Raw genomic sequence first — 72,089 nt, forward strand, 5'->3', positions numbered from 1 at the left:
CTGGTTGATTGTACCACTACAGTCAACCAAGATCTGTGTGCCCAGTTCTATCACAACCTTGAAAAGGTTGATGATAGAACCTATTCCACCAGAGTTGGTGGTACTAATCTTCAGCTTACACCCTCCCTACTTCGCACCAACCTAGAGCTTAGGGAGTCCCAGTGTACATTCTTATGTTACCCGAGTAGGAACCTACCCTTTGGTGATCCCTATTCCCACATTACCTTAGATGATATCTATATGCACTTCTTTGGGGGAGAGAGACCCCTGGGCCTGACCGAGTTCAGATCCACTCTTCTTCGTGTTCAGGATTATACTATGTACAGAGTCCTGACAGCTTGCATACTACCCATCTCATCTCGAGACGTCTCGAAGATGCGACCGTCCCACTCGTTCTTTCTATATGCCCTCAGTCAGCGCCTAGATATAGACATAGCCCTCCATTTGTTTCATAACATTGTTCTTGCTCTAGTACAGTTACATCTGGAGTGATTCATATGCCTAACTGCCATATCCTGTGTAACGCCCACCCTTCTTACCCAAGGGCGGCGCTACGTTCTTATACTACTTACGTACATATTTTACTATAACAGCGGAAGAATAAAAACTTTAAAGAATTTAATTAAGCATAATATCACATATTCTGATTTGTGCATAATGTGCATATATTGAACTTATAACTAAAAATATTAATTTGTCCGAATCGTCCTAGCCGAGCCACCACCACACACATCACTATCTGCTCCTCCTGCTGCTCCGTTGTTCATCCAGCTTTCTCTTTTATCTGCGGTATAAGGAAAGTAAGCTATGAGCACTCATGGCTCAGTAAGTTCCTTTCCTACTCACTAAAACCGAGAATCATCGTATATCAAGAATGGATCAACATATCATCGTCTCAACTAATCATAACATAACATATCATTCAAACATATCATGCATATTTCTTATTCACATATCATTTCATAGAAGCATGAATATCATATCATAAAACAAATAAATCACAAGCATAAGACATACAAGGGCATCATATTCATATAATATCACATGACATTATATCATATCATCATATAATTCAAGCACATATGAATGTAGGCAATGCATCGTGAATTTGAAAACTTATACTTAATAGTACTTGAAATTAATATCATCATCATTTGGGATCCTGGTTTGTACCACATACATAATGCGTAGGTCCATGGTAGCAAGTCTTGAGCCCTACCATGCATACATACTAGGCCCGAGTCTTACTCCATCGACCTAGGGCACTCAAAGGCCCATTACTGACGAGGCCCGAGTCTTACTCCATCGACCCCGGGGCGTTTACGGAGCCCACCCTTGGTACAAACCATAAAAATAACTTATCATGCATAACTATCATATCATGTCCTTAACAATCTTTCATGCATTTATTCTTTTTTTCATTTCTTTTCATTATGTATAGCATTTTCTATGCTATCACATATCATAACATAACTTCTTTTCTTTTCATTATGTATAGCATTTTCTATGCTATAACACATCATGGCATATTTCATAATATAACCTCATTATGCATATCATTTCGTAACTAAAGCAATCATGCATTCTAACTTATTATCATATCATTTTCATACAGCATGGCATAGACATATTTAATTTTTGTTCTAGGGTTTCTAGGGCATCTATCCCTTCATGGCCGAACACATAATGATTCATTTAGGTCATACAAACATGTATTACATTCACACATTATCAAGTTTTCATAAGAAGTACTTTTAACCCCTTAGGTTTCATTTCCAAGGCCTCTAGGTCCTTTAAACCTTACTTGGCCGAAATTCATAGAATATAAACTTCCTTTAAGTGGCCTAAAGCATGGGAAACCTAAGTAAATTTCATAGCAAGATTTACTAAGAACATCATACACAAAGTTGGATCATAAACAAGCTAGGACTCTTGTGATCTTACATGTCATAAATCATGTAACTAATTTTCTACATTCCAATTAAACATGAGAGCATTAATCATCTTTCATAACATAATATCACAGAGGTCATTGAGCATATTAGAATTTAATTTAAGCTTCTCTAAACCATCACCTTACCATGGCCGAAATATTAAGAGTAAGGTTCATGAGTTTCTTTCAACATACAAGTATACAACTCTTAAGAACTTTATATCATGTCATATAAGCATAGTTATTTTAAATTCAAGGTCCTCCTAACCCTAAATTCTTTCTTGGCCGAAACATGAGAGTGGGGTTCTTTTGGTTCCAATCAACTTCCGAGCAAGAAAACCATAGGAAGGTCCTTAGCATTTCATAGAGGGAACCTTGCACTAGTTTGATTAGACAATAATTTTCCTAACCTATTTACAATATTTTTGATTGAAATTCTAGGGTTACATACACCTCTGATCATGCATCATATATGTATAAAAACATAGGGGAAAACTTTCTTTCAAGGCATAGAAAAAGAATCCGAAAATCACATGAAAGCCTTGTACCGCAGGTGAGGAGAAGCTTACCTTCTTTGCTTAAGTTTCCTAGAGTTGAGAACTTGCTTGTGGACCTTTCTTCCTTGCTTGCTTTGCTCGGCACCAATGGAGGAAGAAGTGGCTAGGTCTTTTGGTGGAGAGGAGGAGGAAGAAGAGGAGGCTTCTTCCTCTTGTGTTGCTCGGCAACAAAAAGAAAGAAAGAAGGGGGAGAGTTGTTGCTCTCGGCAACAAGAGGAAAGAGGGAGGGAGAGTGCTCGGCACAAATGGAGGAGAGGAGGAGAGTGAGTTGAGGATGAAGCCCCCCCCCCCTCCATGCCTATTTATACTAAAGTGATGAGAGGAAAACTTGACTTGATTCATCCTCCTCATTTACTTCTCCTCTTAATGAGAAAGAATATGCTAGAGAAATGCTTCTTGAGTTTCTCTCTTTTCTTTCTCTTAATTTCTCTCCTTTCTTTCCTTTAATTATAATTCCTTTCTCTTACAATAATCACTCCTATCACACTTGGTTAACACATGCATGCATCCACAAGAGAACCAAGGATCAAATCCTTCTCCTAACATATTTTTGTACAAAATAATTCATGTATATGCATTATGCATAAATATTTCATACATGCATATATAATATCTCATATTTCTTTTGTTTACATTAATTCCTTGCATTATAAATCATGTATAGAACTTTATATTCTCAACTTTATTTTCTTTCATAAAGTTTTTAATCATCTAAATCCTTCCCATCATAACATTCAACGTAGACTATCTACACATTCTTTTCATTACATTCGTACTCTCATTGCCCTTACTTTATCTAGGCTTTCTAGGGGTGTTACATCCTGACCCAGATATTCTCCAGCTCTAGGATAGACATCACCAGAGGGGTACTCATCCCGCTTACCATTTATGATGAGTTCGGTCAGCGTAGCCTTAGATTAGCGGGGGCAGAGGTCACTGCCGAGGGGATTCTGGCCTGGAAGGGCCGACAACCACCAGTTGCTGCCCCTGATGCTCCTGAGGCCGAGGACGCACCAGATGCGGATGAGGAGTGGCCTGATTTCTTGGCAGAGGACTTTTTCACAGATCCTTCCACCTCTACCGGACCCTCCTCCTCAACCGGGCCTTCATCTTTAGCACCACTCTTTGTCGAGGACAGACTCACTCGACTCGAGACCCAGACCACTCAGACGCGACGAGCTGTGCTAGATAGCCATCGTTTCCTTCGATCTATGCGATCCGAGATGGCTACTAGTTTCGCATCTCTCCGAGGCGAGATTCGGCGTCAGGGATAGCCTCAGTCGCCACCAGAGCAGCCTCTAGCCGATCCTCCAGCTGACGATCCACCTGCTTGATTCTATCCTTCAGACTGTCTGGACATGTCATTCACTTCTTGGATCTGCCTATCTTACTCATCTTTTGGAGTATCTTTTTGGATTGTATCTTGGAGTTGGTCATATGATGTTTAGCTGTCTTATATTTTATTGAGAACTTATGTGTTTTTTTAAAAATAACTTTTAAATTGGTTTAAAAATAAAAAATATATATGAATGTGTTTGGTAGAGTAGGTGTCTCGTCTTGTTTTTTTTTTTTCAAAATCTAGAAAAAATAGCTTTCAAAGTTCCAATTTATTAGATTTTTCAAAAGTTGGACTTAGCCTAAGCTTTCCCTTTAGAAATCATGTTCCCCTAGACTTAAGCCAAAGCATATCACAAACACCTAGGTATACCTTGATTGTGTTTGAAAGACATAGAACAATGTGAGATGCATAGGGTACAGCCTGGACTCAAGAATGCTTATATCTGTGCATCAATATGAGTCTGGGCGTTAAACACATAAGATACATCAATCAAGTCAAGTTTTCCAGCTCTAGTCAAAACTAACTGGATCAAATAGACTTAACTTGACTAACCATGTGAAAGCTGTTGCCCTGTAGGCAATCAGCAAGTAGCTAAAGGTTAGACAGTTGGTAAAGAATATTCAATTTTCTAGTTAAGCATGTTTGATCTTTAGGGCTCTGATACCTCTTAAAGTCAATCTATTGAACATGACTCATGCTTGGATTTAAGGACCAACTGACTTTGAATGAATAACCTAAACCAAATTTTTAGCTACATTACTCCCTCCTTGTCCTAAAATTTAAGTATTGTTTAAACTTAAGCTAAGTTTATTGTTAACCTAAGCTATAGTTTTCAAAATTCAATACTTGTAAAGAGCTAAGCTAAGTTCCAATCTTATTTTCAAAACCTGTAAAACTTAGCTCACTTTGAAATCTAACTTTGTAAATTCCTGCAAAGTTTTACAAAACTTAACTCATTGCCTTCAAAAATTAAAAAGCGACTTTAAAATTTTCTCCTAAGTAAAAATTATATTTTTACTATCTTTTTAAACTATCAAAAAGATCCACTTTCTAACAGTTTTATAATTTTAACTAAGTTTCCAAAGAGCTAACATCATCTTTTCACTTAGCTAAAAATAAGAAATGACAATTATAAAATTGTTAAGTGGTCTCAAAATCTAGTTAATCAAATACCTATTCTTGCTTATTTTTGATATATGGCAAAGGGGGAGAGTAGCAATTTCAAATTAATTGGAAAATTCAAATTTAAAATAATGAATATTAAAGGGAGAGTAACAGTTAAGGGGGAGCCTATATTTGGCGCTATACTTTAAATTCATAGGGTTTACTTTAGCAAATTTGCTTGTGTTAAATGTGTTCATCTATTCTTAGCAAATTTGCTTGTGTTAAATGTATTCATCTATTCATTTTTGATATCTGTTTACTTAACTTTGAATTTGAGTTGCCATAATAAAAAAGGGGGAGATTGTTGATGCGGGAAGCATTCGACGATCGAACTCGTGTTTTGATAATGGCAAAGGATTCAAAGTTAAGATGTTTTGTAATCTAACAAGTCTGCTTGAGTATTTCAGGAAAATCCTAGCTGCGGTTAGGCAAAAGGAAAACCCTAGGGGGTGGTAACCCTAGGTCATAGGGGGTGGTAACCCTATGCGGAAAGTCTTGGCAGGTCGATGGCTTCAAGCAAAAGTCCTAGGGGGTGGTAACCCTAGGTGGAAAGTCCTGGTGTCGCGAACCAGGTGAAAGACTGGACTAGCCGAGAAGCGGATGTCCAACAGAAAGTCCGGAAGCGTCGAGTGCTGAGCAAAAGTCCAGTCGATCTGGAGGATCGCACTAGCAACAGGTAAATCTCCTGAGTGGAGTAGGTGAGGACGCGTTCCCCGCAGAGGGAACAGTAGGCGTCGGGTCGACCTAGGGTTTCCGGACGGAAATCCGAAGTCAGACCCGGACAGTCCGGAGACTGTCATAATATTCTTTATCATATTCATGCTGCTGTTTATGCTAACTTTGTGTTGCAGGATATTGTTTGGGACTAACATGTCTTGCAGGTACAAAATAATGAAGTTTTCCCTCGGATGAACAGTGCGCCTCGGGTGCAAAGCTGGAGCTGGCTGCGAAGCACCCATGGAGGCGCCTTGAAGGAGGTATAAGGCACCTTGGAAGGCGCCTTGGATAGGGCATAAGGCGCCTTATGCAGATGAACTTCGACCAGTTCAAGCTTGATCCACGCGGAGGACTCGGCAGCATGGAGGTGCCTTGAATAGCCTTCAAGGCGCCCTGAACACCCTTTATAAGGGGGTTTCGAGCAGCACCTTAATTAATCAAGTTCCAGGCTTTCTGTCTTCAACGTGCTACTAACAAGATCATTCCGAAGTGCTGCTGCAACATTCCGACGAACCGGAGCTCTGCTTTCTTCTTCTTTAGTTGTCGGTATAAAGTTGTTCTAATACTTTCTTTGTAATTAGTTTGTAATTCTTATCGAGCTTATAGTTGTTGCCCACAGAAAGCGATCAAGGATCGCGGGCCTTCGAGTAGGAGTCGCCTTAGGCTCCGAACGAAGTAATTCCTCGTGTCTCTGTATTTGATTGTTTTTATTCCGCTGCTTATTACTCTGTTAGTTTCTCGTACGATTTACGGATTCGAAAAACGAAATAGCCGCGAGCGCTATTCACTCCCCCCCCCCTCTAGCGCTTTCTCGATCCAACAGCTTGGGATAAGGACAACATTCTTTTCTTGCGATCTCTTATTACTTTGATCCCAAGAATATGTCTACATTCTCCCAAGTCCTTCATATCAAACTACTTGGACAACCATACCCTTACGTGTGACAACACTTTGACATTGTTGCCAATGAGCAAAATGTCATCTACGTATAGTACAAGAAATACCACCACGTTTTTGTCACTCATTCAAACACTGAATGAATCCATAAGACTAGATAAGCTCCATTAAACCGGATGTTCCAAGATCTCAAAGCTTGCTTTAGTCCATAAATAGACTGATTGAGCTTACATACATGATGCTCTTTGTCCTTCGCAATGAATCCCAATTGTTGCTTCATATGGATGTTTGCTTCAAGACTTCCATTAAGGAAAACTATCTTGATATCCATTTATCAAATCTCATAATCCATATCAGCAGCAATAGATAAAAGAATCCGGATAGACTTAAGCATGGCTACTGGCGAAAATGTTTCCTCATAATCGAGTATACCCTTTTGCAACAAGCCTTGCTTTGAAAGTTTCTACCTTCCTGTCTGTCCCTCTTTTTCTTTTGTAGACCCATTTACACCCAATGACTTTTACACCATTTGGTGGTTTTACAAGCTCCTAGACCTGATTAGAATACATAGATTCTATTTCAGAGTTCATTTCACTTTGCCAAGATGCTGCATCTTTATCCTGGAGTGTTTCATCATATATACAGGGATCAGGTTCATGTTCACCAAGGATCAAGTCCGAAGACTCTCCCAAAAACATGAATCTATCAGGTTGCCGAACAACCCTCCCACTACGACGTGGCACTGCTTGTAATTGTGCATCATCTGTGACACGTGTTGCAGTTTCTTGTGGTATCTCATCTTGTACAGCTGGTACTAAATTAGACGTGTCTTCTCTGATTTCCTTAAGAATAATTTTACTCATGGGATTGTGGTTCATTACATAGTATTCTTCTAAAAATCAGGCATTGGTGCTAATAATAACCTTTTGATCTTTAGGAATATAATATAAACCACCTTTCATTCTTTTAGGATAACCCATAAACAAGCGAACTTCTGTACGTGATTCCAACTTATCATTGTCTCCCTTCAGCACATGTGCTGGACTACCACAAATTCGAATATGTTTTAGACTAGGTTTATGCCCATTCCATAATTCTGTGGGAGTAGAGGGTACTGACTTGGAAGGTACCATGTTCACTGCCATTTCGAGAGCATATCCCCAAAATAAATTTGGTAATTCTGAATAACTCATCATTAATCTAACTATTTCCATAAGAGTCATATTCCTTTGTTCTACCATACCATTCTGTTGGGGTGTACCAAGTGCAGACAGTTGAGATTGAATCCTGACCTCTGATAAGTAACTCCTAAACTCTCCTAAGAGGTACTCTCCACCACGATCAGACTGTAGTGTCTTGATACTTTTACCATGACGTTTCTCCACATCAGCCTTGTACTCTTTGAACTTATCAAAGCACTTAGATTTGTGGCACATCAAGAAAATGTACACGTATCTCGAATAGTCGTCTATAAAAGAGACAAAATATTTGAAACCACCTCTTACATGAATAGTCATAGGTCCACACAAATCAGAATGAACCAATTCCAACACATCATTGGCTCTATACCCCTTAGCCTTAAAAGGTCTCTTGGTCATTTTTCCTTCCAAGTAAGACTCGCAGGTTGGAAAGTTTTTCCACCACCAATGAACCCAAAAGTCCATCGGCTATTTGTTGGTGCGGGAAGCATCAGACGATCGAACCCAAGTTTTGATAATGGTAAAGGGTTCAAAGTTAAGTCATCTTGTGATCTAACAAGTTCATGGAGCTTGCAGGAAAGTCATAAGTGATACTTATGTAAAAGTCCTAGCTGCGGTTAGGCAGGTGGAAAACCCTAGGGGGTGGTAACCCTAGGTCATAGGGGATGGTAACCTTATGCGGAAAGTCTTGGCGGGTCGAGAGCTTCAGGCAAAAGTCCTAGGGGGTAACCCTAGGTGGAAAGTCCTGGTGTCATGAACCAGGTGGAAGATTGGACGGGCCGGAAAGCAGAAGTCGAGCAGAAAGTCCGGAAGCTTCGAATGTTGAGCAAAAGTCCAGTCGATCTGGAGGATCGCACTGGCAACAGGTAAATCTCCTGAGTAGAGTAGGTGAGGGTGCGTTCCCCGTAGAGGGAACAGTAGGCGTCGGGTCGACCTAGGGTTTCCGGTTGGAAATCCGAAGTTAGACCCGGACAGTCCGATGACTGTCGATTATATCATTTATCATATTTCTGTGCTAACTTTGTTTTGCAGGATTTATGTTTGGGACTAACACATTTTGCAGGAACAAAGAAACACATTTGACCTCGGATGAACAGTGTCCGAGCCGCCTCCATGGGGCTTGGAGGCCCCTCGGGTGCGAGCCAGAAAAAGCCAGCGCAGTAGAGCTGAGGTGCCTCGGACCAGGCTGAAGGCGCCTTGGACCAGGCATTGGAGGTGCCTTGGATCATCCTTGAGGCGCCTTCAGTTGGATAAGGCGTGACCAGATCAGAGTTGATCCACGCGTGCGACTCAGTGGCCTGGAGGCGCCTTGGACAGGCTTGGAGGCGCCTCTAGCACAATATAAAAGGGGGGTCGAGGCAGCAGCTAAAAACAAGAACTACCAAGCAATCCTTACGCTACAAGCTGCTAACGAGACGATCCCGAAGTGCTGCAACATCATCCCGATGACCCGGAGCTTCAGTTTTTCATCTCTTTGTTGTCGATATTAATTAATTACTATTTTTTCTATACTTAGATTGTAATAATTATCATGATTATAGTTGTTGCCCAATGTAAACGCTCAACGAGCGTGGGCCTTGGAGTAGGAGTCATCATAAGCTCCGAACCAAGTAAACGACCTGTGTCCTTCTGTGTTTGCTTTGTTTTTTCTTTACTTAATTCCGCTGCGTATTCCGACTCTATTTTTAAATCCAAAACACGTGAAAGCCACAAGCACTATTCACCCCCCTCTAGCACTTTAGATCCAACACTATTAACCTTTGAATCCTATTCAAGTTAATATGACCTAGTCTTAGATACCAAAGATATGTTTGGTTCATTTCTGATGACTGCTTTCTCTTATTTGAATTATAAGATGTGTTATTAATTTCCATTTGTTGCATCATGAGAGTTATTGGATTTAGAGTATATAAATTGTCAACTAACGTACTAGAACCGATAACTTCCCTATTTTTCTTGATAACAACTTTGCCATCAAAAGAGACAGAATATCCATCCTTAAATAGTTTATAAACTGAAATTAAGTTCTTTCTGAAACTGAAATTTTATGTTTTAAAAGCATAAATTGCACCGTATGCATATTTTGTGAGGTAGATGGTTTCTTACTAAGCGTAAGCTTACAGATACTTCTTTTCCTTATACTGCAGATAAAGGTAAAGAAAAGATGGATTAGGGGAGGCTGGAGGACAATGCTACAAAGATGTGTGTGGGCAGGAACTTAGAATGAAGACCCTTGGGAACTAGGAAACTTAAAGAATTGGAACCTTTTGTCCTTTTCAATGTTTATGCGCTTTTAGAGTGTTTAAGAATTTTGAACTGTGAAACCATGCTTATGCCATGCCTAGGACACTAGCTAGCTTGTTGATGAGTAGTAAATCATGCACAATGTTAGTGAAGACTAATTACAATGTTCTCTAAGAATTTTAGGTTTATTATACAAAGTTGTGTATGTTCGAGCTTTGAAATCTGAGTTCTGCAGCGAAATCAGAAACTCTAATCGATCGACCGATCGATTGGAGGGACCTCAATTGATCGGTTGATCGATTGAGAGCTGATTTCTGCGAACAATCAGCTCTGGAATCGATCGCTGGATTGACCGGGGAATTAGCCTCGCGAACAGAGAGCTTCTAAATCGATCACTAGATCGATTGGCAAGTCTGGATCGATCAGTCGATCGATCCAGAATATTACCCCGCGCACAGTAGCGCGCTGAATCAATCAATGGATCGATTAGTCAGGCCGGATCGATCAGCCGATCGATCCAGAATCTTGTCCGTGCACAGTAGCACGCTGAATCGATCAGCGGATCGATCAGATGACTCCAATCGATCAGCTGATCGATTGGAGTGTCTGATTTCAGCTGGAAGGGTCTCAATTCAGTCTTTTGAGCAAGTAGAAAGTATGAGTTCCTTCCCTAGTGTATGTATGTCAATGGAAAGGTCTTTGAACCTAATCTTACAGGCTGTAATAGTCACTAGCAGAGTAAAATTTTATTCAGCTCAGATTTCTGCACCTTATAGTTAGTACAGCATAATGTGACGGTCTGGCCTCGCAGCTTAGTTAGTAGGAGGCGGGTCATTACAGAGTGGTATCAGAGCCAAGTTCCATACTTCCTACACACACATCAACATTGAACCTGCAGCTTCCAAGTAAGAACACCTCTCACTTTATTTATGTTTTCATGTTTAGAGATAACTAAAGTACGTTTATTTATGATAGTATCTGTTGGTGCAGTGAGCACCAGATGATCGAACCTGAGTTTTGATTATGGCAAAGGGCTCAAAGTTAAGTGGTGGTGTTATCTAACAAAGTTCACGGAGCTTGCAGGAAAGTCCTAAGTGATACTTAGGCAAAAGTCCTAGCTGCGGTTAGGCAGGTGCAAACCCTAGGGGGTGGTAACCCTAGGTCATAGGGGGTGGTAACCCTATGCGGAAAGTCTTGGCAGGTCGATGGCTTCAGGCAAAAGTCCTAGGGGGTGGTAACCCTAGGTAGAAAGTCCTGGTGTCGCGAACCAGGTGAAAGACTGGACTAGCCGGGAAGCGGATGTCCAGCAGAAAGTCTGGAAGCGTCGAGTGCTGAGCAAAAGTCCAGTCGATCTGGAGGACTGACACCAGGTAATCTCTCCCGAGGGGAGTAGGTGAGGACGCGTTCCCGTGAGAGGAACAGTCGGGTCGACCTAGGGTTTCCGGTTGGAAACATGAAGTCAGACTCGGACAGTCCGGAGACTGTTAAATACTTCATTTATAATATTTATTGTATTATGTGCTAAACTTTGTGCTGCAGGGTAGTGTTTGGGACTAACGTATCTTGCAGGTGCAAAGGAGCTACCTAAAGCCTCGGATGAACAGTGTCCAAGGCGCCTCCATGGAGCTTGGAGGCGCCTCGGATGCAAGGATGGGCGCCTTGATGAACAGTAGAAGGCGCCTTGAACAGATGAAGGCGCCTGGTGAACAGTGGAAGGCGCCTTGAGTCTGAGATAAGATTCGACCAGTTCGCTCCTCATCTCCGCGGCTGACTCGGCTGTTCAAGGCGCCTTGGTGAACAGTAGAAGGCGCCTTGAACACCCTTTATAAGGGGTTTCGACCAGCAGCTCCGAATAACATCTTCCAAGTGAACTGTTTGCTACAAGCTGCCTACGAGACAATCCCGAAGTGCTGCAACGACACCTCGACACCCCGGAGCTTCAGATTTAGTCTTTTGGTGTCGGTATAATCTTTTTACTGCTTTGAATTGTAATTAGTTTGTAATAGTTTTTGCGAGCTTATAGTTGTTGCCCACGGAAAGCGATCAAGGATCGCGGGCCTTCGAGTAGGAGTCGATCAAGGCTCCGAACGAAGTAAATTCTCCTGTCTTTGTGTGCTTGTTTTCTTTATTCCGCTGCGTTTTAACTCTTACGATTCCGATAATCGTTCAAAATAGCCACGAGCGCTATTCACCCCCCCCTCTAGCGCGGTCTCGATCCAACAGTATCTAACATGATAAAAATAGCCACGAACGCCTTTCGTTTTTTTTCCCTCCAAAATTATTTTCGAAAAATTCATTTTCATCTTTTCACGGTTTATTAGTATTGATAAAATATTGAATTTGGCAAAATTTGAAATAATATTTTTTAAAATTTTTTTTTAATAATATTTTATTATTATTTTTTTTCGAAACTGGTGAACTTCTATTTCTATCCTTCCATACCGCACTGCTAATCCAGGATCAAGTCCTGGTACATTTTTTTTGCTATTTTTTGTGGGCAAGGTTCTTTTAAATGGCCCTCCAAGAAGGCTTTAGCACTTCTCGCCCACCGCTCTTCTCCGGCGAAGACTTTACCTATTGGAAGAACCGGATGATCTACCATCTCAAGACGCAAGTCGAGATGTGGATCATCATCCAGACCGGTCTCGAGCTACCACTTGACGGCGCTGGAGAACTCGTTTCATGCACTAACTGGGATACCAGCATAAGAAAGAAGGTCGAAGCTGATGCCAAAGCAACCTGTATGCTACAATGCGGGTTGACAAAAGAAGAACTGAATAGAGTCGGACCATTTTCAAGTGCGAAGGAGCTGTGGAACAAACTAATCGAGCTGCACGAGGGCACGTCAGACGCTAAAGTAAGTAAGCGTGATTTAATTTTAAATAAATTATATAATATTAAAATGCAGGAAGGTGAGACGGCGAACCAGCTTCACGCACGCATCCGGGACTTACTCAACAGGCTTCATGCGATCGGCCAAAAGGTGGAAAACCGCGACGTAATAAGGTACGCGCTAAGTGCTTTTCCGAGGAACACTTTGTGGGCATCCATGGTTGATGCTTACAAAGTTTCCAAGGATTTATCCTCAATAAAACTAGATGAATTGTTTTCTGAATTAGAATTGCATGAGCAGACTAATGCACGCCCGGTCGAGAAAGGTGTTGCTTTGGTTGCAGGTACTAGCAGAACGCGTGAACTGACGTCAAGGCGCAAATCTAAAATATCAGAGGACGAAGACGATGAATCAGACGCAGAAGACGAAGACGAAGTTATTTCTAAGTTGATAAAACTCGTACGGAAGATGTGCAAGTCAAAGAAGGCAATTCAAATGAACACAAAGGACAGATCAGATGTCACCTGCTACGGCTGTAACCAAAAAGGTCACTACAAGCCAGATTGCCCAAACAAGAAGAAAAGAAGAAAGGCATTGAAAGCAACCTGGTCCGAGTCGTCAGACGAATCCGAGACTGACAAGGAAGAAGAACCAACGAGCTTTCTCGCGTTACCGGTGCAGGCTAACATAATTGACGAAATCGAGTCCGAACTCGAGTCCGAAGTTGAGAGCGAGTCAGAAACAGAGTCCGAGCGAAGCCACGGATCCGCCGAAGGCCCGCTCACCATTGTAAGTTCTTTTCTCGCCGAAACTCAAATAGATGACTTAAGAAATTTAGTTCCTTATTTGCTTAAAAAATTGGCTAAATCCAATATCCGGGTTAAGTCGCTCCAAAAGGAAGTAATAGCCCTTAAGGAAGCGACTGACTCGAGTTCTTTAACTGAGTCAGTTCAAGTTGGAAGTTCAACTCAAGTCCAACAACTTGAGGAAGAAAATTCCAATTTGAAAACTCAAATTAAAGAACTCAAGGATACGTTAGAACGTTTCACGTTGGGTTCCAAGAATTTGGACCTGATTCTTGGAAAACAGCGTGCCGTTTACAACAAATCCGGACTTGGATTCAAGCCCAAAACTAAATATAGATCATATCTGTCGTTGGTAAATAGAAATAAAAGGAACATAATTCAAGCATGGGTCCCCAAGTCCAACCTCGTTAATCAAGTTGGACTTGGACAATATTGGGTCCCCAAGGATCAGGTCCACTACCTTGATAGACCATATCGAGGCTATGATCCAGGGGGAGCAAGAAGGAAAACAATTTTAATAAATTAAATTCAAAATTCTAAATTAAATTAAAATTCAAAAATTCAAAATTCAAATTACAAATTCAAAATTAAATTCAAAATTTGAAATTTAAAATTCAATAGAAGGAGGATCCAGAATAGCTGGCACCCCCAACTAAATTACCCGACTGGGTAACCGAACTTAATCTACCCGAAATGGGTAAACAAGAGTAGACTACCCGGCAGGGTAATTAAGGTTAGATAAAATGGGCTAGGTTTAACTTTACTAACAGTACTGGTGAAGTTTTTGGATGATAGTACGTTAGGGAAGCTTGGGCATCGCATGTCTAGGAAGATATGGCTTCGACCTGGTGCATTTGGCCAAGTGGAACTGACCGAAGCTACCCTTAAATGGATCCTAACTAGTTAGACCAAGTTTTAGTATTAAGTTCAATGGGTAGGACTATTTGGAAAACCTCGAAGGCATGGTTACTTTAATGAGTTCCTTGTGACTCACCATAGCCCAGAAGTTTATCCAAAGAATGCTTACTTGTTGAACCCAAAGCTAAACCTGAATCTAACATAAAGTTAAACCAACCCCTTAAACTGAACCACAATTCATCTCACAACAATTATAGGATTACCTTATTGAAAATTTAGATCGGGTGAGATGACTAAGAAATTAAAACTAAAATTAACTTAAATCAAGTTAATTCAAAATTATTTAAAAAAAAAAAAACTTAATTTCAAAAATCTTTTAAAACTCAATTTCAAAATTATTTGAAAATCTTTTAAAAATAATTTGAAAATCAATTTCAAAATTATTTAAAAAACATTTCAAAAATAATTTGAAAATCAATTTCAAAATTATTTAAAAAACATTTCAAAAATCAATTTCAAAATTATTTAAAAAACATTTCAAAAATCTTTTGAAAATCAATTTCAAAATTATTTAAAAAACATTTCAAAAATCTTTTGAAAATTAATTTCAAAATTATTTTAGAAACTCAATTTCAAAATTATTTTAAAAATCAATTTAAAAATTATTTTAAAAATCAATTTAAAAATTATTTGAAAAAATCTTTTCAAAATTATTTGAAAAATCTTTCAAAATCATTTTAAAAATCTTTAAAACTTAATTTCAAAATTCTTTCAAAATTATTTGAAAAATCTTTCAAAATCATTTTAAAAATCTTTAAAACTTAATTTCAAAATTCTTTCAAAATTATTTGAAAAATCATTCAAAATCTTTTAAAAATCTTTTCAAAATTATTTGAAAAATTCTTTTAAAAAATTATTTGAAAAATCATTCAAAATCTTTTAAAAATCTTTTCAAAATTATTTGAAAAATTCTTTTAAAAAATTATTTGAAAAATCTTTCAAAATCATTTTAAAAATCTTTTAAAACTTAATTTCAAAATCATTTCAAAAATCTTTTGAAAAATCATTTTGAACTTGAAAAATCCTTTGAAAAATCATTTTAAACTTATTTAAAAATCCTTTGAAAATTCATTTCAAAAATCTTTTGAAAATTCTTTTCAAAATCTTTTAAAATATATTCAATTACTGTCAAAATATTAATTTAAAAGGATTTAAAAATATTTAATTCTCAAATTCTGATTGCTAAAGTTAACTCTAATTAATTTTCAATAAATTCTCAAAAATTTAGCATTTTCTCATTTGGAACTTAAATTTTCAATATTTTCAAATATGAATCTCGTCTCAAACTCATTCATAAGCTGCACATGTTTGATAATCTAGAATGGATGAGCTGGAATTAGGATAATATAAAGTTCTTCTTATGCTTGTACTCTAAGACCCTAAGAATTTAATTTAGCATTAATTAAGGGGGAATGAACAGAGTCATGCTAGTACTTTAAGGCTAAACAAATTCCTTTAGGGCTCTGATACCCAATCAAGTTAAATAATTTAATTTGACTCATGCTTGAACACCTAAATTCAAAGAATTTATTAAGGCATTAATTTAAAATTTAAATTATCTATGCAAAAATTCGTTTCAAACACCTTATGAATTGAGCTAAGTACTTCACCTAAATTTTTTTAAGTCTGAGTACTTAACTATGCTACCCTTTAGGGGGAGCTTAAATTAACTAGACTATTTCTCTCTTCTTAATTCTTTTTTATTTATGTCAAAGGGGGAGAGAAAAGTCAAAGTTAAGAAATCAAGAATGAAAGGGGGAGCATAAACTTTAAATTTTATTTATGCATTGATGCTTCTGGTTAACTTTCATTATTTATTCCTTTATTTAAATGTTATGTTTTACTTAACTTTGAACCAAGATTGCCATAATCAAAAAGGGGGAGATTGTTGGTGCAGTGAGCACCAGATGATCGAACCTGAGTTTTGATTATGGCAAAGGGCTCAAAGTTAAGTGGTGGTGTTATCTAACAAAGTTCATGGAGCTTGCAGGAAAGTCCTAAGTGATACTTAGGCAAAAGTCCTAGCTGCGGTTAGGCAGGTGAAAACCCTAGGGGGTGGTAACCCTAGGTCATAGGGGGTGGTAACCCTATGCGGAAAGTCTTGGCGGTCGATGGCTTCAGGCAAAAGTCCTAGGGGTGGTAACCCTAGGTGGAAAGTCCGGTGTCGCGAACCAGGTGAAAGACTGGACTAGTCGGGAAGCGGATGTCCACAGAAAGTCCGGAAGCTTCGAGTGTCGAGCAAAAGTCCGGTCGATCCGGAGGATCGTACTGGCAACAGGTAATCTCCCGAGGGAGTAGGTGAGGACGCTTTCCCTAGGGTTTCCGGTTGGAAACCTGAAGTCGACTCAGACAGTCAGGAGACTGTTAAATACTTCATTTATAATATTTATTGTATTATGTGCTAAACTTTGTGCAAGGTAGTGTTTGGGACTAACGTATCTTGCAGGTGCAAAGGAGCAACTTAAAGCCTCGGATGAACAGTGTCCAAGGCGCCTCCATGGAGCTTGGAGGCGCCTCGGATGCAAGGCTGGAGTTGGCTGTGAGAAGCTGTTCAAGGCGCCTTGATGAACAGTGGAAGGCACCTTGAACAGATGAAGGCGCCTGGTGAACAGTGGAAGGCGCCTTGAGTCTGAGATAAGATTCGACCAGTTCGCTCCTCATCTCCGCGGCTGACTCGGCTGTTCAAGGCGCCTTGGTGAACAGTAGAAGGCGCCTTGAACACCCTTTATAAGGGGTTTCGACCAGCAGCTCCGAATAACATCTTCCAAGTGAACTGTTTGCTACAAGCTGCCTACGAGACAATCCCGAAGTGCTGCAACGACACCTCGACACCCCGGAGCTTCAGATTTAGTCTTTTGGTGTCGGTATAATCTTTTTACTGCTTTGAATTGTAATTAGTTTGTAATAGTTTTTGCGAGCTTATAGTTGTTGCCCACGGAAAGCGATCAAGGATCGCGGGCCTTCGAGTAGGAGTCGATCAAGGCTCCGAACGGAGTAAATTCTCCTGTCTTTGTGTGCTTGTTTTCTTTATTCCGCTGCGTTTTAACTCTTACGATTCCGATAATCGTTCAAAATAGCCACGAGCGCTATTCACCCCCCCCTCTAGCGCGGTCTCGATCCAACAGTATCTAACATGATAACAATAGTTATGCAAATATGATTGTCTTAGTTATGTATGTCCTCTATGTCTCTAGAAATGGCACGAGGACGCCCAGCTAGAAGGGCACCAGCTACTGAGCCCCAGCATGGGGCAGGCAGTTCAGTTACAGAAGCAACTAGCTGAACAGCAACAGGAGATAGCCACCCTCAGGGCTAATCAACAGAACACTCCTACTGTCACCCCAAAACCCAATTTAGCGACCCCAGCAGTAATAGCGGTTCCACCAGTCCAACCTACAGCACCAGTAGCCCCAGCAATCGAGGCAAGGGGAGAAGCCTATCTGATCCAGTGGCAGAGAGTAAAGCCAGAGAACTTCTCAGGCACCAGTGAACCATGGGATGCTCAAGCCTGGTTCAAAACACTGGAGAGTACGATGGAGCTTCTGGACTGGCCAGAACATGAGAAGGTGAAGTGTGCCTCCTTCTGCTTGACAGGGGATGCACGTATGTGGTGGGAGAGAATTAAAGCGAAGCACCTAGTGAATCAGATGACATGGGCTGACTTCGAGGAGTTCTTTCACATGCGGGTTACAAACCGCCACTACGACGAGTTCACTGAATTTCGTCAGGGCAACCTTTCAGTGGAGGAAGTTGTGAAGAAATTCAACAGATTGGCTCGTCTGTGCCCTGAATTAGTCAGCACTAAAAAAGAACGAGTCCGGTTGATGCTCAAGATGCTAAGGCCGGAAATAGCAATGAACATGACCAGCGGCGTCCATAGGCCGCAAACCACTGAAGAACTAGTAAGCAGCGCTTTGACCACCGAGCACTACCAGAACAATATCAGACAGCAGAAGCAAGTCCTCTCAGAGTCCAAGGGTCAGGGAGGCTCAGGTACTCAGAAACACCAGGGCCACAGCTCCCACGACTCTAATTGGAAAGGGAACTCCAGCAACAAACGCAAACCAGGGAGTTACCCAAAAGGAGGACCAGCCAACAAACAGCCTAGTTATCCCAAGTGTTCTACTTGTGAGAGATTCCATCCAGGAGTTTGTCGCAAGGGCACACGGGGATGCTTCGAATGTGGACAAGAGGGGCATATGGCTAAGCAGTGCCCGAACAGGACCGGTTTTCCTCAACCACAGCCGATTCAGTATGGAGGCCAGCCAGCCCAGTTACACCAGATGCAGGCTGCTTTAAACGGTCCATAAATCAGCCAGAGCAGACTACAAGCCCCCTCAGCCACGACGAACGCGAGGATTTATTCACTCACCAGAGAGGATATTACAGCAAAGTACAACTGTCTTATTCGATACTGGGGCAACCCATTCTTATATATCCAGGGCGTTTTCCGAAAAGTTAGCGATACCTCCAGAGGTACTCAATGGTCAGTTTCTGACAACACTACCTTCGGGAGGAATTATGGCATCCACGTACTGGCTGAGAGCAGTGCCAGTCATTATAGCAGACAGAGAACTCTTTTGTGATCTGATAGTGCTAGATATGACTGATTACGATGTTATTTTTGGAATGGACTTCCTGATCCGATACGGTGCCTCTATCGAGTGCCGTAAACAGAAAGTCATATTCCAACCTGAAGCAGGAGTACAATTTGAGTACAGCGGAGAACCAAAGAGAAAAGACAAGAAATTTCTTTCAACTCTGAAAGCACAAAAATTGCTAGATTCAGGATGTACGGGATTTTTAGCGCATGTAGTCCATACCAGTCAGGACAAGGACCAAAAGCTAGAAGAGGTCCGAGTTGTATGTGACTACCCAGCAGTCTTCCCTGAAGAGTTATCAGGCCTAGCACCAGACAGGGAGATTGAATTCGAGATAGAACTCATTCCTGGTACAAATCCCATCTCCAAAGCACCTTACCGCATGGCTCCAACAGAACTGAAGGAACTTCAGGAGCAACTACAGGAGCTGCTTGACAAGGGCTTCATACGTCCTAGTCACTTACCATGGGGAGCGCCTATATTGTTCGTGAAGAAGAAGGACGGGCGCATGCGCCTGTGTATAGATTACAGAGCACTAAACCAAGTCACAATCAAGAACAGGTATCCTCTTCCTAGAATAGATGACCTATTTGATCAGCTAAAGGGAGCAGCAGTGTTCTCGAAGATAGATCTCAGATCGGGATATCAACAAGTTAGAGTCAAGGAAGGTGATATACCCAAGATGGCTTTCAGGACCAGATACGGACATTATGAGTTCGTAGTCATTCCCTTTGGTGTGACAAATGCTCTAGCTACTTTCATGGACCTCATGAACAGAGTATTCAGACAATATCTAGATAAGTTCATTATTGTCTTCATCGATGACATCCTTATCTACTCAAGAACTCAAGAAGAACATGCAGAGCACCTGAAAACAGTATTGCAGATTCTTCAGCAAAACCAGCTATACGCCAAGTTCACGAAATGTGAATTCTGGCTAGATCAGGTGTCTTTCTTAGGTCACATTATCTCCAAGGATGGTATTATGGTAGACCCCAGCAAGATAGAAGCTGTGAGTAACTGGAAAAGACCCAAGAACGCCAGTGAGATCAGAAGCTTTTTGGGACTAGCAGGTTATTACAGAAAATTTGTAGAGGATTTCTCCAGAATCGCCTCCCCACTGACAACTCTTACCAGAAAGAACAGAAAATTTCAGTGGACAGAGGACTGTGAGAATAGCTTTATTGAGCTAAAGAGGAGATTGACCAGTGCTCCTATTCTAGCTCTACCAGAAAACACAGACAGTTTTAACATTTATAGTGATGCCTCTAAATTGGGACTAGGAGCAGTACTGATGCAAGAAGGTAAGGTGATCGCCTATGCCTCCAGACAACTCAAGGATTATGAGAGGAACTACCCTACTCATGACCTCGAGCTTGCAGCAGTCGTGTTCGCCCTCAAAATTTGGAAACATTACCTGTATGGAGCTCAGTGTAGAGTGTATACAGATCACCAGAGCCTGAAATACTTCTTTACTCAGAAGGATCTGAATATGCGACAGCGTAGATGGCTCGAACTGGTCAAATATTATGATGTAGACATCCTCTATCATCCAGGAAAAGCCAATAAGGTGGCAGACGCACTTAGAAGGAAGTCCAGCGTCACCTTACTATCACTAGCAGCCATGTCACCGCCCCTACAGAAGGAGATCACAGATTTCAGCCTCGAACTTATAGTGGGACAACTCTCTACTATGACATTAGAATCCACCTTGCTTGGTGACATCCAGACAGTTCAGGGACAGGATCCTGAAATTCAGAAAATCAAGCAAGGACTAGCAAAATCAGAAAGTGGAGAGTTTAGAGTGTCCGCTAGCGGGGTGTTGTATTTTGGTGATAGACTCTGTGTTCCAGATCAGGAGGAACTATGGAGGAAGATCTTAGACGAGGCTCACAGGACTCCTTACGCGATGCATCCGGGTTCCACCAAGATGTACCAGGACCTAAAGAAACGTTTTTGGTGGCCTTGGATGAAAAGAGACATCGCTAGATATGTTAGTACCTGTCTGACTTGCCAGAGAGTCAAGGCAGAACACCAGAGACCAGGAGGAGTTCTACAGCCTATCCAGATCCCAGAATGGAAGTGGGAAGACATTTCTATGGATTTCATAGTGGGACTACCCAGAACCACGAATGGTTTTGATACCATCTGGGTGATAGTCGACAGATTGACTAAATCAGCCCACTTCTTAGCCATCAGGATATTCTACTCCATGGAGCAGCTAGCTCAGTTGTATCTCAAGGAGATTGTCAGACTGCATGGAGTCCCACGGACCATTATTTCAGACAGAGACAGTAGATTCACATCACACTTTTGGGAGTGTGTACAGTCAGCATTGGGCACTAAGTTGAAATTTAGCACAGCTTTCCATCCTCAGACAGAAGGTCAGACGGAGCGAGTAAATTAGGTACTCGAAGATATGCTCCGAGCATGTGCCCTAGACTTCAAGGGAAGTTGGTGCAAATATCTGAGTTTAGCAGAATTTGCATACAACAATAGTTATCAGGCCACTATCGGTATGGCACCCTACGAGGCTCTCTATGGGCGGAGGTGTAGATCTCCAATCTGCTGGTATGAGAGTGGTGAACAGAAGGAACTAGAGCTTCAGACAGATCTAGTAGCAGACACCACAGCAGCTATACAGCAGATCCGCCAGAGGATAGAGACAGCCCAGAGCCGCCAGAAAAGCTATGCTGATTCACGGCGTAGACCTTTAGAGTTTTCAGTTGGGGATTCGGTGTTCCTCAGAGTAGCTCCCATGAAGGGAGTAATGCGTTTTGGGAAGAAGGGCAAATTAAGTCCCAGATATGTGGGACCATACCTTATCACTAGAAGAGTGGGCAAGGTAGCATATGAGCTAGAGCTACCCCAGGAGATGTCAGCTATCCACAATGTATTTCATGTCTCCATGCTGAAGAAGCATATCCCAGATGCCACCGAGGTGATTGAGCCCCAGTCGGTACAAGTCCGCGAAGACCTCAGCTATGACAGTCGGCCTATTCAGATAATAGACCGAGCGGTTAAGAAATTGCGGAACAAGGAAGTACCATTAGTGAAAGTTATTTGGCAAAATCACACAGCAGAAGAGGCAACTTGGGAGACAGAAGCCAGTATGAGACAGAAGTACCTAGAGTTATTCTAAGTTCGAGGACGAACTTTTTATAAGGTATGGGGGATTATAACGCCCGAAAATTCTCAAAAGACTTTTATAAATATCCTAGTATTTTTATGAAATTTTAGGATATTTTTACAGAATTTTTAGGGTAGCGGAAGTAGCAAAAATAAATAGAATCGTAAAATAGCCTACGCGGGAATTGAATCCGAGACCTATTGGGTCCTACGACTTATGGTGAACTCTAGTAACCAAGTGAACCCAGCAGGGCCGTGCTGAAAGAAGAGGGAATCAATTGTAGTTATATTTAAGTTGGGTGAATTAACCACTTAATATAAATAGGAAAAATTAAGTGAGGAGTTATTAGTTTTCATCGGAAGCTTTTCCTCTCCTCACCCTAATTCTGCCGAACCTCTCTCCCTTCTCTTCTTCTTTCGGCGCACCAAGCCAAAGAACCTAGGGTTCCATCCCTAGGGCCATAGGAGAATCGTCCGGCAACATCAAGGGTACGAGGACGCCCTCCTCCGCGAGAAGAACGCATAGACGCGAGAAGATCGTCGAAGAGATCCCTTCTCCGGAAAACCTAACGATCGGATTGTAAGGAAATCTAGCGCAGGAGGTAAGAAACCCCTCACCTGCAGTATAAGTAGCTCCTTTTGAGGTTTTATGCATTAGTTTAGTCGTATGCAGAATTTTGGTATGTAGGGTGTGAACTAGTGCACACCATATGTTTGATAAAATGTGTAGCTCAGTTAAATGCTACCACAGGCATTTTAATAGCTTAGCTAAATGCAATAGAAGCCTTAATTCAGTATATGCAGTTTTATTACAGCTTATATGGGACTACGGTCCAATGGGTGGGCTCCCACAGTCGCCTCTAGGTTCAGACAACCTAGCTCTAGGTTCAGATAACCTAGAAATAGCAAGATAAGAAAAATTTATCTATAACTAGTATTTTATTTTCAGCAGTGGCACTGTACTGGACTAGATGTCCATTGGGTTGGGCTCCCACAGTCGTCCCGAGGTTTAGATAACCTAGTAGACCCTACTAGATTCAGAATTTGCAACCCCGGGTTTAGTTAGGGATGCGCGCACAGCAAATACAGTTGTCGGGCCCATCAGCAGCATGATTATGTATTTTCATCTATTTATGATATATAGTTTTCAAACTTCACAAATTAGTTATGTGAATACAGTGCAGCTTTAGCATTAGTTTGATATTAGATCAACTCAGCTTTTATTTCAGTTTAGTTTCCTACGGATTCACATGATAGTTCTCTGTTTAGTTTGAATATCATGTATTGTATGTGATTATACCATGTTTTAGAATCCATGTTTAGCAATGTTCAGCATATATTTCAAATAGCATGTTTTAAAAGCATAAATTGCATCGTATGCATGTTTTGTGAGGTAGATGGTTTCTTACTAAGCGTAAGCTTACAGATACTTCTTTTCCTTATACTGCAGATAAAGGTAAAGGAAAGATGGATTAGGGGAGGTTGGAGGACAATGCTACAACGATGTGTGTGGGCAGGAACTTGGAATGAAGACCCTTGGGAACTAGCAAACTTAAAGAATTGGAACCTTTTGTCCTTTTCAATGTTTATGCGCTTTTAGAGTGTTTAAGAATTTTGAATTGTGAAACCATGCTTATGCCATGCCTAGGACACTAGCTAGCTTGTTGATGAGTAGTAAATCATGCACAATGTTAGTGAAGACTAATTACAATGTTCTCTAGGCATTTTAGGTTTATTATACTGAGTTGTGTATGTTCGAGCTCTGAAATCAGAGTTTTGCAGTGAAATCAGAAACTCCAATCGATCGACCGATCGATTGGAGGAACCTCAATCGATCGGTTGATCGATTGAGAGCTAATTTCTGTGAACAGTCAGCTCTGGAATGGATCGCCGGATCGACCGGGGAATTAGCCTCGTGAACAGAGAGCTTCTGAATCGATCACTGGATCGATTGGCAAGTCTGGATCGATCAGTCGATCAATCCAGAATATTACCCCGCGCACAGTAGCGCGCTGAATCGATCAATGGATTGATTAGTCAGGCCGGATCGATCAGCCGATCGATCCAGAATCTTGTCCGTGCACAGTAGCACACTGAATCGATCAGCGGATCGATCAGATGACTCCAATCGATCAGCTGATCGATTGGAGTGTCTGATTTCAGCTGGAAGGGTCTCAATTCAGTCTTTTGAGCAAGTAGAAAGTATGGGTTCCTTCCCTAGTGTATGTATGTCAATGGAAAGGTCTTTGAACCTAATCTTACAGGCTGTAATAGTCACTAGCAGAGTAAAATTTTATTCAGCTCAAATTTCCGCACCTTATAGTTAGTACAACATAATGTGACGGTCTGGCCTCGCAGCTTAGTTAGTAGGAGGTGGGTCGTTACAGTTCATCATATGAACCTAATCTCCATCTAATTGTCCTTAGTGTGTGACCCTATAGGTTCTTGTAACGTTGGCAATGCCCCTAAACCCATTTAGGAGCATAAGTAATGAGCGGTATCTAGCAACACATCATTACTACCCAAGTTATAAGAATGTTGAGATCCAACATCACCTTGTGACTACTAATTGTGACTCCTCACAATATATGACAAGTGTTCTTCTATCCTAGACATCTAGATTGATCAATGTGAGGCATAGACCGTGTCATCCTCTGACCAATCTAAATCTTGATCTCCAAGTAGACTCACTAAATCAAATGAGCTCAATATCTCATATTAACTCATTTGGGCATGGCCATGCACTTCGTGGTCTCACTCTATCAAGAATATCGATGTCGCTCCCATCATATAGGAGGGATAGATCTCATCTACATCACTCACATCCCTCCGCATAATTTGTTACATACCCAGTAATCTCCTTTATAGTCCACCCAGTTACGGGTGACGTTTGACGAAACCAAAGTACATAATTCCTTATGTAGGGATCCATGGTGACTTCAGGTCCAAGGACTAGTAGTCATACTAATAGCCACATGAGAAAGTATATGACACTCATATAATGATCCATGATACTTTCTCATGGCGGGTCATTCAGTATACATTCTCCAATGCATACCCATGTGTCAACATGATATCTCTATATCCATGACTTGTGAGATCAAGTCATCGAGTTGACCTACATGCTAGTCTTATTGCATTAACATTATTCCTGAATGTTAATACTCGACTAGGAATGATTAAGAGTAGTGTTCCCTATATCATCTCACTATCGGTTCAACTAACCGATTGATATAGGTGAGAACCTTCTACTCAAGGACGCTATTATACTTAGTTTATTTGGCACCAATACAAGTAAGTATAATAACCAAAAACAAATGTCTTTATTTATATAAGAATATGATACAACAAGTCCAAAATACAATCATCAAATGATTGGCTCTAAGGCTCTAACTAACATGGACACCAAGCATGGTTTGGTCGACCCCCTCTTGGGCTCCAAGCTGATGCTTGGCCGGCCCCCTTGCTCCAAGCAAGGATGTGTCCGGCCCATTACTTGGGTAAGAAGTGGACTTGGTGGATACAAGGCTTAATAGAGGCTACAACAGGGACCGAGAGGAGAAATTGGTTTTGGTCTCCCGATGAGCTTGAGCTTCCTGTGTTCGCCCCTGAACACCCAACTCAAGTTCATCAATAATAACTCAGACCACTAAAGAGTTATTATTAAACTATCGCACCAATCCCATATTATATTATGGGCTCCTTTTTATTATGAGTGTGTTAATCTCCCTATGTTTAAGATATCGAATGTCCATTAATCAAATGAGTTACTGACACTCACTTAATTAACATCTAGCTCCAAGAGTAGTACTACTCAACTTCATTGTCATGACGCACTAGGTCCACTTGCAGGATTTACATGATAATCCTTATGAGCTCCTCAAGGGGACATCATCAACCTAGATTACTAGGACATAGTTTCCTTTTATAATTAACAACACACTATATAAATAATATTATTTCCCAACTTATCGAGCCTATTGATCCAACTGAATAAATCTCACCCATTGATAAATTAAAGAAATAAATACTAAGTATATGTGCTTGTTTTTATATCGGGATTAAGAGAACATACTTCCATAATAACAGAGGTCATGTTCTTTTATGCAGTCAGTATAAAAGAATAACCTCAAATGGTCCTGCTCAATACACTCATAGTGTACTAGTGTAATTTTATAGTCAAGATAAACTAATATCAAATTACACTACAACCATTCCAATGGTTTGTCCCAATCCATCTTGGTTGTGAGCTACTATTTATAATTTATAAGAAATTGATAACATGATCTTCTGTGTGACACCACACACCATATTATCTACAATATAAATTAAATAGACAACTGCATATTACTAAATGCAGACATTTGACCAATGTGAATCTTATTTCAAAATAAATGTTTATACAAAAAGCTACACTTTTAGTATACATCCTAACAGCTTCATCTTATAGAGCTTGGGGAGAAATAGTCTTGCTATTTACCGTTACAGTTGACTGGTCCTTGCACCAGTAGATTAGTGCCTAGCCAACGACTCTCTCAACGACTCTTTACCAGTCGACTGATCCTTGCATCAGTCAAGTGGTCCCTGCTGTTCGGGTATAGAAACTCTTTGTGCTCTGCCCCAGTCGACTGGTTCCAGTACCGGTCGACTAGTACAACCCTAAACCTAGGGTTTCCCTTCCTGAGTATATTTCTCTAGCACTCGGACCCTCATGACTCACTTGACCCTTCCTCACAGCTTTGACCTCTTGCTTTCAAGTTTACTTCCTTTGGCTATCATCCCTCGGATGCATTCAAACCCGTAGCTCGTCCCCAATGACATCCTTCATGTATGCCTCAAAATCGCTTCTCTCGGCCCTTGTCCTTGTTGCCTTGTCCATGGTCCCTCGGATGCTCTATCCTTCACCAGATCCGAACCCATCAAGCTGAGTCATATGTGTATCCTGCAAACCTGCACACTCACATACATATATTAAATACAAGGGTGAACCTAACTTAAATCCTTTGCCCAAACATCAAAACACATGGTCGCATGGACCATTGGGATTGCTCCAATAATCTCTCCCTTTTTTATGTTTAGCAATATATTTAAGTTAGGAAAAACATAATAGCAAATAAACATGCTAAAACAAATGGACTTATGTTTCCAAGGCTATACACTTGGACTTACACCACCGAATAGACTTATGTTGCCAAAGCTACACACTTGAACTTATATAGTCGAATGGACTTACATTGCTAAGGCTACACACTTAGACTTACACCGCCAAATTGACTTATATTGCCAAGGTTACACACTTGGACTTACACTGTTGAATAGACTTACATTGCCAAGGCTATACACTTGGACTTACATCACCGAATGAACTTATGTTGCCAAGGCTACACACTTGGACTTATACACCCGAATGGACTTACATTGCCAAGGCTACACACTTAAATTTTTTGCAAATTCTAGCAAGATTGTTTTACTAAAAATATTTTAGACACATTTATTCTTATTTTTTAAAAAAATAGGAATCTAGGAGGAATTTATAAATTCGTCCCAGATTCCTATTTTTTTAAATAAGAATAAATGCGTCTAAAATATGGAAGATGGACCTAGAGACCTTAGAATGACATGAAACAAGTTCCTATGCGTTTGTATCGAACTCCTGATCACATTGATGACTTCAAATATAAAATATAATTTTTTTTCTTAATTAATTTAATTATATTGACTTAATCAATCTTAAGACTTATTAAAAAATAGCTAGGGTTTGAAAAAGATTAAAGTCATTTGTCTTTAAAAATTTATGAACCTCAATATATTAGGTGAAAAATATATTTTAAGCCATAAATGTGATCAAGAGTTTGATACAAACACATAGAAATTTATTTCGTGTCATTCCGAGGTCTCTAGGTCCACCTTCCACATTTTAGACGTATTTATTTCTTTTTTAAAAAAAAATCAGGAATATGTGACGAATTTGGAAATTCATCTCAAATTTGCGATGAATTTTAAAATTTGTCCCAGATTTGCGACGAATGTCCAAATTCATCCCAGATTCCTTTTTTTTAAAAAAATAAGAATAAATGTGTCTAAAATGCGGAAGATAGACCTAAAGACCTTAGAATGACACAAAACAAGTTCCTATGCGTTTGTATCAAACTCTTGATCACATTGATGGCCTCAAATATCAAATATAATTTTTTTCTTAATTAATTTAATTAGATCGACTTTATCAATCTTAAGACTTACTAAAAAATAGCTAGGGTTTGAAAAAGATTAAAGTCATTTCATCTTCAAAAATTTATGAACCGCAATATATTAGGTGAAAAAAAATGTTTGAAGTCGTCAATATGATTAAGAGTTCGATATAAATGCATAGAAACTTATTTCATATCATTTCAAGGTCTCTAGGTCTACCTTCCGCATTTTATACGTATTTATTCTTTTTTAAAAAAAATCAGGAATCTGGGATGAATTTGGAAATTCATCCCAGATTTGTGATGAATTTCCAAATTCATCCCAGATTTGCGACGAATTTCCAAATTCATCCCAGATTCTTGTTTTTTTAATAAGAATAAATACGTCTAAAATGCTAAAGATGGACTTAGAGACCTCAGAATGACACGAAACAAATTCTTATACGTTCGTATCGAACTCTTGATCATAATGATGGCGTCAAATAACAAATATAATTTTTTTTCTTAATTAATTTAATTAGATCGACTTAATCAATCTTAAGACTTATTAAAAATAGCTAGTGTTTAAAAAAGATTAAAGTCATTTTGTCTTTAAATATTTATGGATCTCAATATATTAGGTGAAAAAAATATTTGAAGCCATCAATGTGATTAGGAGTTCGATATGAACGTATAGAAACTTGTTTCGTGTCATTCCGATGTCTCTAGATCCACCTTCTGTATTTTAGACGTATGTATTCTTATTTTAAAAAGAAATCAAGAATTTGGGACGAATTTGGAAATTCATCCCAGATTTGCGATAAGTTTCAAAATTCTTCCCATATTCCTGATTTTTTTTTAAAAAAAATAAGAATAAATATGTCTAAAATGCGGAAGGTGGATCTAGAGACCTCAGAATGGCACGAAACAAGTTTCTATGTATTTGTATCGAACTTCTGATCACATTGATGGCCTCAAATATCAAATGTAATTTTTTCTTAATTAATTTAATTAGATCGACTTAATAAATCTTAATACTTAGTAAAAAAGAGTTAGGGTTTGAAAAAGATTAAAGTCATTTCATCTTCAAAAATTTATTGACCTCAATATATAAGATTAAAAAAAATGTTTGAAGTCATCAATGTGATCAGGAGTTCGATACGAATGTATAGGAACTTGTTTCATGTCATTCTAAGGTCTTTAGGTCCATTTTTCACATTTTAGATGTATTTATTCTTATTTTTTAAAAAATCAAGAATCTGGGATGAATTTGGAAATTCATCACAAATTTGGGACGAATTTCCAAATTCATCTCAGATTTGCGACAAATTTCCAAATTTGTCCCAAAAATTTAATTTCTAAAAAAGAAAAATAAATACCTCTAAAATGCGGAAGATGGACCTAAAGACATCATAATGACACGAAACAAGTTTCTATATATTCGTATCGAACTCCTGATCATATTGATGGCCTCAAATATCCAATATACTTTTTTTCTTAATTAATTTAATTTGATCGAATTAATCAATCTTAAGACTTAGTAAAAAAAAAGTTAGGTTTTGAAAAAGATTAAAGTCATTACGTCTTCAAAAATTTATAAACCTCAATATATTAGGTGAAAAAAATGTTTGAAGCCATCAATGTGATCAAGAGATCGATATGAACGCATGGAACTTGTTTCGTGTTATTCCGAGGTTTCTAGGTCCATCTTTCGCATTTTAGACGTATTTATTCTTATTTTTTTTAAAAAATCAAGAATTTGGGACGAATTTTGAAAATTCGTTGCAAATCCGGGACAAATTTCCAAATTCGTCCTAGATTTATGACAAAACTGAATTCGCCCCAAATCTGGGATGATCTTGTATTCGTCACCAATTTGGAATGAACTTGGATTGTCGCCAATTGGCAACGAATCCAGAGATTTGTTGCAAAATTTACTGTATCTTTGCAACGAAAATACTTTTTGTTGTAGATTTTGTAAAATTTCCAACAAATTTCATATTTTGACCCAAATAAGCAACAAAGTTTGCGACAAAAATTTATTTGTTGCTATTTTTTGATGATTTATTTTTTTGCCAATTTCATTGCTAATTAGCAATGATTTTGATTTTTGTTGCTAAATTCGTCGTAAAATTGTGACGAAAATAATTTGTTGTAAAATTTCGTCCCTAAAAAACTATTTTTTTGTGATGTCTATACTTACCCGGAAAGGGTAGTGAGGAAGGCCCAACACTTTACCCCGCCGGTGTACTGATGAAGTATGGTCGTGTTATCAAACTGGGCCTGGTGGTCATCTGGATCGGTCGTTCCGTTATACTCACCTATCGTCAACGGGGTGTAGTTCTTTCCCTTTACATGCATCCTGAACGAGTGTGTCATCCGAGGAGGATCCTCATTCCTTATCCGCTCAGCCTAGCTCTTCTGCTGGAGTGTCGAACAGTGCTTGATGGAAGGGGATCAACGCATGGTGTGTGTCTCCGTATGTGTCGATCGACTTCTTACTCAGTCCCCGAACGGATACACACTCCATTCGTTCTCCATATCCTGCTTGTTGACCCACTATTGAGGCTGCGGGCTCCTATACCTGGCGATCAGCCAGTGCGTATTACTGTTATTGCTCTACTATTTTTGTCACTTGGGCTTATATTAGCATATCTAGTTCCTCCTTTGTTAAAGTAACTATGGCAAGTCATCCAGTGTCCTCCATCTTTGCATTTCAGATGCAGGTTGTGTTCCCACAGACGGTGCCGATATGATCATGTCCAAAAATCATGGGGATGGCAAGCTGGGGATATGGATGTCGCGTTGACTAGATGTAGACTCTACTCTGCTCTGCAATACAAGAAATGTCAGGCCCAAGACAGGGAAGGGGTCCCCAGCGCTGGCCCTCTGACACTCAAGTCAGTCACCGGAAAGAGGAAAAAGATGGAGCAACAGTAGACACAGGCGTGAATAGTGAATAATGTGTACCTCTGCAGGTGTATGGATCCCTTTTATATAGTGCCCTGGTGTGTGATGTGCGCACATCTCTCGAGATATGGGCACATTCTCCAATTGATCGTGGGCACATTCTTCAATTTGTCTTATGAAAGGACATGTCAGGAAAGTGTCTCTGACACGATACCTTAATAGGGCATGCATATCCCTAACAAGACAGTAGAAACTTTCGTCTTACAATCCGCCCGTTGACCATGTCTTGTGTCAGTGGCGCTATCTCCTCGAAGGATACGTTAGTGATCCATCTGCTTAACCGAGCGGGATAGCCGCTCAGCTGAGTACTCCTCCGCTCGACCGGACTCGACTACTATTTCACGTGACGATGGGTCTCGATAGTTTGTTTCTGCCCGACCGAACTAACACTCCGGTCATACGCATGCTCCTCTACTTTGTAACGATCGTCTGATGATATTGGTTGAACGGGCGCTTCGCTTGGACCGACCCTTTACTGATCGAGCAATACATGCCCGATCGACCATTGCTAGAGAGATCTGCTTGGCCCCTCAGTGTTCAACCCTTTGCCATTGACCTCCTTGACTTTGACTTCCACATTAACTGCTACCTTCATCATTTGATCCACACTTAGTGGACCCCCCTTTATCACTGCATCAAAACTAACATGAGCTTGAATCTAATTAAATTAGATAAGTTGGATTTAAACCAAATTAAATGGAGTCAACGCCACGTGGAAGTCAAAGTGGTAGGTGGTCGGCCGGAGACGGGCGGCCGGTCGGTGTCTAGTGGATGGTTAAAGGCGCCTTGTCGAAAGTCAGGATTCCGACGCTCAGCGTACAAGATCGCAGGGCCGATCGGACTGCACGCTCGGCCGAAGCCATCAGGTAGCATACAGCTAATAGTCTCCACAAAGCACGTGATTGAGAATCTCCCTAAGTAAACCACCGTATACGTCCGGCTGGATGTCGCGGAAGCTGGCCGGCCGGACGCCCTCCAGGGAGTAAGGGCAAAAGGACAAGTGACATCTTTTTCTGACAGCGGGTATGTTCCACATGTAGGCCATACTCCAAATCTTATGACAGGGGGTTCCGCTGTCCCATCGAGGACATGCTTGGACTGTAGCAGTATAGGTCAGGTAAGCTCACTGACAAGCCCTTACTAGGGTATGGGCCACGGACACGTGTACACCTCGGTATGTGTACACTCGCTTCTCCGCTGCCCTATATAAAGGCCCTCATCCTTCGCCGGAGGTACGCGTTCTAATTTTTTGGGAGAGCCACTTTTTCACTGCTTGCTTGCCTGACTTGACCGTCGGAGGGTCATCGCCGGGAACCCCTTCCCGGCCCGACTTGTGTGCAGGCTCGTCGGAGATTCGCGCGACCAGACGTAGGCCTACGTCATCGGCTAGGGGAGCGCCACGTGCCCAGCGTCCGTTAGTTCAGCGATTGGGACAGGATCAATTTGGCGCCGTCTGTGGGAACGCTCCTGCATCCGAGCGGAAGCAATGGACGAAGTTGGACAACAACACACGGTGACGCTTTCCACGAAGGAATTCGATGATCTGATCGAGTTGAGGGCCGCCAAGCTTGTGGAGAAAAAACAGAAAGCACCAGCCGAGCGGCCAGAGCAGCATGCAACGTCAGCATCTGGTGGCCGAGCGGAAGCACCACAGGCCACCGTTCCATTCCATCGGGCCTTATTCCGCACCCCTGAAGTCGTAGCAACTAATTGAGATCGAGGGTCTTCTTCGGATGAAATACCTCGACGAGACCACAGAAAAGGGAAAGCCCCCCGAGCGGACTCATCGCCCGAGCGGATTAATCGTCAATTTTCAGAGGCTATTCTACGAGACCCTCTGCCCAAGCACTATGTGCCTCCGACGATCAGCGAGTACAATGGAACCAGCGACCCGGATGATCATTTAGGTAAATTCGATAACACTGCAACTCTACATCAATACACAGATGGGGTGAAGTGTCGAGTTTTCCTCACCACCCTTTCCAGATCGACTCAACGATGGTTTCGGAGGTTGCCGGACGGATCCATCACAAGCTTCAAGGACTTCCGAACGGCCTTCCTCCATCATTTTGCAAGCAGTCGGCGCTATCAAAAAACCAGCGTTAGCCTGTTTGCCATCAAACAGGAAGCCCGCGAATCGCTCCGAGCTTACATCCAGCGGTTCAACAGAGTGGCCATGGGCATTCCAACGGCCACCTCGGAGACCATGATGAATGCCTTCACACAAGGCCTCGTGGATGGGGATTTCTTCCGATCACTCATTCGGAAGCCGCCTCGAGACTACGACCACATGCTACACTGGGCCAACAAATACATCAACGTGGAGGAAGCCCAAGCAGCCCGGAAAAAAGAAACTCCAACCGAGCGGGCTCCTCCTGCCGAGCGGAAGCCGCACGCTCAACCACCCAGAGGACCGAGGGCCGAAGCAATCCGCTCCCCCCAAGCTAGGTCCCACGTGCAAGAGGTAGTTGCCGCTCGGCCCAAGCCAAAGAAGAAATTGACCCCAATGTTTTGCTCCTTCCACCGGACGGATACGCACAACACAAGGGATTGTCGAAGTCTTCCCTTGATTTCTCATCCCGTTTCCCGAAGTGGTGGTTGACGATCGCCCTCATCCGATAGACGACAGAGAACTCATGAAGCCGATCAGACTCAAGCTGACAGGAGAAAACAACAGACTACCGATTGGCATCGCTCTCCGAGGAGGGAAAATCGCCGAATGTCTAGAGAACGGTCCCGACCGTCCGCTCGGGATAGCTGGTGGGCCGACCGGAGGAGATTCCAATCGAGCAAGAAAGGCGAGCGTCCGGCAGCTCCAGATCCATGCAGTCGGCTGCAGCCGAGAGCGGGCGAGTGGACCCTAAATCAGTTTTGGGCCTGGGGACTTGGAAGGAGTTGAAGTGCCCCACAATGACGCTCTGCTCATTAAGGCGGTAATAGCCAACTACACTATTCGCCGCGTTTTTATTGACACAGGAAGCTCGGTCAACATAATATTCAAAAAGGCGTTCGATCAACTGCAAATTGAACGCGCTGAGCTGCTGCCCATGACAACCCCCCTCTATGGGTTTACGGGCAATGAAGTCCAGGAGAACGCGTACAGCAAACTTCGTGGTGGTTGACTCTCCCTCATCATACAACGTCATTTTGGGACGACCGGCGCTCAGCGAATTCCGAGCGGCCGTCTCCACCTTCCACCAGAAGATCAAATTCCCCGTCGAGGACAAAGTGGGAGAAGTACGGGGAGACCAACTGGCAGCTCGGCGATGCTACGTTGGGATGGTCCGAGCAGAAGCCAATTCCGCTCGGAAGTCGCCACGGATCGAGGTAAACGCTATAACTGAGAAGCCTCCCTCTCTAGTTTATGAAGAAAAAGAGGAAGTGCATATACACCCGACCCGATCGGAGGCCACGACATTCATCGCGTCCGATCTGGAAGCGAGTCAAAAGAAGGAAGTGATCCAATGCCTCTGAAGAAATCATGATGTCTTCGTCTGGTCGACCCATGAGCTGCCCGGAATTTCACCAAGTATAGCGCAGCACGAGCTCCACGTCCGCCCGGACGCTCGGCCAGTAAAGCAAAGAAAAAGGGACTTCAGCGCCGAGCAGAATGCCATCATCCGAGCGGAAGTTGAGAAACTCTTGGAGACCGGCCATATACGTGAAGTTCAGTTCCCGAGCTGGCTGGAAAATGTGGTGCTAGTTTCCAAGCCCGGCAACAGGTGGAGAGTGTGCATCGCCCGTCTGTATGCTCGACGCCTATCAGGGATATCATCAAGTGCCGCTCGCCCGGGAAGATCAAGAAAAAGTTAGCTTCGTGACGGCCGACGACACCTATTGCTATAATGTGATGCCGTTCGGATTGAAGAACGCGGGAGCCACTTATCAACGCTTGATGAACAAAGTGTTCAAGGAGTAGATCGGGCGGAATCTGGAAGTTTATGTGGACGACATTCTTATCAAGTCCGTCCGAGCGGCCGAACTCTTCAAAGACATAGAGCAAACCTTCCGAACGCTGAGGAAATATGGAGTCAAGCTAAATCCCTAGAAGTGCCTGTTCGGAGCAAAATGAGGGCGTTTCTTAGGTTACATAGTGACCGAGCGGGGTATCGAAGCAAATCCCAGCAAGGTGAAAGCCCTACAAGACATGCCGCCCCCAAGAAATACGAGGGAAGTGTAGCGTTTGACCGGTCGGATAACTGCTCTGTCCAGGTTCATCTCCAAAACTGCCGACCGGAGCCATCCTTTTTTCAAGATACTGCGCAAGGCCGCTAAGTTTCACTGGGATGAAGAATGCGATCGGGCGTTCGAAGATTTGAAGGCATATCTGAACTCTCTCCAGTATTAGCCAAGCCGTCTGCGGGTGAGCCACTTTGTATCTACTTATCTTCAACCGAGCAAGTCGTCGGCTCGGCACTAGTAAGGGCGAGTGGAGAAGAGCCTGTATATTTTCTGAGCCATATTTTAAAAGATGCTGAATCTCGCTACACTGGGCTCGAGAAACTAGCTTTCGCTTTGGTCCTCGCCGCTCGGCACCTCCGTCCTTATTTTTTGGCTCATACTATCATCGTCCGGACGAATAGCCCATTGGGAAGAGTGTTGTTGAATCCCGAAGCGTCCGGACGGCTCATTAAATGGACGACGGAGTTAAGTGAATTTGACATACAATACCAGCCCCGCTCGGCAATCAAAGCGCAGTCCTTGGCAGACTTTGTGACTGAGGTGCAGAATTCAGAGCCGGAAGCTATGTGGAAAATATTTGTGGACGGATCATCCACTCGGCTTGGAAGCGGGATTGGAATACTGTTGCTCTCCCCTCAAGAAGAAAAGATGCACTTATCCGTCCGGCTGGATTATAAAGCTACAAACAAAGCAGAGTATGAGGCTCTCATAGTCGGGTTGCAGGCAGCACGACATGTGGGAGCCGGTCGGGTAACGCTCTATTCGGATTCACAGTTGGCCGCTCAGCAGCTCTCTGGCACCTTTGAAATCAACAGCGCTCGGCTCAAGCTCTACGCTGAAGCCTTTGAGAAGCTTAAAGCCAATTTCAGAGAGGTTATTATCCAGAAGATACCCCGAGCAGAGAACCAAGCGGCCGATGAGTTAGCCAAACTCGCAAGCTCAATAACGTCGGTCGCCATCCAGCAGCCAATTGAACAAGTTTCGCTGGTGGCTCACTGTAACAACCCACTTCCTACTGACTAGGCTGTGAGGCCGATCGCTACATTATGCTGTGCTAAATTACTATTGCGAAAAATCTGGATTGATTAAAATTTTACTAAACTGATTACTGTAAAATCTGAACTTAATATTCTAGGTGTACCTAGGAGTTGTACACATGCTAGGGAAGGTAATCTATGCCTCTCGGATGTCCTGCTACCTGTAATCAGGCATTTCAATCGATCCATGAATCGATTATGCTGTCGGATCGATCCAGTGATCAATCCAGCTTGATACTGGCACGGAGAAAAACTCTGGATCGGTCGGCTGACCGATCCAGTGGCTATATGCTTCTGTATGCAGCTGGATCGGTCTACTGACCGATCCAGGAGTACACTGATCGGTCGGCTGACCGATCAGTGAGCCTCTGTACTCACTGTTCGCAACTGGATCGGTCGGTTGACCGATCCATAACAGATGCTAACTCTCTGTTCGCGACTGGATCGGTCAGCTGACCGATCCAGTGGCACGACTCAACTCTGATCGATCCGTAGATCGATCGGAGTTTCTGATTTCGCACTGAAACTCTGATTTCAGCACCAGTTCGTGCCAAAACCTCACACAACAATTATACAATGCACGGAAAACATTCTAATATCCACTAACTAGCATTCTAACATGACATAGTACAAGGTTTATTAATTCATAGCATTTAAACCACTAGAAATGCATAAAAGTGTCTTAAGAAAAGAAACTAAGTTCTTAATTTGCTATACTTCCTAAGGATCTTTATTCCAGGTTCCTGCCACACACACCATCTCTGCATTGACCTCCAGCTTCCTCTACTAGTCCATCTTCCCTTTACCTTTATCTGCAGTATAAGGGAAAATAGTATCTGTAAGCATTAAGCTTAGTAAGAAACCAACTACCTCACTAAAACATGCAACGATGCAAACATGTTTTTAAAGAAATGCTATTTAAAAACATGCACCGAATTTGTTAAAGCATGGCTTACTGAAGTTACATGGCATAAATACTGAAACATGGCATGCATAATAAAATCTAAGCATGGAGCTATCTCATGGTATCAACTAGGAGAACTAAACTGAAACTGAAACTAAAACTGAGCTTAAACTATATTCACATAACTAGGTTACGAATTTGAAAGCTATTATCATAATAAGTGAAAATAGTAATCATGCTGCTATTTGGGCCCGGCAACTGTACTTGCTGTTCGTGCATCCCTAACTAGACCCGGGTTTGCAAGTCCCGAATTTAGCAGGGTTTACTAGGTTATCTGAACCTAGGGACGACTGTGGGAGTCCAACCCAATGGACATCTGGTCCAGTACAGTGCCACTGAAAATAAAATACTGAATATAGCTACTAATTGCTTATTTTGCTGTTTCTAGGTTATCTGAACCTAGAGCTAGGTTATCTAAACCTAGAGGCGACTGTGGGAGCCCACCCATTGGACCGTAGTCCCATGTAAGCTGAAACTAGACTAATATTCTGATTTAAATGCTACTAATGCATTTAACTGAGCTGTTAAAAATATCTGGGGTAGTATTTAGCTACACTAATCATTTTGTCGAACACTTGGTGTGCTCCAACTCTCCCCTCTAATAGGGAGACCACCTCTAGGCACCCGACAATGTCTAGAGCCTCCAACTGAAGGAGAACAACGTGTCTGGCCCATCTAGAGGTGCTCAACTAGATCCCTAATCTGTGAGGAGGGTTTAAACACACCCTGAGTGCCGAAAAATCTACATATAGCTAAACTAAAGGCATGCAATCAAACGAAAGCTACTTATACTGCAAGTGAGGGGTTTCTTACCTCGTACGCTAATTTCCTTACAATTCTATTCGCTAGAATTCCAGTGGAGACGATCTTCTCGACGATCCTCTCGCGTCTACGTGTTCTTCTCGCAGAGGGGAACGTCCTCATGTCGGAGTCGTCGCCGGAAGGTGCTCCTAGAGCCCTTAAGGAAGGAACCCTAGGTTGTTCTTGTGGTTGGCGCCGAGAGAAGGAGAGGAGAAGGGGAGTCGGCGGTGAGGGTTTGAGGAGAGGAAAGTCACGATCCAAAAATAACCCTTCACCTAATTATTTTTCCTATTTATATTTAGGAATTAATTGCCCAACTCCAATATAAATTTAATTGATTCCCTTTCCTTTCAGCACGGCCCTACTGGGTTCAACTGGTTACTTAAGCGGTCTAAAGGTTTAGCGGACCCGAGAGGTCCCGGGTTCGATTCCCGCTTAAGCTATTTTGCTTTTCTAATTATTTTTGCTACTTCTGCTACTCTAAAAATTCCGGAAAAATATCCTAAAAATTCCAGAATAATTATAGAATATTTCTAATATAGTTTTGAGAATTTTCGGGCATTACAATCCCCCATAACTTATAAAAAGTTCATCCTCGAACTTAGAATAATTCTGGGTACTTCTGTCTCATGCTGACTTCTGTCTCCCATGTTGCCTCTTCTGCTATGTGACTGTGCCAAATGACTTTGACTAATGGTACTTCCTTGTTCCGCAATTTCTTAACTGCTCGGTCTATTATCTGAATAGGCCGACTGTCATAGCTGAGGTCTTCGCGGATCTGTACCGACTAGGGCTCAATCACCTGGGTGGCATCTGGGATATGCTTCTTCAGCATAGAGACATGAAATACATTGTGGACAGTTGACATTTCCTGGGGTAGCTCTAGCTCATATGCTACCTTGTCTACTCTTCTGCTGATAAGGTATGGTCCCACATATCTGGGACTTAGCTTGCCCTTCTTCCCAAAACGCATTACTCCCTTCATGGGAGCTACTTTAAGGAACACTGAATCCCCAACTGAGAACTCTAAAGGTCTGCGTCGTGTATCAGCATAGCTTTTCTGGCGGCTCTGAGCTGTCTCTATCCTCTGGCGGATCTGCTGTATAGCTGCTGTGGTATCTGCTACTAGATCTGTCTGAAATTCTAGTTCTTTCTGTTCACCACTCTCATACCAGCAGATTGGAGATCTACACCTCCGCCCATAGAGAGCCTCATAAGGTGCCATACCGATAGTGGCCTGATAGTTGTTGTTGTATGCAAATTCTGCTAAACTAAGATATTTGCACCAACTTCCCTTGAAATCTAGGGCACATGCTCGGAGCATATCCTCGAGTACCTGATTTACTCGCTCCGTCTGTCCATCTGTCTGAGGATGGAAGGCTGTGCTAAACTTTAACTTCGTGCCCAAAGCTGTCTGTGCGACGTGAACCTGCTGTCTCTGTCTGAAATAATGGTTCGTGGGACTCCATGTAATCTAACGATCTCCTTGAGATACAACTGAGCTAGCTATTCCATGGAGTAGGATATCCTGATAGCTAAGAAGTGGGCTAATTTAGTCAATCTGTCGACTATTACCCAGATGGTATCAAAACCATTCGTGGTTCTGGGTAATCCCACTATAAAATCCATAGAAATGTCTTCCCACTTCCATTCTGGTATCTGTATGGGCTGCAAAACTCCCCCTGGTCTCTGATGTTCTGCCTTAACCCTCTAACAGGTTAGGCATGTACTGACATATCGAGCGATGTCCCTCTTCATCCCAGGCCACCAAAAACGTTTCTTCATGTCCTGGTACATTTTTGTGGAGCCAGGATGCATCGCATAGGGAGTCTTGTGAGCCTCATCTGAAATCTTCCTTCTGAGTTCCTCCTGATCTGGAACACATAATCTATCGCCAAAATACAACACCCCGCTATCTGATATTCTGAACTCTCCGCCTTCTGATTCTGCTAATCCTTGCTTGATTTTCTGAATTTCAGGATCCTGTTCCTGAGCTGTCTGGATGTCACCAAGCAAGGTCGACTCTAAGGTCATAGTAGAGAGATGTCCGACTATGAGTTCGAGACCGAAATCTGTGATCTCTTTCTGTAGGGGTGGTGACATGGCTGCTAGAGATAATAAGGTAGCACTGGACTTTCTGCTAAGTACATCTGCTACCCTATTGGCTTTCCCTGGGTGGTAGAGGATGTCTATATCGTAGTCCTTGACCAGCTCTAGCCATCTGCGCTGTCGCATATTCAGATCCTGTACTTCAGACTCTGATGATCTGTATACACTCTGCACTGAGCTCCATACAAGTAATGTCTCCAAATCTTGAGAGCGAACACCACTGCTGCAAGCTCAAGGTCATGAGTAGGATAGTTCTTCTCATAATCCTTAAGTTGTCTGGAGGCATAGGCGATCACCTTGCCATCTTGCATCAGCACTGCTCCTAGTCCCAACTTCGAGGCATCACTATATATGTCAAAGCTATCTGCATTCTCTGGTAAAGTCAGAATAGGTGCACTGGTCAATCTCCTTTTCAGCTCATTGAAACTGTTCTCACAGTCCTCTGTCCACTGAAATTTCCTGTTCTTTCTGGTAAGAGCTGTTAGTGGGGAGGCTATCCTGGAGAAATCCTCTACGAATTTCCTGTAGTAACCTGCTAATCCCAGAAAGCTTCTGATCTCACTGGCGTTCTTGGGTCTTTTCCAGTTGCTCACAGCTTCTATCTTACTGGGGTCTACCATGATACCATCCTTTGAGATGATGTGACCGAGGAAGGACACCTGATCTAACCAAAATTCACATTTTGTGAACTTGGCATATAACTGGTTCTGCTGAAGGGTCTGCAATACTGTTCTCAGGTGCTCTGCGTATTCTTCCTGAGTTCCTGAATAGATAAGAATATCATCGATGAACACGATGACAAACTTATCTAAATATTCCCTGAATACTCTGTTCATAAGGTCCATGAAAGTAGCTGGAGCATTTGTCACGCCAAAGGGCATGACTACGAACTCGTAATGTCTGTATCTAGTCCTGAATGTTGTCTTGGGTATGTCCCCTTCTTTAACCTTCACCTGATGATAACCTGATCTGAGGTCTATTTTAGAGAACACTGCTGCTCCCTTTAGCTGATCAAACAGGTCATCTATTCTGGGAAGAGGATACCTGTTCTTGATTGTGACTTGGTTCAGTGCCTGGTAGTCTATACACAGGCGCATGCTCCCGTCTTTCTTCTTCACGAACAATACAGGTGCTCCCCATGGTGAGTGACTAGGATGGATGAAGCCCTTGTCAAGCAGCTCCTGTAGTTGCTCATGAAGTTCCTTCAGTTCTGCTGGAACCATGCGGTAAGGTGCTTTGGAAATAGGATTTGTACTGGGGATGAGCTCTATCTCAAATTCTATCTCCTTGTCTGGTGCTAGGCCTGGTAACTCTTCAGGGAAGACTGCTGGGTAGTCACATACGACTCGGACCTCTGCTAGCTGTCGGTCCTTGTCCTGACTGGTACTGACTACGTGTGCTAAAAATCTCATACATCCTGAATCCAATAATTTCTGTGCCTTCATAGCTGAGAGAAACTTCTTGGCCTTTCTCTTGGGTTCTTCGACGAATTCGAACTGTGCTTCCGCTTTACGTTGGAATATGACTTCCTGTTTACGGCACTCGATGGAGGCACCGTATTTGATCAAGAAGTCCATCCTGAAGATGACGTCGTAGTCGGTCATATTAATCACTATCAGATCACAAAAGAGCTCTCTGTCTGCTATAGTGACCGGCACTGCTCTGAGCCAGTGCGTAGACGCCATGATTTCTCCTGAGGGTAACGTCGTAAGGAACTGGCTACTGAGTACCTCTGGAGGTACTGCTAATTTCTCAGCAAATGCCCTGGATATGTATGAATGGGTTGCCCCAGTATCGAATAAGACAGTTGTACTTTGCTGTAAAATACTAATATGACATGTAACAACTGTCGAGGCATTTGCTGCGTCCTCTCTGGTGAGTGAGTAGATCCTCGCATTGGTCGTAGCTGGAGGGGCTTCTAATCTGCCCTGGCTGATATGTGGACCATCTAAAGCGGCCTGCATCTGATGTAACTGAGCTGGCTGGCCTCCATACTAAATCGGCTATGGCTGAGGAAGACTGGTCTTGTTTGGACACTGCTTGGCCATATGCCCTTCCTGTCCGCATTCAAAGCATCCTCGTGTGCCCTTACGACAAACTCCAGGGTGGAATTTCCCACAAGTAGCACACTTTGGATAACTGGGCTGCTTGCTGGCTATCCCTCCTTTTGGGTAACTCCCTGGTTTGCACTTGTTGCTGGAGTTCCCTTTCCAGTTAGAGCCATGGGAGTTGTGGCCCTGCTGTTTCTGAGTGCCTAAGCCTCCTTGACCTTTAGCTTCTGAGAGGACTTGCTTCTGCTGCTTGATGCTATTCTAGTAATGCTCAGTGATTAGAGCACTGCTCACTAATTCTTCTGTGGTTTGTGGCCTATGAACGCCACCAGCCACGTTCATTGCTATTTCCGACCTTAGCATCTTGAGCATCAACCGGATTCGTTCCCTTTCTGTGCTGACTAATTCAGGGCATAGACGAGCCAACCTGTTGAATTTCTTCACGGCTTCCTCAACTGATAGGTTGCCCTGACGAAACTCAGTGAACTCGTCGTAGTGACGGTTGGTGACCCGCATGTGAAAGAACTCCTCAAAGAATTCCTTCTCGAAGTCAGCCCATGTCATCTGGTTCACTGGGCGCTTCGCTCTGATTCTCTCCCACCATATACGTGCATCTCCTGTCAGACAGAAGGAGGCGCACTTCACCTTCTCATGTTCTGGCCAGTCCAGAAGCTCCATCGTACTTTCCAGTGTTTTGAACCATGCCTGAGCATCCCATGGTTCATTGCTGCCTGAGAAATTCTCTGGCTTGACTCTCTGCCACTGGATCAGATAGGCTTCTCTCTGCGCGTACTGTAGGCTGGACTGGTGGAACCTCTAAGACCACTGGTGTCGCTAAGTTAGGCTCCGGGGTTACAGTGGGAGTGTTCTGCTGACTAGCCTTTAAGGTGGCTATTTCCTGTTACTGTTCAGCTAGCTGCTGTTGTAACTGAGCCACTAGTGCTGTAAGGTCTGGGGGAGGCACTGAACTGTCTGCCTCATGCTGGGGCTCAGTGGCTGGTGCCCTTCTAGCTGGGCGTCCTCATGCCATTTCTAAAGACATAGAGGACATACATGACTAACACAAGCATAATAGAGAAACTATTGTTATCATGTTAACTACTATCATAAACAAGCATGCTTTAGTTATCTATAACAGAAAAGCAATAAACATACAAAGTGAGAGGTATTCTTACTTGGAGGTACAATGCTGATGTGTGTGTAGGAAGTATGGAAACTGCTCTGATACCACTCTGTAACAACCCACCTCCTACTGACTAGGCTGTGAGGCCGATCGCTACATTATGCTGTGCTAAATTACTATTGCGGAAAATCCGGATTGATTAAAATTTTACTAAACTGATTACTGTAAAATCTGAACTTAATATTCTAAGTGTACCTAGGAGTTGTACACATGCTAGGGAAGGTAATCTATGCCTCTCGGATGTCCTGCTAGCTGTAATCAGGTATTTCAATCGATCCATGAATCGATTGGGCTGTCGGATCGATCCGGATCGATCCAAATCTTGCACGGAGAAAAACTCGGATCGGTCGGACCGATCCAGGCTATACGTCAGATGCATGGATCGGTCCATCGACCGATCCAGAGTATGATCGGTCGGTAAGCCGATCAGTCTCACCGATCGGTCGGTGACCGATCGGTGAGCCTCAGACTCATCGTTAAGAATCGGATCGGTCGGTGACCGATCCATAACAGATGCTAACTCTCTATTCGCGACTGGATCGGTCCCAACTACCTACTCAACTCTGATCGATCCGTAGATCGATCGGAGTTTCTGATTTCGCACTGAAACTCTGATTTCAGCTCTAGTTCGTGCCAAAACCTCACACAACAATTATACAATGCATGGAAAACATTCTAATATCCACTAACTAGCATTCTAACATGACATAATGCAAGGTTTATTAATTCATAGCATTTAAACCACTAGAAATGCATAAAAGTGTCTTAAGAAAAGAAACTAAGTTCTTAATTTGCTAAACTTCCTAAGGATCTTCATTCCAGGTTCCTGCCACACACACCATCTCTGCATTGACCTCCAGCTTCCTCTGCTAGTCCATCTTCCCTTTACCTTTATCTGCAGTATAAGGGAAAATAGTATCTGTAAACTTTAAGCTTAGTAAGAAACCAACTACCTCACTAAAACATGCAACGATGCAAACATGTTTTTAAAGAAATGCTATTTAAAAACATGCACCGAATTTGTTAAAGCATGGCATACTGAAGTTACATGGCATAAATACTGAAACATGGCATGCATAATAAAATCTAAGCATGGAGCTATCTCATGGTATCAACTAGGAGAACTAAACTGAAACTGAAACTAAAACTGAGCTAAAATTGAGCTTAAACTATATTCACATAACTAGGTTACGAATTTGAAAGCTATTATCATAATAAGTGAAAATAGTAATCATGCTGCTGTTTGGGCCCGGCAACTGTACTTGCTGTGTGCGCATCCCTAACTAGACTCGGGTTTGCAAGTCCCGAATTTAGCAGGGTTTACTAGGTTATCTGAACCTAAGGACGACTGTGGGAGTCCAACCCAATGGACATCTGGTCCAGTACAGTGCCACTGAAAATAAAATACTGAATATAGCTACTAATTGCTTATTTTGTTGTTTCTAGGTTATCTGAACCTAGAGCTAGGTTATCTAAACCTAGAGGCGACTGTGGGAGCCCACCCATTGGACCGTAGTCCCATGTAAGCTGAAACTAGACTAATATTCTGATTTAAATGCTACTAATGCATTTAACTGAGCTGTTAAAAATATCTGGGGTAGTATTTAGCTACACTAATCATTTTGTCGAACACTTGGTGTGCTCCAACTCTCCCCTCTAATAGGGAGACCACCTCTAGGCACCCGACAACGTCTAGAGCCTCCAACTGAAGGAGAACAACATGTCTGGCCCATCTAGAGGTGCTCAACTAGATCCCTAATCTGTGAGGAGGGTTTAAACACACCCTGAGTGCTGAAAAATCTGCATATAGCTAAACTAAAGGCATGCAATCAAACGAAAGCTACTTATACTGCAGGTGAGAGGTTTCTTACCTCGTACGCTAATTTCCTTACAATTCTATTCGCTAGAATTCCGGTGGAGACGATCCTCTCGCGTCTACGTGTTCTTCTAGCAGAGGGGAACGTCCTCGTGTCGGAGTCGTCGCCGGAAGGTGCTCCTAGAGCCCTTAAGGAAGGAACCCTAGGTTGTTCTTGTGGTTGGCGCCGAGAGAAGGAGAGGAGAAGGGGAGTTGGCGGTGAGGGTTTGAGGAGAGGAAAGCCACGATCCAAAAATAACCCTGCACCTAATTATTTTTCCTATTTATATTTAGGAATTAATTCGCCCAACTCCAATATAAATTTAATTGATTCCCTTTCCTTTCAGCACGGCCCTGTTGGGTTCAACTGGTTACTTAAGCGGTCTAAAGGTTTAGCGGACCCGAGAGGTCCCGGGTTCGATTCCCGCTTAAGCTATTTTGCTTTTCTAATTATTTTTGCTACTTCCGCTATTCTAAAAATTCCGGAAAAATATCCTAAAAATTCCAGAATAATTATAGAATATTTCTAATATAGTTTTGAGAATTTTCGGGCGTTACACTCACGTCGACCGGATGGAGGGCCTCTCGTTTCTGAGCGACTGGCGGACACCCATCATGGAGTTTCTTCCCTCGGGTTCTACGTCGTCCGATCGGGATGAGTCCCAGCTACTAAGGAGGAGAGCCGGTCGGTTCACGCTCATTGGAGATCAACTATACAAGAAGGCTTTCTCCCGCCCGCTTCTGAAATGCGTGAGTTCAGAAGATGCAGCATACATCCTCCAAGAAGTGCATCAAGGGTCGTGCGGGGGGCATCCGGGCGGGCGATCACTAGCTAAAAAGATACTGCTGGCCGGATACTTCTGGCTAACTTTACAAGCAGACGCCGCTCGGACCATCGCGACGTGCCTTTCTTGTCAAAAGTATCATAATTTCTCTCACCGACCGGCGGAAGAAATGAAGGCCGCTACTGTCTCTTGTCCGTTCGACCAATGGGGAATGGATTGGTGGCAGTTGATTATTTTTATTGGTGGCGGTTGATTATTTTTCCAAGTGGGTGGAAGCCGAGCCACTAGCCAAGATCACCGAGCAGATGGTCAAGAAATTTATTTGGCAGAACATCATCTGTCGGTTCGGCATCCCCCGACGACTTATTTCCGATAACGGGCGGCAGTTCACAGGAAAATTGCTTGAAGATTGGTGCAAAAGCTATGGCATCGAGCAACACTTCACATCTGAAGCCTATCCCCAAAGCAACGGTCAGGCCGAAGTAGCCAATCGGGAAATTCTTTGCATTCTACGCGCTCGGCTCGACCATTTGGGAGGAAGTTGGGTGGATGAAGTGTCGGGCGTCCTATGGGCCATCCGAACGACTCCAAAGGAAGGAACGGGCGTCACGCCTTTTCATCTGGTATACGGCGGCGAAGCGGTGATTCCCGTCGAAGTCGGTGTCAAATCCGTCCGGATCCAGAATTACGATGAGGGCAACGCCGAGCGGAGGAACATGGAGCTGGATTTGGTTGATGAAGAGAGAGCCAAGGCGTCCGTCCGGCTGATGGCGTACCGTCAACGGATGAAGCAAAACTACAACAGGCGTGTAATCCCCAGATCATTCTAGGTCGGCGACCTTGTCTGGAAGAAAGTCAAGCCGGTCGGAGACGTCGGCAAGCCGGAAGCTCCCTGGGCGGGCCCCTTCAAGGTTATCGAAAAGCTCCGCTCGGGCGCTTACTATTTGGAGGATGAAGACGGACGGCAGTTGGATCGGCCATGGAGCGCGAATCATCTCCAGCCTTATCGAGCCGGATGAGAGGTGCACTGATGTAACTCATTTTTGTGTATATTCTAGTCGCCCATGTCCTTCTAATGCAGGAAGCAGAAATGAATTAAAGGATGGTTAGTGTGTCCGCCGAGCGGCTGTGTTAAAGATTAGCCTGTAAGGCCATCGAGCTCCGACGTTAAATATCGAGAGACGAGCCGGCGTCTATAAACCCTCCGAGCGGAAGACCGTCGAGATCCGACGTTAAATATCAAGAGACGAGCCGGCGTCTATAAACCCTCCGAGCGGAAGACCGTCGAGCTCCGACGTTAAATATAGAGAGACGAGCCGGCGTCTATTAACCCTCCGAGCGGAAGACCGTCGAGCTCCGACGTTAAATATCGAGAGACGAGCCGGCGTCTATAAACCCTCCGAGCGGAAGACCGTCGAGCTCCGACGTTAAATATCGAGACGAGCCGGCGTCTATAAACCCTCCAAGCGGAAGACCGTCGAGCTCCGACGTTAAATATCGAGAGACGAGCCGGCGTCTATAAACCCTCCGAGCGGAAGACCGTCGAGCTCCGACGTTAAATATCGAGAGACGAGCCGGCGTCTATAAACTCTCCGAGCGGAAGATTGTTGAGCTCCGATGTTAAATATCGAGAGACGAGCTGGCGTCTATAAACCCTCCGAGCGGAAGAGGCCAATAAAAAGGATGCAATTGTCCAAGAAACTCGCCGTTGATATCGTTCAATCGTCTCTACGTTTCGCTCGGCCCAGTACCCAAAGGTACTTCATCGGTGTCTAGCGAGCGATCTCTGCTATCAAAGCGGAATGTTGCATATTGGAAATATTACATATTTAGCCGAGCGGAAGGGCAACGCCAAATACTTGCATCTCATAAGAGGCGAGCGGACAACACACATTAACTAGCAAAAGGACAAAGTGCGCGAAAGGGAAATGTTGCATTAAAATTAAAACTTTAGGCCGAGCGGCCTAAGTACAAAAAAGGATCACTTTTTGGCCTAGCAACCCAACTACATCTACCGACATCTACTCAATGTAATCATAAAGGGTCTTGGGGATGTTTTCCAGAAGCGCCACCTGATCGCCGGCCGAAATAGCAGTGGACTCCGGAAGAAGGCCCTGAGGTTTCAGGTATGTCATGGTGGCGGCCATAGCCAAGTCGAAGGCTGTGTACATCCGCTCGCAGATTTTTTCCGAGAATTCGGGCGAGCGGATGTAGCCCTGTCTCAGAGCAGCAACCCGACTCGGCTCGGCCTCTTGGTACTCTTTGAAGGCCAATTGAGATGCAGCGAGGGATTCCTGCAAAGTGGTCAGCTCGTCCTTATGCTTGGTGGCGTCGGCCGAGCGGCCCACCTTCTCCCTGTCAAGCTGCTCCGTCAGCTCCTTTACCTTCAGCTCCAGGCCCCGAGCCTCCACGTTCTTCTTTTCTAAGTTGGAAATGGCCGTGTTTTTCCGAGTAGTGGCCAAGGTTATTTTTGTGTCGAGCGACTTGACTTGTCGCTCGGACTCGGCCAAGGCATGGGCCTGATCGGCGGTCTTTTTCTGCTCGGCCGCCAACAAATCTTGAGCCTTCTTCAGCTTCTTCTGCAGCTCGGAGTACGACTGGCCTTGAGAGCCGGACGGACCGCACGCCGCCTTCAGCTGCCTTAACTCCTCATCCACCATGGCTAGGCGGTTGGAGACTGCAATATCCTCCACCCATCCTGGCAAAAGAAAATTAGAATTGTTAGTGGCCGATCGGAAAGAATGCATACAAAACTTCGGAAAAATCGAACTTACCCCCGTGGCCTCCTGCATGTGGCTATTGGCCAAGTTTCGGAGGGGGATCAGCGCGATGCGCGCTCGAGCATCAGCCCACATCTCAGCTAGGGGCCCTTTCAAGGTAATGGTGTGCTCGGGCGCGGTTGGTCGGTCGACCTCTGGTAGCAGCTCTTCAGTCGGGAGATGAAGAGTGACCCGAATCGTGCGGCCATGACCGGGGGTCGTCCGACCGGCGGTCGGAAGGGGATCAGAAGTCGGCGCAGAAAACTGGGAATGAATGGTTGAGCGCTGGACTGAGGGACGAGCGGGCGGAAGGGTGCTGACCGGAGTAGCCTCAATTGGAGCAGCAGGCTCGTCCCATTCAGAAGGCGTCCGGTCGGACGAAATGGCTTCGACCTCTGGCGCCTTGCCTCGAGCAGTCGCAGTGACCCGCTCGGATGGTTGGACCGCGGAGGTAGCCGACCGAAGGGGAGTCTCCACTCGGCGCCTCTTTTGCAGAGGTTGTCCCTCTTCCCGAGCAGAACCTTCTTCAGGGGCAGTTTGTCCTCCGCTGGGAGTGGCTACGCTTGCCACGTTCTGTTAAGAAGCCGGAGCGGTTGACTCAGCCTGAGTCCCGCTTTCTCCTTCATGGGATCCGACCGGCTGGATACCCAGCGCTTCCATTTCTTTGGCTGCCGCGGCTTCGAGCGCCGCCTCCTTTCTCTTCAGAATGTCGGCCATCACCGACTCCATGACGATGTCCGCTGCAAAGGAAAGGAGAAAAATCAGTTAGCAATCAAAGCAAACGCCCAAGTAAAATTCTTACCGACACTACAACAAAATCGCTCATAGACATCGGTTTTCCACCGGTGTCTATTTGATTTTCGACCGATGTCTATGAAGCCGATGTTAAAAGTCTGCCATTTTAGACATCGGGTTAAAACCGGTGTAGTATCACTTAACGACACCGGTCTTCGAATCGGTTATTAACCGGTGTAGTATCACTTAACGACACCGTTTCATCAACAGTGTAAAACCGATGTAATATTGTATGTTAATAACACCAGTTTTGGCAGCGGTAAATGACCGATGTAATATTACTTTATAACACCGGTTTTACATCGGTGGAAAACCGATGTAATATGTATAATTTTTAACAGCACAGATTTGATTTTAAAACCGACAATAACAAAAAAAAATACACAAATATTCACAAATTGTACAAATATTTTTCATTCAATAATATCCATAAAATACACAAATATTCACAAATTATATAAATAATCTTCTTACAACAATATCCATAAAATACCCAAACATTCTTTTTACATCAAAAGCTAGCTAATAGATATCAAAATCAAAGTATAACATTCTGTTAACACATCAAGGTACAACTGTCTCAAATGTAATCTAGCATGCATTCAACCCACTCAAACCGCACTTCATCAATTTCAACTCTGGAGTACTTGAGATTTGTAAACTGTAAAAACACATAAATAATATATTAGTAAATCAAGACCAAAAATCATAGTTGAAAAAGTAGTAAGAGTACCAGGTAACAAGATGATTAATTTGAATGCTTAAAAAGAGACATATTCATCATTTATCTCAACCACATCAATGCTTACTTCAATGCTTGCAATAAGGATCTTCAGTGATTCACAAGGTATCAGAAAGTTGAATTTGCAGTTACAAATGAAGTAAAAGAATCATATTCAGCTGTCAAAAGATAACTAGGTCCATGCTCTTAGAGAGAACCATACAAAACAAAATGAAAGGTTTTGAACATAAAAAAAAAATGTTAGTCATGCCAAGACTGAGATCACTCATCTATCTATCATTTCAACCTAATAAATTAGTTACTTTGGTTTTACAAAGTCTCCCAATTGTGTAGGAAGATCACAGAAGAATATTCCTGATAAAAGTTAACTTTCTTTAGTAGAAACAACCAATAGCGCTATAACAAATCCAGGAACAGCAACCAACCATTAGTCACTAATATATGAAGAGATTGCAAATGGAAGTGAACTTAAAGAAACAAAAAGAGCAAATAAAAATCAACTAGACAGCAATGGATCCAACATAAAAAATTGTGCAAAAACTAATAAATAATAATAAGGGTTACAAATCACTCCTACACAATCAACACTACACTTGCTTCCAACTAAGAGAGCCTATAATTAAACAATCAAAAGTGTACCAATAATTCTCCTTTCTGATAAATAGCTGTAATAATAAATCAAAAGCATAGCATGTTGTGCTCATATAGCTAACAATAAAAGTGAAACAAAAAATATAGCTCTTGGGAATTAACTGACACGTATGGTAAACATGACCACCAAATCAAAGATGAAGTGTGTGAAAAATACCTTTGGTTTCTCTTCCTCCTTTGGTTTCAGTAGCTCTTCCTTTGAAATAGCTTTCCCTGCAGAAAATAATTCAGTCACTCAGCAGTCAGAAACATGCAAATATAAAACTACAAAATCGGTAGAATCTGGGCTTCCAAATGTACATGAAAAAATTTCAAATTCAATGCTGTGTCAGAGAACTCAAACCTTTTGCATCACGATATACTGGTTCTGCACTTTTACCACTCAAACTAGGATCCAAGGATGCAAATCTGGGACAAAAAAACAAAGAATCACCTCCCGGACAACTTTCCTGTCAAGAAAAATACCCAAACACATATCAGACAAAGTGAAGCTCTGACTCACCTCCCGGACATGATGAAGTCCCTTCTCCAGCAACAGGGAGATGATGATGATGGCCAACTCAAATATCGAGCAATCGACCTGCCTATCCGTGAGCTACGCCATAGGACTCAAAAATCGGCCCGGCGTCGAAGATAGAACCCTCAAACGCCATGCCTTTCTTAGGGTTAAATCGGCCGCCCATGTTCCTCGAGAGCAACAAGAAATGGAAATTCAAGCTAACATCTTTGCTTTTGGAGTAGTTTTACTGGAAATAATCAGTGGAAGACCTCCATATTGCAAGGAAAGAGGGTGTCTGATAAATTGGGTAAGATGCATATTTGAAAATATTTGATACTCAAAAACAGCATCAGCTTCTTGTAACAGATACTGAGGGCATAAACCCAAATTTGTTCTTATTTCCTACAAACTTCCAATAATCATTTGTTCCATGTAGTTTAGAAGCTTAATTCTCAACAAGCCCTCTAATCAGTTCATACAATAGTCAAGGTAAGTTAAAGGTTGTATTACCTCTATTTAGCTACCTTATCACATCCCAACTGAGGAAACCATAGCCTCGCTGCAAATCACAAGTTTCTTTCAACATTATCTTCCCTTTGGAGATTCATTAGTTGGAAAAGACATAACATTGTTTGCCCTTTGGGTTCGCTAGTCTCAAGATATATCCTTCTTGATCCAACAGTTTGTGATTCATATTAGTAGATTCATGCTATATATCCACGGCTCATTGTTCTTCTATGTTATACAGGCCACAAAGTATCTTCAAAATCCAGAAGAGATAAGTAAACTAGTAGACCCTGAACTGAAAAACACAAAGTCAGAAGACCTCGCGGGTTACAGTTAGCCATGTGCATGAAGATGGGGGTCTAAAAGTGTATATCTGGTTAAGTAGGGTCATACTTGATGGTAGATGTACAAAAAAAAATTGGTTCTCAAAATTCAGAAAATACACTTAAACAATAAAAAAAAACTTAGTTTAGAGTCACAAAATGAACCTTTTGCTATGAAACAGGAGCCCAACATTTAAACAATCAAAATAAGGATTAGTATTGATTACCCATTTATCTTAATAGGTTAGGTTAAATTCGAGTATCAATCCTTTAATCCTAAGGTTACCATTTAAGATAGCTTATCCAGCCACTCTACTCACTGCATCTCCTAATCTCTAATTCCTTTCTTCTTAGGCAATCATTTAGTCTCCAACTAGTATATGGTTTGTAACAAAAGCATAGCATTCGGTTTGTATAAAAAAAAATCATTGTAACAAAAGCATAGCATCCGGTTTGTATCAAAAAATCATAGCAAGCACGAGTTTGTAAATCACGAATAAGTATTGGCAACATAATAGGCAATGAATGAGTCATATTGGAATTCAAGCAGGACAAATTGAACTTGAGATTAAGTATTGCATAAAGAAAGAATTGGATTTACCATATCCTTCCATAGAGATAATTTGTAAATCACCACCAAAATAGCGAGCATAGAGACGACTAATTGGAAGCCCATAACCATAACCAGCCATAATTACTCCATCTGAGCTTCCTTCATCGTTTTCCTCGAGTGGATTTTTAGCAGTGCTATAGAGATATGTGAAAATCTTTGGAAGACCGCTTCTTGGTATGCCACCCCCTTCATCTGATATCTGAAATAATTGATAGCATATCAAGATCAGTATTCCAAAGCTAGAAAAACTAGATGATTGATCATGAGGCCCGTCGGCTCTGAACCGCCATTTTCGAAAGACGGCTTCTTGGGCTTAGGCCTGTCGGAGACGGAGAGGGTGCCCAAGGAACAGAGGTGCTTGGTCTCGAGAATGGAGGTAGGGCTCATGGAGGACTCGTGGTCTGAGAATCCCTTGCAGGAGAAGCTCCTGAAGAGCCTCGGAGAAGGGAAGAGGGACAAAGGCGAGGGCTTGCTTTGGATGCTTCTGCCATTAACAGAAAAAGAAGAGGAAGATTGCTTCTCAGACATCAAGCTTCCTTGTTTCCTAGCAACTGGCCTCGATTTCTTCCTCAGCATAATAATCTCTTGTTCCTGAAACAGAAACAAGACCAGAAAAATCATGCAAGAAACCGAAACGGAAATGATTCTTCTGCCCTTTTTATACAAGAACCAAAAATAAATAGAAAAATATCCAAAAACAGAAAGATTGTTCCAGACCTGGCCGTCCTCAGTTCGTCAGCGAACACCTCCAACGCAGAACCAGCAAGAACCCTAAAAATCCGATCTTGAAGTAGGAAAACACACACACACACACACAAAGGACGAGCCTTTGCTGCAAGAAGGAGCTACAGAGCCGGTCGCTCTTCTTAAAAACAGGTAGGGGAGCGCGGCGGTGAGGTGCGACTCGGGATCACGCAGCCATGACACAACAAAGAAGAAGAGGAGAAGAGAAGAGAAAAGGCTTGAGGATTGCAACAATGACCATTTCTGGCAACATCAGACTACTTTTATAGCTTTTTGTTTTTCTACTCTGCCTTATCTCTTTACTTTTTTTTTCCCCGTTCCTTCCCTGTTCTTCTTTCGTTTTTGTTTTTGGCTGGCCTACTGTTTCTGTGACAATTACTCGTGAAAGAGAGGGAAAGAGAGAGAGGAATAATTAGGGAGAGAGGGAGAGAGGACTGTTTCTGTGACAATTACTCGAAAATGGCGGTTCGGAGCCGTACCTGCTGCGGTTCAGCCCGCTGTTCGCGGAGGTGGCGGAGGAGGTGGTGCCGGTGGCTCTGGACGCGCGGGTGGGAATGTTGTACGCTACCAAAGCCTCCTCTTCTCAACCAAATGGAGGAGTTGGAGGAGATGCGGTGTGGTTGGACGGAGAAGCAAGTTCGTCGTGTCTTGATCCTGATCGGGAGAGGATCTAGGAAGGGGGGAAGAGGGAGATGAGGTTGAGAGAGATGGTCGGAGGTTTAGGTTTAGGCTGAGAGAGATGGTCGGATGGTCGGATGGTCGGAGGTTTAGGTTATCGCGAGAGAGATGTCGCGCGGAGGAAGGGCGGGATAAAGATTTAGGTTTGGAGGGAATTCACAGTGTGCAGATTTTGGCTTGTGGGGAAAAATTAAAATATTATTTGGGTTCATTAACATCGGATTTTAAAAACCGATATTAAAATCGGTGTCTATTAACCAAAAAAAGGGCGCTCATAGACATCGCCTAAAAAACCGATGTCTATGAGCTAAAATCTGCGCTCATAGACACCGGTTTTTAGAAAAACCGGTGTAAAATACTCAAAGACATCGGTTTTAGCCTAAAACTGTTGTTGTTCCACTGATGTCTATGAGCGATTTTGTTGTAGTGCGAAGCCGGTCGGAAGAGAAGTCCGTATGGGACTAAGGCCGAAGATGTACATCACTCCTTCGTGAAGAAGCTTATTGATGTCAAGTCGCAGACCGGCTAGCATATTTGCAGCATGGAGGTAGTCCGGTCGGGTCTTGAATTTCTTCAGCTCGGGAGTGGGGGTAGGTTGACCTGCCACTTGGTCGGGAAGTTGGCTTGATCGGGCATGTGGTTGTAGAAAAAATAATCCTTCCAATGTTTATTGGAAGAAGGTAGTTTGTTGAAGAAGACTAAGCCGGGCCGAGCTTGGAACATGAAGGTGCCCAGCTCGGCTTGCTTGGGATAATAGAAATAAAAAGAGACCTCCGGTCGGAGGGGGATGTTGTGAATCTTGAACAAAATAACAACACCACAGAGGAGACGAAAGGTGTTGGGTACCAGACTACCGAGCGGAACACCGAAAAAATTACAAACATCTATGATGAACGGATGTACAGGGAAACGCAGACCGGCGGTAAACTGGTCGCGGAAGACACAGAAAGCTCCGCGCGGCGGCCTGTGCGGCCGGGCGGAAGGACCGGCTAAAAGAAGTTCAAAATCTTCAGGGATTTCAAAATTATCGGTTAGAGTATCAAAGTCACGCTGATCAAAGCGTGACTGCATGGTAGTGTACCAAGGGCCAAAGGACTGGTCTTCGGGATGGGAAGAACTAGTCATGGGCCGATCGGAAGAAATCAAAAAGGCAAAAAGGCAGGAGAAAAACAACAACAAGCGAAAAGAGGTTTCAAGGATTGAAACTGGGGAGAGAAATACGGAGTAAACACCGGAAGCAAGGAAGAAAAGGTATAGAGCCTTACTGCGAGGAAAAAGGATCAAGGAAGAGGCGCCGGAGAGCGTCGGAAAGCAGGAATGGAATCGCCGGAGCACCGAAACACCAGAGACAAAGGTAGAAATCGCGAAAGCTAGTGAGGGGAATAGGAGAAAGCGAAGATTTTATATAGCGGGGGCCGGGCGGCCTCCGCCGTTGGATCCAGGTTACGGGAATCAAAGTGCACATCGCGCCGTCCATTTCGAACCGCCTCGATCCCATCGAAGCACCACACCGCCGCCGCCGTACGATGACGACAGTTCGCCACGTGGCGTTTGGTCATTCGATGCATTTAATGAGCGCATGCTCAGCCTTAATGTCGAAGATTGGCACGGGTTACGAAGAGATCCGAGGAAGGTTGCTGTTGACTAACCTTAAAGGCCATCCCTGTGAAAAGCCGAGCGGATTAGGTGTGCCTAAAGGCGCCGCCCGGCTAGGCTAACAGTCCAGTCAGTCGGACTAATCGCCTCCTTCGACTAGACTTGAAGGGGAGGCAAGTGATTCGGTTGTAAGAACAGGTGGCCGGCCGGAGACGGGCGGCGGGTCAGTGTCTAGTGGATGGTTAAAGGCGCCCTGTCGAAAGTCAGGATTCCGGTGCTCAGCGTACAAGATCGCAGGGCCGATCGGACTGCACGCTCGGCCGAAGCCATCAGGTAGCATACTGCTAATAGTCTCCACAAAGCACGTGATTGAGAATCTCCCTAAGTAAACCACCGTATACGTCCGGCCGGATGTCGCGAAAGCTGGCCGGCCGGACGCCCTCTAGGGAGTAAGGGCAAAAGGACAAGTGACATCTTTTTCTGACAGCGGGTATGTTCCACATGTAGGACATACTCCAAATCTTATGACAGGGGGTTCCGCTGTCCCATCGAGGACATGCTTGGACTGTAGCAGTATGGGTCAGGTAAGCTCACTGACAAGCCCTTACTAGGGTATGGGCCACGGACACGTGTACACTTCGGTATGTGTACACTCGCTTCTCCGCTGCCCTATATAAAGGTCCTCATCCTTCGCCGGAGGTACGCGTTCTAATTTTTTGGGAGAGCCACTTTTTCACTGCTTGCTTGCCTGACTTGAGCGTCGAAGGGTCGTCGCCGGGAACCCCTTCCCGACCCGACTTGTGTGCAGGCTCGCCGGAGATTCGCGCGACCAGACGGAGGCCTACGTCATCGGCTAGGGGAGCGCCACGTGCCCAGCGTCCGTTGGTTCAGCGATTCGGACAGGATCAAAGGGTATGGCCTAGATGTACTAGGGAAAAGAATAGAAGAAGCGCTTGATTCTTTCATGCATACTCCACTTGGTTGGGGGAATATAGCTCAGTTGGTAGAGCTCCACTCTTGCAATTGGGTAGTTGTGATTATCAGTTGGATGTCAAATTGTCCAAGTGATAATGATAGTATCTTGTACCTGACCCGATGGCTCACTTTTTCTAAGTAATGGGGAAGAGAACTAAAATATGCCACTGAAAGACTCTACCGAGATAAAAAGATTGGATGTCAAGAACCTAGAGGAGGTAGGATGAGCAATTAGTCAGATTTAGTATGGATCATACATGGACAATAGTTGGAGGTGACGACTCCCCTAGATTCCCTCATTTGGGATCTCTGGAGGGATCAAGTGGCCCTTGCGAATAGCTTAATACACTATCTCCCTTCAACCCTTTGAGCGAAATGAGGCAAAAGGAAAGAAAATCCATGGATTGATCCTGTCGTCTCTAACCTGTAAGAACTATGAGATCACCCCAAGGACACCTTTGACATCCAAGAGTCACAGACCGAATCAAATTTAGATGATTTGAGCTTTGTTCAATTATATCTTGGTTCACAGGGTTTAGGGTTTCTATGGTTACATTAGATAGTTTAGGTTTGGTTCAATTACTTCTTAATTCATATGGTTTAAGATTTTAAGGTGTTCAAGCTTGTTTGATAAGATAACTGAGCCGAGCTTAAAATGAACCAAGCTTTTGAAATGATTGTTCACACTTAGATTGATTTATTTTTTATGAACTGGAGCTTGTTTGAAGCTTGGCTTGAGCTTAGTTTGTTTAGATATTATCGAGCTCTTAATTCAGACTTGGATTGAGCTTAGTTAGTTTAGATGTTATCGAGTTCTCAATTCAAGTTTGTTTAATTGTTTGAAACTTTTAGCTCTTTGATTGATTATTGAGCTAGATAATTTAAACTTATTTGTTTATTTTATTTTATTATATTATTTATTTAGCATATTGAAAAGAGTTTTATTAATAAATATGATTCGTTAACATTATTCATGAATATTGTTCACGAACATTAACGAGCTGAACATATATACATTCAAGCTTGTTTGTTTAATTTAACGAGTTGTTCAAATTTATTTATTTAATTAATCTTATATATATTAAAGAAATATAAATAAATTTTTATTTTGCTTCTCTTATATCTGACGGTGACCAGACCACCAAACCTCATGGTGGGTCTTCACGGGACAACCAATAAGAACATTAAGAATTGCATTCAGTAATTGCAGACAACATGATGTTGTTTTCCCACGTCGATAATATAAAATGGAAGTCCAACGATCTCTTTCCATCTATAAACACAATCACTGTCGTCCCGCCGTCGCACATCGTGGCCCTTATCCCTCACCCTTCCCAATTTATTTTAAAACCCTTGCTGTTATTTTTACTGTCGAGTGTGCCATCCTCAATCATCAAAATTCAAAATTAATTATAAATTCAAATAGTCTGCTACCTAAACTTTCTATTAGTAGTTTGGTTTGAAGTAATATCGTGATCTTGAGAATAGCCATTGGCTCTATTTCATGTCGGCACTGCACATGAACTTGTTCGTTATTGTCGACCATCGTACAACTTGGGACGATGATTTTTAAGAAGTTTTGAGCTCGACTCCAACCATTAATTGAGAATTCAGAGGTTGTTTGACAGTGAGTAAATTTTTAAATTGATTTGTATAATTTTGATATTAATAATTGATATTTATTGCATCTTTAGATGTAAGTATGAACTTTGCTTCGATTTGATGTATCTAATGAATTTCCAAATTTATTTGGGCATTTTATAAAAATTTCAGCTTATTTAATTTGAGATTTTTGAATTTCTAGTGTAGTATAATTCGATATTTAAATGTCTCAGTGCATTAGAATGGTAAATACCCAGTTTAAAAATTTTAGTTTAAGTTTTGAAATTATTTTCGTAGAATTAAGTAAAATAGTCGCATGAATATTAGTTTAGCATTATTTAAAACTAAAATAGAAAGTATATGAAGATTTAAATTAGAAATGATTATTTTGGATATTTTAATTTAATTTTGTGATATTAGAAATTAAAGTGCTTAAATAGTTGAAGGTGGAATTATTGGCTTAATATTTAATGAAATAATTAAAAAAAGCTAGGCATTTTTTTTTACGATGTTGTTATTATTCACTTTTTTCACTATCTTAATGTTTGGTTTAATGTTGTTATTTAAACTAATTTGAATTTGTTTTTCATTATAACAAGTTTCATATATTTCAAATGGAAAAATTTGCTACAATTGATAAGTTTTTAAAGCAACTTTTATAACTCCATCAATAAAATCAAATAACAATTTTCTTCCATCTAAAATTCTTCTTTAAAGATTCAAAAATATAAAAACCGAAGAAATTGATCTATTTGAATATAAAGATATATCAATCTATTCTTTGAGAATATTCATTAAATAAACATATTAAGCACTCTCAAAAATTTCAATCTGCTTGGTATGAACAATTTTTTTGATTGAAGTATTCACCAGCTAAAGATAAAAAATATTACTTTCTATGTTTTATCTTCAACAAGCCATCAAGATATTAAAATCAAAATACATTTATTGTTAATGGATTTGATAATGGAAAAAAAGTTTGCAATGAAAAATTTGTGCTTTCCTAGGCTATACAGGGAAAGATAATGTATCTTCACCCCATTATAATATTGAAAAAACATGTGAAAATTTGATGAACCACCACAATATATATCAAAGAGATTCAACAATTCTAATGTTGAACAAGTCACAATTAATCATCTTCAATTAAAAGTTAACATACATGTGGAGTTGTTGCTTGCACTCAAGGAATTCCATTTAGAGACCATGATGGGAAATCTAGTTCATCTAATGGTAATAATTTTCTTAAATTTTTAGATATGTTAATCATGTACAATGACGAACTTTCAAAGGCAATTAAGAAAGCTCCAAAAAAAATATATCAAGTATGTAAGTCATGATATTCAGAAACATATACTTCATGTGATTTAAGTGAGAGTGAAAAATACAATTCGTAAAGAAATTGGAGTTGTCAAGTATTGCATAATTGTTGATGAAGCTTGAGATGAGTTAAAAAAAGAGAGCAAATGTCTATACTATGGAGGTTCATGAATATTAATGGATTCATTCAAAACTTTTTTTTGACTTGTTCATGTATATGATATTGCAACTTCGACTTTAAAAATATTATATATTCTGCTTTGGCTCAGTACAATTTGGATGTTTAAAATATTAGAGGTCAAAGGTATGGATTGCAAGCTTTGATTACAAAAGTTTGTATAAATGTTTATTATATTCATTTCTTTACTCATTGGTTGCAATTCGCTTTAGTTGTAGCATCAAAAAAAATGTGACACTTATTTATCAATTTTTTTATAGATGAACTTTTATAATGAATATTATTGGTCCTTTATATAAGCATAACGATGAATTGAAGAATACTCATGCGGATGACATTACACATATAGACATGACATGGACTTAATTAGATATGTACTTTACAATGAACGATTGATACACGTTGGAGTTCTCATTTGAGATCATTGGCGGGCCTAATTAAGATGTTTAGTGCATTGTGTACTGTATTACTCAAGGTTATGGAAGATGAGCTTCCTTCTCAATGAGCAGATGCAACATCTGTTTATCAAGAAATGACTTCTTTTGATTTTGCATTCATTTATATCTTATGAAAGAGATTATAGGGATCACAAATATCCTTTATCAGGCTTTACAAAGTATGTCATATAATAAATGCAATAGAGCTTGTATCTACCAAGAATCTACTTCAATAGATGAGTGATAGCAAGTGAGATAATTTTCTTATAAAAGTGAAAATTTTTTGTGAACTTTGAAATATTGGCATTCTTGATTTCAATGTTATGTATATTCATAGACAAGGTCGAGTTCGTCCTCGTCAAGACAATTTCACCATTTAACATCATTATCAATAGACCTCTTCTATGCTTTGATAGATATACAATTGCAAGAAAATAATGGACGCTTTAGTAATGATGTTGTTGATTCTGAAGCACGAAAATACAAAAACGAAATCTGTAAACTATAAACACTTACAGTGATCTGCCAAAGATTTTGTTCTTTGTGTGCAATTGGCAATGGCAACTCGTGACCTTTGTGCTTGTTGTCGAAAGAGCAATCACAACAAGATCAAAGAGCCCTTCAGAGGTTCACAAATCAAAACCCTCTTCTACATGGATGTTCTTCCTCAAAGAGATCACACAAAGCCTTCACCTCTTATCCCTTGTTTCCTCTTGCACTTAAACGAAACAAATCCCAAATGAACAAACCACTTTTTGTAGATTCCTTGGATGACTATAAAAGAAGAGGAGTGGTCATTACTTGTTGACTCCTTAGTAACGTGCGCAGTAACTGCACACATCCAACATCTTTCGCTCATCCAAGTCAATTTATAAAGGTCATCTAGTCACAAAGACTATGTAAGAATCAAGTCATAAAGACCATATCAGTACATCTAATCCATATTTAAGGAAAAATAGTTCGTGTGACAGTAAGCACTCTGAGCAATTAATGTTAAGAAAGTTACACTTAACTTAGTTGCTCTATAGAATGAATCAAAGACATTAATATCTTACATTTACCCTAGATTAAATTATTTACATCAATATAAATATCTCTAATCCCTCATAATGACAAATATGTTGAGATCATGCTCAATATCTCTAATCAATATAATTATTCATAATTACATTTTTAAGTACTCAAAAAATATAATTGGTTGACTAGTGAATAAATGTCAAAGATGTAAATCTATTTTAATCTTCCTTTTTAGTTAGAATTTATTCATTTTAATAGTCACTTTTTTAATTATGTTCTATAGACCGAATCATCCATAGCCAATGGGATGCATGCTAAAATAGCAGACACTAATTAGAACTTCAAGTAAATAGCTAAATAGTCACTTAGGATAAAACTGAGATTAACTTATAATTTCATAGGTCTTATATAGTAGAGAAATAGGGATCCCTTCTCCTACTACCCTCATCGTCGCTATAGTATGTGGTATGAATCACATGCTATGATATTTTTCTCTTTAACAATAAAGAGTGCATGTCTTTCTAAATTTTAACATTGTACAAATTTTTAATCTAGATATTCCCAATGTCTAATCCTAAATTCAACTCATGAATTCAAATTTGACCTCCGGTAAATTTAGTAAATGGTGGGTGCATTTACTCTGATCATTATGAATTCATAAATGATCTCATCTTGATACAATAATCAAGGCGGCCCCAATTTACATGTATGTCTATGTGCATAGGTTCATTAGATATTTCATAAGTAATAGTCTTACCTCTATTTGTACTTAACAAAATAGAGATGATTATTCATGTGAGTAGACCAATCTCAATCTATCAATATGCTCACCGAGACTTTATCCAAACATATAATAACTGTTCGTATCCGGATTTATCCCCAAGATAGTTCTCTTTGATTACACACTTAATCAAACTTCATTCGACTTTTCTCTTCAGTCCAACTTGATGGAGGGACTTCTGATGATATTCGAATTTATCTCTGAGCATCCAAGTGCTAGAATCTTCTCACAAGCAATCCATTCTCAGGTGCTAGAGTAACACCGCTATAGCACCCATGCTACAGTGCCTTACTCCATAAGAATCCATTGCTCGATTACTACAGTAATGCTGCTATAGTATTCCAAAACCATCAAACTATTCTTCGAGACAATATATTGCTCGACTGCTACAACAACTCTACTACAGTACTTCTTGCTACATTATGCTACTATAGTATTTCAAACCATCATATTATTCTTCCAGGCAATATATTGCTACGTTGTTATAGTACCTTACTTCACAAGCTAGATTATTCTCACAAGAAATCCATTACTCGGCTACTACAGTAACTCTGCTACAATACCCCCTGCTATAGTATGCTACTGCAATATTCCAAAATCATCAGATTATTCTTCAGGGCAATATATTGTTCAGCTGCTACAATACCTTACTCCATAAGTCAGATTGTTCTCCCAAGTAATCCATTTCTCGACTGCTATAGTAACATTGCTATAGTATGCTTCTATAGTATTCTAGAACCATCATATTATTCTTCAAGACAATATATTGCTTGATTGTTATAGTAGCTCTGCTACAATAACTGATGTAGTAACAGTGTTGTTATAGTAACTGCTATAATGTTACCACTACAGTACTCCAGAAAATCAACCTCATCTCTCCAAACAATCACAATTTTGGATGCTACAGTAATCTATAGTACATACGAAGATATAATATTCTCAAAATCAGTCTATTCTCCCAAACAATAAGAGCAAAGTTCCACCAACCAATATATTTATGTTTTGTCGAGCAACATCACCAAATATCTTTGAGCAATATACTTAAGTTATCCTGAGTAATATAAATAAATCTCATTAAGCAATTAGTCGAGTTTTATCGAGCAGCAAAGTCTCCAAAGCTTCTAGTTGTGAATCCGTGGAAATTTAAGTAGATAGGAAAGTAGTGGATGTCATATATGGTTCCCTTGATTCATTCCTCTCAACATGTGGCAATTGATGAATGGATAAGTGAGTAACGAATTGTCAGAGGTTGTGTCTTCACTCATATGGGAGAAAGTTGTTATGTTTGAGAGATGTCCTAAGATAATCGTCTTATAGTTTGTACTATTTATTTCGATAAATATAGATTCACTATTTGAGTGCACTTTACTTATGTGTATGATTGGATCGTAAATTCATTTACTAAATGTCCGTAATACGACTCATAGCATGAGAGAACTTGTGATTGGATCACAACTAGTGAGAGTCTCTACATGTGTAATTATGAAAGTATTGAAACATTCCATAGTCAATAATTGATGCATTTGAACGTCATCGATTCTATGAGACTAGCACGGGTTATACTCCTTGGTCTAACCAAGCAGCTATTACTCACTAGCTAGAGACATTAAGATATCAAGAGTTAAACGTGGATGCTGGTTATGATAACTAGTTCATTGGAGTGGCTTACTATAAGTCTTCATATTGTTCTCTACATATATAGATATGTCTGTGAAGTACTTACTGTAGCTTGAATGCAAGTTTTCTTTGACTTGAGGTATTCAAGGCACCTTCGTCATGGAGGCTTATACTTTGACATCTTAAGTAAAGCATCTCCTTGGAGATGTGAACCCAAGATAATTGGGTATAAGTCGAAGTGCATGAAGATATTTAGATAGCTCACAGAGAATTCACCGCTCCTTGCAATGAGACATATATCCTATAGCTACTTGTCAGGATTATTACTCAAAGTCTATGTAAAGCATCACATGTTAAGAGTATGAGACTCTTAGACATATTTATGAGTAATTTAAATTTATAGGACGAGAAAGTATTACTTAGGCTAAGTGTGATATACTCAGTCTAGTGAGAATAGACACATAAATCATGTCCTGAACCAAGTGGGTATAAAATGAGTGAAAGGAATAAGACATGACTCACTGTAGTTATTGAAGGGTTCAGAACTAGTTCTAAAATCAATTATAATTTTTTGATTAATTGGGGATCATGATGTACTACTAGGTGTCACTCATGATAGATCCATAATTAAATAGTTAATTATGGGCAGCCAAGATAAACTGAGAACCTATCGGGTCACCAGTATTATGAATATCTAAAAGACATAAAATAAGTTTGAGAATTCAATTTTCAGATCAAGAAATAAGATGTTTGGTTAGATTAATCAAAGGACAAGTATGGAAGATATTTTGTCGGAACGGTAGCATGGATGAGTTACATCTCTTATGGAAGAGTTAGACCCTATTTGATTTAATTATAAACCAAATTGATTTGGTTTAAAACTAAGTCGATTTGGTTGTGAACCAAACCAAGAGGTTAATGAGTCAAATTTTGGTTAAATAATTTTGGATTGGGTTTAGGCTTTCTAATCCAACTTATATATATATATATATATATATATATATATATATATATATATAGGGGAGAGAGAATAATTAATCAATTTATTATTCATTGGTTTAGAATTTTGGAAAATCTAGCCTCCCTCTCTCTCTCCTCTTCTCTCTCTACCGCTGCCCACCTCAACCCAAGAGGAAGAAATTCTTCTTCCTCAAGATTTCGTTTCTTCTTCCTTCTGTTGGATCGCATCGCCTCCATACTTGATTAATACCAATCAAAGGTGAACCTTGTTGCTCACTTGAATTGTCTTGAAGATCTTAGCATTGATACAAATAGAGGTGAGGTTCGTGGACGTCGTTAATGTTAATGGTCTTTTCCTTGCACATTCCATAAGGTATGCCTATAATTATGTCTATGTGAGTTATATCATGCTTGTGTGTGGCGTGTGTATTGTAATAAAATAGTTTTATTATCATATTTTTACTTTCTCTGCATGTTTTGTGAAACGTGTTAAGCACATACCGCATCGGACATATCCCAACAATAGTATCAGAGCCCGACCGTACTTCGACATAATCGTAAAATTAGTTTTATAAATTGTAGTAATCATAGTTTTATTGTTTTGGATATTAAGGAAATTATGATGAAGAAAAATTGTCTCCTGATCCGAGATTAGAATCGCACAGAATCAGTTTTAATCGATCTGCCAATTGATTGACATACTTGTCAATCGATTAAGCACTCGATTTAATCGATCGCTTAATCAATTCATGACAAAAACCTTCTTGTAATCTATTGGAATTTATTCTCAATCAATTAAGGAGTTAAAAATCACAAAAATTAACCTCTAGATCGATTTGTTAATCAATTCAGTGGCAAAAATCATAAACAGAATGTTTCGAAATCGATTACCAATCGATTAAACATCTGAATCGATTACCCAATCAATTCATAGCTCTGAAATTATGTACAGAGAGCTTCTTAATTGATTGTTGAATCAATTAAGCATATCAATCGATTACTAAATCGATTGAAAGCTCTATATTTGCAAACAGAAAGGCTCCATAATTGATTGCTTATCGATTAAGACCCTGAATCGATTACCGAATCGATTAAGGGTCATTCTATTCGAAAGTTAAAAGTTGTAATTGATCACTTAATTGATTGGGAACTTCCCAATCAATCAGTTAATTGTGTCAATCGATTAGCACAACTTAGATCTATCTCAAAAATTCTAATTTTAGAAATTCTAAAATAATTAAGGAAATTATTTTCTAATTAGATTTACTTAATTAAAAATTATTTCCTTAAGATAAATATGTGATTAGATTTGAAAATTTGTTTCCTAATCTAAATTGAGGAATTTTGGTTTATGGAAATCAAATCCTTAAATATATTTTATATCTAAATAAAATTATGATAACTATAAATTTGTTAATGTCATGTCAGATGTATGTCATATAGATGTATTAATTAATTTAATTTTATGCTATGATTAGATATAATTATGTTATGCATGTGTGATGTCATGTCATAATATTTTTCATGCATGTGATATCATATAGATAGATCATATGCATGATGAAGATGTGACCTAAATCTCTTATAAATATTAAAACCTACACCTTTGTCAATACGGTAAGAACCAGAGTTTAATTACTTGTTTGAGTTATTGTGTCAAAAGATAAGCTCAACTTGAAATTAAACATGTTTGAACCATTGAGATACGATCTCATGATTAACAGATTGGTTTTAACTTAAAGCGTTGATTTGTTGTGCTAAAACCAAGGTCAACGTGGATAAAGGTGAAGTTGGATGATATGCATTTGATATATACTTGTTAATGTGTTAACAACCTAATGTTTATGCAAATATCAATTGGTTGATAGCATAATGTGATAGTTGCATGATATGTAATCAATATATTTGATACTACCACTACAGCTAAGAATGGCTTGTTGTGCCGAAGCCAAGGTTGTTCTAATCTAAAGTAGATATTAATCCACTTCGAGAAAGCCTACCATCTCCTAAATTCATAAGGGCTCTTGAATTTGATAAATAAGCGGGAATTTTAAAATTTATATGTAAACAGTTTACATGATTAAAATCGTTTTTCTTATATATTCTCGTGTTTGTATTTCTAGGTTAATCATTTAATTATGGCATCTTTGAACTTATGAAACATGAGAATTGACTAGGCTGAAATTCTTGGACTGGTTTCAAAACATGAGAATTGTTATCAAGGCCAAGAAACTAGTATATGCCCTTGAAAAGGCACTGTTAGAGTGTATACTAAAAGTCTAGCTTTTGTATAAATATTTATTTTAAAATAAGAATCACATTGGTCAAATGTCTATATTTATGCTAAGTGTAGTTATCCATTTAATTTATATTGTAGATAACATAGTGTGAGGAGACACACAGAAGATCATGTTATCAGTTCCTTACAAATTATAAATAGTAGCTCACAACCAAGATGGAATGGGACAAACCATTGGAGTGGTTAGTGTAATTTGGTATTAGTTTATCTTGACTATAAAATTACACTAGTACACTATGAGTATATTGAGCAGAACCATTTGAGGTAGTTTCTTTTTATACTGACTATATAAAAGAACAAAATCTCAATTATTATGAAAGTGTGTACTCTTAATCATGATATAATAACAAGCACGTATACTCAATATTTATTTATTTAATTTATCAAAGTGTGTGATTTAGTTCATTAAATCAATAGGCCCAATAAGTTGAAAAATGATATTATTTGTATTGTGTGTTGTTGATTATAGAATGAAACTGTGTCCTAGTAATCTACGTTGATGATGTCCCCTTGAGGAGCTCATAAGGATTGTCATGTAAACCCTGCAGGTGGACTTAGTTCGACATGACGATAAGGTTGAGTGGTACTACTCTTGGAGCTAGATATTAATTAAGTGAGTTGTCACTAACTCATTTAATTAGTGGACATTCAATATCTTAAACACAGGGAGACTAACACACTCATGATAAGAAGGAGCCCATATTGTAATATAGAATTGGTGTGGTAGTGCGATAATAACTCTTTAGTGAATAAGATATTATTGATGAACTTGAGTTGGGTGTTCGGGGTGAACATGGGAAGCTCAAGCTCATCGGGAGACCAAAATCAATTCCTCCTCTAGGTCCCTATTGTAGTCTCTTATATAAAGCCTTATATCCACCCAAAAGTCTAGCTTCTTAAGGCCCAAGCTAGGGTTGGCCAAGCCTTGCTTGGAGACCAAGCAAGGGGTCGGCCAAGCTAAGCTTAGAGCCCAAGCTAAGGCCGGCCAAGCCTTGCTTGGTGCCCAAGCAAGGGGTCGGCCACACACAAGAAGAAAAGGAAGTTTTATTTTTTGTAAAATCTTTCCTTTTATAGAGATCCATAAAAAGGATTGAAAAGGATGATTTTAATATAAAATTTTCCTTTTTTAGATTGGTCACAAAAGGAAATAAAAGAAGTTTTTATTTTGTTTAAAACTTTCCTTTTATGATGATTTTAAAAGAGAGTTTTAAATTTTAAAATATTTCCTTTTATAGCTTTATACAAAGGAATAAAAGATATATTTGAAATCTTTCCTTATTTGTAGTTATCTTAATGTGAAAGAAAGATTTTAATTTTTGTTATAAAACTTTCCTTTTTGTAACTATGTTTTATTTTAAATCTTTTCTTTTATAGATATCCATAAAAGGATTTAAAAGAGAGAGATTTTAATTTATAAAATATTCCTTTTATAACTATCCACAAAAGGGATTTTAAAAGAGAGATTTTAATTTTGTTTAAAATCTTTCCTTGCTTGGATCACAAGCTTGTGTCCAGCCATGTCATGGGAGAAAAGGAAGTTTTATTTTTTGTTATAAAATTTTCCTTTTTTGATAAGACCAAGGAATATAAAAGAGATGGAGGGGGTGCCTCACCTAACAACACATCTTCTATTCCTCTCTATTCTTCCTTGGTGGTCGACCTTGTTCTTTCTCTTCTCTCCTTTTGTTTTCTCTCTTGGAGGCCGGCAGCATCAATTGTGGGAGATCTCTTGGTGGCCAGTAGCTTGAAGGAGAAGAAGAAGAGAAAGAAGCTCTCTTGTCTAGCATCCCTTGGAGGTTATTTGGTGGTCAGACCTTGGAAGCCTTGAAAGAAGCTTGAGTGGATTTCATCTTGGAAGATCGTCGCCCACACGATGTCTAAGAGAAAGAGAGGAATACAATAGAAGATCAAGAGGTCTATAAGCTGCAAAAGGTATAACTAGTTATTAGTTTCCGCATCATAACTAGTTCATCTTTTGTATAGATCTTGAAAAACCAAACACAATATGTTATCGGTTTTAGTTATCATTTTTGTTATTGATTTTATTTTTCAATTTCATGTTTCGATAATGTGTTTCTATTGAGGTCTCTATAGTTAAACTTAGTTTACTGTAAGAAGTTAAATATCTGATTTCTTTGTGAGGCTTTGTCTAGGAAGTAGTGGATGATCCCATACCCAAGAAGGCCTAGTGTCTCGCCATGTAACCTGGAAGTCAATCTTTGAAATAGATATTTGATAACTTCTGTAATATGGTTTAACTTAGGAAGATCACATCGATTGAACTTGGAGTAAGAATGTTAAGTTTCGTTCCAAATCCAAGTTTAACTTCTAAAGGGAAATTTGGATTAATAATGTTAAACATCATTTGCAATCCAAATTTAACTTTAGTAGAGCACATGGGTAGCTAGGATAGTTTTATGCTTGTACAAATTTTTGTACAGGGGAATTAGGACGGTATTCCGAGTAGCAACCAACAGGCACTTCCCACAAATATAGCAGATGATGCAATACTAAACCAGATATTGGCCTTTAAAAATCAAATAGTTGATTCTGAGCTTGCGAGTTGCATCATGCTAGCCTCAATGTCTCCTGAACTACAAAAACAATATGAGCATATGGATGCTTATATGATTGTTTTCATCTGTATGAGATATTTGATGAGAAAGCTACGTCTGAATGGTTCAAGCTAACCAAGCTACTCTTTTGGTCCAAGATACAGAGGGTTTATCTACAGTACAATTTGTGATGAAGATGAATGCCTACATTGAGCATTTGGGATCATTTGGTTTTGCATTGGATCATGAATTAAGAAGTGACTTAATTCTGCGTAGTTTACTCACTAGTTATTTTGTTAGATTTTGAGATATGTCCTAAGGCAATCACCTTATAATTTTACTATTTATTTGATAAATATAGATTCACTATTTGAGTGCATATTATATATTTAAATTATCTTAAACTCATTTACTGAATGCCCTCAATACAATTCATAGCATGAGTAAATTTGTGATTGGATCACAACTTATGATTATCTCTACATGTGTTATTATGGATGTATTAGAATTTCCCTAGTCGTCGAATTGGTGCCTTTGAACATTATCAATTCTATAAAACTAGCACGGGTTATATTCCTTGGTTTGGCCAAACAGGTATTTCTCACTAGCTGGATATATTGGAATGTTGAGAGTTAAACATGAATACTAGTTATGGTAACTAGTTCATTGGAGTAACTTGCTGTAAGACTTCATATGATTCTGTACATATATGGATATGTCTATGAAGTTCTTACTATAACTTGAGTGCAAGTTTCCTTCAACTTGAGGTATACAAGCCATCTTAGTCATGGAGACTTATACTTTGACATCTTAAGCAAACATCTCTTGGAGGTGTGGATCCAAGATGATTGGGTATAAGTCAAAGTGTCCAAAGGCATTTGGATAATCCACAGATGATTCACTGCTCTTTATGAGGAGATGTATACCTATGGTTACTCGTTAAGATTATTACTCAAAGTTTTTGACCAAAGCATCATATGTTAAGAGTATGGGGCTCTTGTACACATATACCAGTAATTTAAATTTGTAGAATGAGGCAGTATTACTTGGGTTAGGTGTGGCGTAGTCAGTCTAGTGGGGGTAGACACATAAACCATATTCTGAACCAAGTGAGTATAAGATGAGTGAAAGGAATGAGTCACGACTCACTGTAGCTACTAAAGGGTTCAGAATTAGTTCTGAGATCAATTGTGATTTTTTGATTAATTGGGGATCATGATATACTACTAGGTACCACTCATAATCATTCCATAATTAAGTAGTTAATTATGGATGGTCAAGATAAACCGGGAACCTATTGGATCACACGCACTACGAGTCTCTAAAAGATGTAAAACAAGTTAGAAAATAGGATTCTCAGATCAAAAAATAAATATTTAGTTGGACCATACATAAGATAAATATAGAAATATTTATCGTAATGGAAGTGCGGATGGGCTACATCTCTTATGAAAGAGTTGGACCCTATTTGGTTAAGACATAATGGGTTAGATTTGGACTTTCTAATCCAACTCATTAAAGAGAATTATATATTGATATGGTTAAGAGAGAATTAGCATACAATTCATTATTGGCTTGATTAGGTTTTGGAAACCTAAACCCTTTTTTTTTTTTTACCGCCGACCACAACAAGAGGGTCTCCTCTTGTTGTCGTAAGCCACCTAAAGGAAGAAGATATTCCTTTTGCTTCTTCTTCCTCTTCTAGATCCTTTTTCTTCACTCGTGGCTAGTACTTTCCCAAGACGAAGCTTGTTATCTTGGAGTTGTCTTGAAAAGTTTGGTGTGGATACGAATAGATGTGAGGTTCGATAACATCTCAAAATGTTGATGCCCTTCTTGTTACAAGTCATCCGTAAGGTATACCTAGAATAATTATTATTCAATTTTTTTTATTTTATGATCTTGTCTGCGTGATTGTATCTTACATATGTGTGGTGTATGTGATGTAATAAATTAGTTTATTTATCAATATGTCTTCTGCTATGTATGTTTACGAAATA

The 72,089-nt window shown here is 40.9% G+C and overlaps 1 long non-coding RNA gene across 1 annotated transcript; it reads right to left on the bottom strand.

Annotated features, from left to right (window-relative positions):
- Positions 1-50,601: 50,601 nt before the first annotated feature.
- LOC121990031 lies at positions 50,602-51,812 on the bottom strand. Its single transcript, XR_006114413.1, has 3 exons — positions 51,732-51,812; positions 51,546-51,601; positions 50,602-50,656 (listed from the first exon to the last, which is right to left on the bottom strand). It is a non-coding gene; the product is annotated as an uncharacterized LOC121990031 (long non-coding RNA).
- Between the last annotated feature and the right edge of the window lie 20,277 nt (positions 51,813-72,089).

This window comes from Zingiber officinale, chromosome 6B (assembly GCF_018446385.1).
Source record: "Zingiber officinale cultivar Zhangliang chromosome 6B, Zo_v1.1, whole genome shotgun sequence".
NCBI lineage: Eukaryota > Viridiplantae > Streptophyta > Magnoliopsida > Zingiberales > Zingiberaceae > Zingiber > Zingiber officinale.